We start from the raw sequence: 65,149 nt of genomic DNA on the forward strand, positions 1-65,149 counted from the left end.
AATTACAAAGACGTTAATCATAAAGCATGACAAAATATCTGTAATTTGATAGTTAAAAGGCAAATTGTATTGTCCAGACAGACAACATCTGGCCAGGTCTCAGGCCAAACAAGCAGGATTAAAGCAGTCTAAAGCTGAACTAAACCAGGTTCATAGGTCTTATCAAATCTCCCATATTGTGCGTTTTCATTCATGCCAGATCTGATCCATTGATATTCTGCTCCAGTGGTTTTCATTTGCACTGGTGCCCCTCTGTCTATCGCCCAATTACTCCATTCAGACTTCGATCCCACTTCACCAGGACTAAACCAGAACTAAACCAAAGACTAAACCAGGTGTAAACCAAGGACTAAGCTAGGTCTGAAGTAGTACTAAATCAGGTCTAAAGCACTACTAACCTGAAGCAGGACTAAATCAAATTCAAAGGTCTCCCATCTTGCACATTTTCATTCATGCCTGATCTGATCCATTGGTATTCTGCTTCATTGATTTTCATCTGCACTGGTGCACCTCTGTCTATCGCCCAGTCACTCCATTCATTCTTCGCTCTCACTTCTAAATCAGATCTGAAGTAGGACTAAACCAAGTTTTAAACAAGGACTAAACCAGAACTAAACCAGGTCTAAACCAAGGACTAAACCAATACTGAACCAAGGGCTAAAACAGGTCTAAACCAAGGACTAAACCACATCTGAAGCAGTACTAAACCACATCTAAAACAGGACTAAACTGAACCAAAACTAAATCAGGTTCAAAGGTCTCCCATTTTGTGCGTTTTCATTCATGCTTGATCTGATTCATTGATATTCTTCTTCATTGATTTTCATCTGCACTGGTGCACCTCTGTCTATCGCCCAGTCACTCCATTCATCCTTCACTCTCACTTTACCAGGACTAAACCAGAACTAAACCAAGGATTAAAGCAGAACAACACCAGGTCTAAACCAAGGACTAAACCAGGTCATAACCAAGAGATAAACAAGGTCTATACCAAGGACTAAACTAGGTTTGAAGCAGTACTAAACCATGTCTAAAGCAGAACTAAACTGAACCAAAAGTAAATCAGGTTTAAAGGTCTCCCATCTTGTGTGTTTTCATTCATGCTTGATCTGATCCATTCATATTCTGCCTCATTGATTTTCATTTGCACTGATGCACCTCTGTCTATCACCCAATCATTCCATTCATCCTTCACTCTCACTTCCCCAGGACTAATCCAAAACTAAACCAGAACTACACCAGGTCTAAACCAAGAACTAAACCAGGCCTAAACCAAGGGCTAAACCAGGGTCTGTACCAAGGACTAAACCAAATCTGAAGCAGTACTAAACCACGTCTAAAGCAGGACTAAACTGGAGCAGGACTAAATCAGGTTTAAAGGTCTCCCCTTTGTGCATTTTCATTCATGCCTGATCTGATCCATTGATATTCTGCTTCACTGATTTTCATCTGCACTGGTGCACCTCTGTCTATCGCCCAATCACCCCATTCATCCTACACTCTCACTAAGCACTAAACCAAGTCTAAACCAAGGACCAGGTCTGAAGAACCAGAAACCAGGTCTGAAGAAGGACTAAGCCAGACCTAAAGCAGGACTAAACCAGGTGTGAAGCAGGACTAAACCAGGTCTAAAGCAAGACTAAACCAGGTGTGAAGCAGGACTAAACCAGGTCTAAAGCAGGTAAACAGGTAAACTAAACCAGGTCTGAAGCAGGACTAAACCAGGTCTAAAGCAAGACTAAACCAGGTGTGAAGCAGGATTAAACCAGGTCTAAAGCAGGACTAAACCAGTTGTGAAGCTGGACTAAACCTTGTCTGAAGTGGTGCACCTCTGTTTATTGCCCAATCACTCCAGTCATTCCTGCATATTGCTCTCACTTCACCAGGACTAAACCAGGCCCAAACCAGGTCTAATGCAGGACTGAACCAGGTCTAACACAGGACTGAACCAGGTCTAAAGCAGGACAACTAAACCAGATCTATAATGGTGCACCTCTGCCTGTCATCCATCCAATCCCTCATTCATTGCTGGGCTTCGCTCTCACTTCACTGGACCATATGTCCACCGGGACAGCCCCACTCCTCTAATGTGTTTTTTCTGTGCACAGTCTGCTCACGTCTTTCTATCAATCTCTCCTCCTGATACCAGCTGTTGTGAAAAATGAACTAATATGAGCACGTTTGGTAGGACAATACTAACTGACTGTGAAGAGTATATAGAAAATAAAAAGATAAAAATTACTTGAAAAAGCATTATAGGCCAATGCATTTCAGCTTCCTGTTATATGCAACATTTTGAGGACTATTATTTATTCATTCAATACTTGATGAAATTACCAGATAGAAGTAAGGAGGAGAAAATTATAGATTATGAATACACAATACAAAAAACATAATATCAAAAGTATGGATGTAACAATAACTGAAATATCGTGGTATTGTATCGTCAAAGTTCTCACAATAATATCAACCATCACAGTATATTGAATTACAAGTTACAAGTGCTTAAATGAAGAGTTATGGTGCAGCAATAGCTAAAAAAAAAGACAGAGGGAACTACATAGACCATGATCCTTTGCTTCGTTTCAGTGCAGACAACATGAAGAAATAACAGTTCTAAGCACTTTTAAGTGTTAGTTCTTCGGGGTAAGTCTTGTCAAGGCATTTTAAAAGAAAAATAGTAGTGTATTCATATTTTTTTCTCAATAAATATCGTACCATGAGATGCGTATCATGAAAATATTGTATCGAGAGAGTTGGATATCGTTACATCCTTACAAAATATTTATTAAGGTACAGGTACTAAGTAATGCATTCTTTAAGGTTCTATATTACACAAAATTGATTCTTGTGGAATTACAAAATAAACATATTTTATCATTTTACCTCATGCATGGACTAAAGCTGTATTGCTTTTATTTTAAAGGTGTTTTTTAATGAAATTTTTTGTAAGGCAACCTCAGTTTTTCATTGCTTAGTCATAACATAAACTCTTACCAGTCTGACCAGCTCATCAAAACACTGCTATTGACTGAGTTTTATAAAGAAATACAATTAATATTATGCAGAATTGATTTAAGCATTTTGGCCCGGTCCTCCACAATATTTTCTCTTTCTCATGTGGCCCCATGGAAAAAAATAATTGCCCACCCCTGGTCTACACCGTCAAAGCTCAAAATGATGATTATGATGGTAATGATACTAGTGAAAGTGTACACAGTTTAAAAACACAGTGTATTACCACATGACATCACAAGGTGGAACTGAGTGTCTAAATATGCACGGTTGTTTGTGTGTGAATGAAACAAAACACATCTCCAGGTCTGTTTGTGATGAGGAAATAACATTACAACATTACACAGACATGACACGTGTTCAATCAATGCACAGACACAGGCAACAGAAAGAATTTGATTAGTAGGAAGCCTCCATTATTCCCATGAAACAATGGAGTTAACAGCTTTTTCTTATCAAAACAATAGAAGAGCATTTCTCATAACCGTGTTAGCAGGTGTAGCCGTCTGTCACCAGCCCCTGTGCCTCTTGGGGATTCGTGTAAGCTTGTCATAGAACAATTATCAATGTAATGCTGCTGTGTTTGTTTTGCAGTGACACATGTGCCAGATGAGCCCACTCCCATAGGCTTTCAACAGTAAATTGATGTGGAAGCTATTGGCAGTTATATAAGCCTAGACATGAAGTAAAATGAACACCTCAAATTGTGGAAAAAGAAAAGGAGTGACACGTTGTAGACATGGAGGGACTGACTGAAATGTAAAGATGCACTGTGGAACTTTTCTGTTGAAAGGTCTGCCACCTGCTTGGAGATATTATGTTATGAATGTTGCATAGAATGGAAATAAATTTGATCATCATAAGAGACGGGTTAGTAGACAGGTTAATGGTCAGATCTATGGAGAAACAAGCCTGCACATGGTAAGAATTCATGTTTTTAAGGGATTTCTGAGCGATTAAACACTTGTAAATGAACAAATACAAGGGAGATACAGTATGTTTACTGCCCGACTGTGGAACATTCTAGGTAAAGAAATAACATTTTCCTGGTGTCGAACAATTAGTGGACTCTCCTCAAACCTTAAAAGTTGTACAGTGCACCTTTAAGCTCAGATGATTGACTGCAATAACATATGATTTTCAGTTTTTATCAGATGTAAAAATCAACAATTGTCACATGCAATATACTAGACGTGGGCACTTGCAAATCGTGACTTGGACTCGAGTCAGACTTGAGTCACTATTTTTAGGACTTGAGACTTGACTTGATAAAATGGACTAAGACTTGAGACTTAACTTGGACTTGAAGGTCAGTGACTTGGGACTTAACTCAGATTTGAGACCTGTGACTTGAGAAAACTTGATGTTTCTCCTAAAAAAATATATGTTTTTAGAAAATACGTTTCTCTTTGCAGTTGATAAATGTGGTGCTGAATTTTACAGGAACAATCTGGAACATGTGCCCCCACTTCTGTTTGGTCATTTGGATGGAAATGAAGTACTGTGATACTCAAATGTACTCCAGTAATATACAGTAATATACAGTACAATACAATAAGGAGGGAACTACAAACATGATCCTTCCAATTCAGTGAAGCCTACGCAACAAAATAACAGTTATTTAGCACTTTTAAATCTTAATTCTTTCTGTTCTGACCATCATGATTCACACTAAGAGTTGCAGAAATTACTAATTTCTACCACTCTTATATAAATACTCATACATAAATATTCCATGATTTTTTAAGTACAATTTAGTTTAAAATGTATATAAACTGCAAAACTCTAAGCTATATTTGGTACTTTGGTTTATAGACTTGAAATGACTTGAAGCTCAAATCAGACTACTGGGACTTGATTTGGACTTATGGGCCATTGACTCAAGACTCAACCTGGACTTGCCGTTATTTGACTTGCGACTTGACTCGGACTTGAGGTCAAAGACTTGAGACTTACTTGAGACTCGCAAAACAATGACTTGGTCCCATCTCTGCAATATACTAAAATACTAATGTATTACAACCTCAAACTCCATTGTGAATATCACTTTATATAATTAATGAACCGATGAAAAAGTCAGATATTTTCTAAGTAAGTGGGACAAGGGATATGGGACCAAATGCTTGTGCAGGGAAACCAAAAGGGGGAGAGATGTGAGGTACAGATATAAGATGTATTTTTACTTCTTCAGACGCCCTGATGCAACACTGCACAAATGTTCTGTTAACACGTTTCTGTCATTCAAATAAAATCGAAACCAGACTGGCTGTCTTGCTGCAACTCCAGAGTAAAGCTACAATAATTGAGATTGACAAATGTTTTATTAAGTGATTATCTTGTGTTTTTTTCTCTTTTGGACTTTGAGATTTCTTTCAGACTTGTATTAATCTATATAAGATCCCAAGGAGGTAGAGACAGAATAATAATGTAGTGCAGATTTTCCAGTGAACCATATATCACTGGTTTGAATAGGCTATGAGTGATACTGTATTTAGCCTTTCTCTTGTTTCTAAAAATACCCCATTGTGGCTATTTTAAGGCTCTGAGGTCTCAGTTCATTGATAAACCGATGGATATGGAGTGCCCCCTTGTGGTGGCCAGGATGAATAACATCCGAAACCAAAACGCGAAACGCCATGTTTGTCCCTCCCGACGCTCCGTCACACAGAGTAGCTATGGCAGCTCCCCTGCTGGTGAGTTAATCTTAGATTTAAACACTGAAATAACATGGATTCATTACGATTGAGACGTTATTATTATTAATGTGTATAGATAAAATGCGCAGTGACTGTGGCGCCGTCCGAGCGCTGGAGTCGCTGCTTGACGCTGGGAGCTGCTGACTCTTGTTTACTTCCATAGTTTGCATGCATGGACATGTGATTGTTTTGCCTGGAAAGTTCCACAGCATTGCATTATCTTATTTTTCTCTACGAAAACAATAGGTGACAACATCAGGCCAACTTAGAGGTCATATTTGTATAGAGGCAAGGGGTCTTTAGCAATGAAAACACTCAGTAGTTAATGAATGCAAGATTGTCTACTCCTGTCCAGTCTGGCTTGTTTCTGTTTTGTCCTGTCTATATTTGTGTGTCTTGTCTGTCATGTCCTGTCTGTTCTGTCTGTATCCTGTCTGATCTGTCTGTTGTCCTGTCTGTTGCCCTGTTTGCCCTGTGATGTCCTGTCTGTTCTGTTTGTGTCCTGTCTGCCCTGTCTGTTGTCCTGTCTGCTCTGTGATGTCCTGTCTGTTCTGTCTGTTGTCCTGTCCAGCCTGTCTCTGTCCTGTCTGTCCTGTTTGTTGTCATGTTTGCCCTGTGATGTCCTGTCTGTTCTGTCTATGTCCTGTCTGTTCTGACCGTCCTCTCTGTGTCCTGTTTGCCCTCTGATATCCTGTCTATTCTGTCTGTTCTGTTTGTGTCTGTCTGCCCTGTCTGTTGTCCTGTCTGCTCTGTGATGTCCTGTCTGTTCTGTCTGTTGTCCTGTCCAGCCTGTCTCTGTCCTGTCTGTCCTGTTTGTTGTCATGTTTGCCCTGTGATGTCCTGTCTGTTCTGTCTATGTCCTGTCTGTTCTGACCGTCCTCTCTGTGTCCTGTTTGCCCTCTGATATCCTGTCTATTCTGTCTGTTCTGTTTGTGTCCTGTCTGTTCTGTCTGTTCTGTTTGTGCCCTGTCTGTCCTGTCTTTTGTCCTGTCTGCCTTGTGATATCTTGCCTGTTCTGTCTATGTCCTGTCTGTTCTGTCTTTTGTTCTGTCTGTTCTGTCTTTTGTCCTGTCTGTTCTGTCTTTTGTCCTGTCTGTTCTGTCTTTTGTCCTGTCTGTTCTGTCTTTTGTCCTGTCTGTTCTGTCTATGTCCTGTCTGTTTTGGTCGTCCTCTCTGTGTCCTGTCTGTTCTGCCTGTCATGTCTTTTGTCTTGTCCACCCTGTTGATGTCCTGTCTTTTTTTGTCTGTGTCCTCTCTGCCCTGTTTACGTCCTCTCTGTTCTGTCTGTGTCCTGTCCGCCTTGTCTATGTCCTGTCTGTGTCTGTGTGTTTTGCCTGAGTTGGTCTGAATTACCTGTTTGTTCTGTTTTTGTTTTTTTAATAATTTTTATGTCAGTTTAATAAATTTTTGTTAGTGTGGTTTAAGCTTTGGTAGTAATTTTGGTTGAATTTTATTATTGTTTTTTTATTTTATTTGTGTTTATTGGTTAATTTATTGGGTTGATGTCTGTCTGGTTGACTAAGATTATTATATCACAGAGACTACGAATACAAAAATAAAAAATAAATTAGTAAACAAATGCAAGATAGATACCATTAATGCCATACTACATAACATTGCTCCTCCTAGTATTGTCACGATACTAACATTGCAAACTCGACTTCAATACTAAGGAATACCCTCGATACTCAACACCAGTTCTGATACCGTAATGATAAAAAAATCACTCTTTATTTAGACAAATGATTTTCCACATTAAATGGTAGTACTTTCTTTTATATTACCATGTGGCCTTATATCTGTGTATTCTCCAGGTAGGTGCCATGTGCTCTATATATTTGTTCTGATACAGTTCAAGATCATTCTAAAGCTATTCAGGAAAAGTTTATTTCTGTCGTGTGAATGCGACTATTTTAGTATCCATACATGCTCAAATGAGTATCTAGTTTTGATATTCGTTTTAGTATCAACTAGTATCTGATTTTTGATCCTTATCTGTCTCTGTCTCTGTAGTCTTTGTCCAGATGCTGCACACGTCCTCTTCTTGTCTCCAGTCGCCTGTTGAGTTCGGAAGCCGTGACTAAACCTTCGCTTCCCTCACGCTTCCTTCTGTACCTCACCAAGCGCTTCTACGATGTGGAGGCTCTGCTCATGTGGACATCCAAGTTCAGAAAGAGAGGGGTGCACAAGAGAAACGCGTAAGGAATAATGCTGTAAATTATGACAAATATAATGAATATTGTGACGTGGCATAGCAGGGCTGCAACAGGGCTGCAGTCGAATAAAGACATGTCCTGCCTATCCATTAGTCATCTAAAAAAGGAGGGCAGACAAAAGCTCTCAAAACTATTATGTATCTGACCCAAACTGCACTCACAAGACTACACCTGTGCAAGAGTTCATGCAAAAACTACTATTCATGCAGAAAACATACTAAGAAAAATTTCTATAAAGACACATTCATCTTGTTTAACCTGCCATTTTTACATAAAAATACAAAAAATACTCACTAACATATAAATCTTTACAATCTAATACAAATTTTAGTCAACCAAGAGACCATCGACCAATTAACTGATTGCCTAAAGGACTCCAGACAATATTTTGATATGAACTTCATGTAATTCCAACTTTGAGCAACAATAGTCCCTGTATTAATATCTAAACTAATAAAACTTAACAACAAGTAAAAAAAAATGAGGGCTACAGATGTGGTCAATACTATATTTCATAGATTTTGATACATTAAAAGGTGAAATATGAAACTTTTTTGGTGAACTTTCTGTCCACACAGTTATTGCTTTGCCCATAATGTTCCACCGTACAGTATTAAACTTTTGTATCTATCTCCATCGAGACAAGCAACTGCATCCCACCGTGCCTTACAGGTCAGTTCTGTGGAGATGCAACTTCGGTCACCATTTTCAAAGTATTTCATAATAAACTAAAACCACTATCAAATTAGATTTTACTTTTGGGACTGTCAAATATTCTTGGTGAAACAGTAACCTAACTTAATCTTTTATAGATAAGCAGGTGGCACACACATCACTAGAACAGATGGATTAGTATTTATATTTACAAGGCAAAGATATCTAAACGAAACATGTTTGAACTACTTACTGTTTGGGTACAGAATATTATTATTGCAATACTTTTGGTTTATTGCCAGACAGTTTCATGTTGTGTCTGCTGGTACTGATATAACAAGCTCAATGTATTATTTGTGCTGCCTTTGTGATAAAGTATTCTCTTTTCATTTCATTGTATTTCATCATTTGCAGTAATACTGTCTGTTCTATTTTAAGCCAGGTTTGCCCTTCTCTGACATTTTCCTGTTGTCTTTTGCAGTTACTATGGTTACACTGAAAGGTTTTACGGACCACATGTTGCGGCGGCATATTTTATCCTCAATCTGAAAGGAGGTTTTAGGTAAGTATGAATTTTTTCTTGGCTAATTCAAAATTGTACTATTGTTTTGAAGTTAAAGGTGCACTATCATGTAACTTTTGATGCTTTACCTGGATTAAACCTGTCTATCTCCATGGAAAGAAACAGGTGACACCAGGCCAAATTATAAGGCAGATCTGTGGAGATGTGACCCCACTCACTGTAAGACTGCTTAGAGAAATTTGGACACTATTTTTGAGCAATAAAAACAGTTTTACACCATATATTCGAACATTCCAGGTAAATGAAAAACATTTCCATGAGAGTGGACCTCTACTAGAAAAGTTACATTTTGCACCTTTAAGTAACTATAAATTGACTTTTTTTTTCCTTTTTTACTATATGGAATAGTTTTATTTTTAGGGCAAAATTTAAAAAAATATATTGAATCAAGTCTTGATTTGGAGAAAGAAGTTGAAATGGTTTTCTTATTTTTTTTATAATCTGTTGCATTTTTACTTACTATGTAATTTGGACAGTTAACTTCAAATGCATTTTCTTTTTATCAGGTATCGTGGCCACACAGACTGGTTCCATGCAGAGAAATTCAATTGGGACTTCCTTAATCACAAAGACTGCCCCCTAGAGGAGATAGATTTGAGCTACACAGTGATCAACTATGATGGACTAGGAAACTTTGGTACCTTACATTCATTACACACCACCTCTTAAATTGTCTAAGCAGTTCAATAAATTACTTCTTTCCTTTTTTTCAGATGAGCAGAAATCATTGCGGACTCTGTCGTTAAAGGCTTGTCCTGAAGTCGATGATTGGTTTCTGTCCAGACTTCATGTTTTTCAAGATTCTTTAGAAGAGTTGGACATCTCCCACTGTCCAAGGATCACAACAGGAGGTTTACCCGCTCTCAGGAATCTCAAGTATGACAACTGTTCGCTATTAATACACCATGTTGCAATTAGTCTATAAGCACATTGTTTTTGGTACATGCTTATGTGTGTTATAAAAGAGTACTCTTTAATGGGGAAATCATAATAATGCACAGTTATGGAATAGGCTCATCAAACATCAGAATTCAAAGGGATTCATTTATTACGTATAGTTACTTAAATTACATTTTGAATAGACTCACACCGCTACTTACAGTACTGTGCAAAAGTTTGACTCTGATTGGAAATTGCTATTAAGTACGAATGCTATATAAAATATTAAATTTAGACTGTTAGATAAGAGACATCAAAGATTAAATAACATTTTTGCAAGGATTTTAGCTCAGGATTTGAACCCCCTAAGTCGTCATTAAAGGGAACATTGACCATTATTACATATTAGTTTACTTAGTTCACAGAAAGCAAAGCACAGGATATTTAATCTTGAACTAAAAGAAACTCAAGTTTGAATATTTAACAATAAATAAATAAAGGATACATTATACACATATCTGATTTGCTAGCCTTCATTTAGAACTGTCACTTTTACACAGTACTATACAGTATATTTCCCAAAACCTAAGTATTACATTTGTTATTATGTTAATCTAATTTTGTTTTGTATGTTTTCAGGGGTTTGAAGCGCTTAGATGTGTCTTCACTTCCTGGTATCGCTAACCCTGGCTTGGTGGTGATTCTGCTCGAGGAGATGTTGCCAAAGTGCCACGTAATTGCAGATGGGTATCAATTTGATTTACCACCAAAAGAGGAAGAAGAGGGACACAGAGAGGAGATGCATAGGTAGAGAAAGGGGAAATACAGAAAAAGGGATGGTGACAAATTTTATACGCTCAATTTTGATTGCAAACAATGCATGCATTGATAATATTTATAATTATGTAAATGATTACATACTAGATAAGTGGAAAAGCTAGAGCCAACCAAAATCCACATGGAATAAAGGTGCATCTTACTATACACATGAAATGTTTATATTAACTCAATACCAGGTGAAAGTCTGTCAGTATTGTAATTCAAAATGAAGTGCGTAATTATAAACAAATATGTATATATATAATTTTTTCAAAAATATTTACAATTTTTTGTGTATTTAAGGGAGGTGTATTTTAAGTTAAACATGTACATATGATAGTAATTGTGATTATATTGTAACTATAAATAAATGCTCTTTTATTCAAATTTAGGTTGTCTTTTTGGTTTTGTTTTGTTTTATAATAAAATGATAATAGGTACCATGTTAAATGTCTGATGGTATGTATCTGCCATCTTGAAGAGTGTGAAATCTTCTTTGAGCCATAATCCACCTTGAGCCTGGAGTACTGTTGTTGTGTCAAGACTGTTGCTAATGAAAAAGATGGACCTACTTATGCTCAGGTATGTATCTTATTGTGTATCTCATTATTTATTTAATTGTATATTAAAGATAAAATAGATATCTATCATAGATAGATAGAGGCATAATACATCTATAATAGATAAAAAGATAAATTGATAGAAAGGCAAAACGTATTGAATTCTTAAAAAAAAAAAAAACTTTTGAAGTGTTTATAGTTCTTGAATATAGGGTTTCAGGTCTTTATCATAATTTCAAATCTATTGTTAATAAAACTTCAGTTCTTTTAACATAGATTTTTATTTTATTTTTTTATTTTTTTTATTTTACACAATAAAACAGACTTAGGAACCAACTTCTGTTGTAACTAGGTCACGACAACACTGCGGACATTTTTTTCTGACGGACCACAACAACACGTATCAGCTGAGCGCTTGTAGTTGTGTGTGTGGATTATTTGTAAAATCCCAAATCCTCCAAATTCAGCATTATTATCCTTTGGACTCTTGTACCAGGAGGGTCCCGTAGACGAATAAATGTCTGATGCACAAGGTAAAATCATTGTCACCTTTAAAGTTCGATCATTTTCATCATTTGATTTGCGTTCCTAGCGCTGTCTCGTTAGCCTCGCTGCTAATCGTAGTTTTTGTAAAACCTCACATACATTTACGTGTTAAATGTCCATTTCTAGAACCCTCTAAAAGTAAAGAAGAAGAAGAGGAGGACCCACCACAAGCAGAGGCAAGTTAACACAAAATTATACTGTATTATAGATATCTGAGACAGCATTTTAGTGGGCGGGGTTTGTGGACTTTGCTTTTTAAGTGTTCAAGCTGAACAACTTGGCAGATTCTTGACAGAAGTGATTGGTTTAAAATTAGAATAAAATTTAAAATTTGCATATTACTACGTCAACTTTTCACCTGACGGGGAAATGCATCATGCTTCGGTAGATACAGGCACAACCTCCATCTGTTACACAATGGCAATTCAGACACTTTCTATAAAATATGGCAACCCTTTTTGGACCATCTACTTCAGGACTTGGTTGATGTGCTTCATAAAGGAGACTCCCATTTAATTTTTTATTTTAATCAATAATTGTACAATGTGTGTTTCTCTGTCATTTTAGCTCTGTCTCAGACTTTGCGACAATCTTTGTCTGTTTAGTTTTATGCAGATTATGCTGTGCTGGATTGTACTGTTCTGTTTTGTTAAAAAAGGCAATAAATTATTGTTTAAAAAAAAAATTATAATAATAGTAATAATAATAATTTGCTAACCAATAAAATAAGAAAAGGGAGTTGTTACTCAACACAAGTGCACACTTGTCTTTTATTACGTGTAAAAATATATGGTATTGGTTCTGGTCCAAATGGATATCCTGCTGATGAAGGGAGAGCGTGCATGATTATAATGGTAAAGTTTTGCCAGACGACTCTTAAAGATGAGCAAAGTCAGGCTTAAAATAGAGTGACCAGAGTTTCAAAATAAAAACTAAATAAAACACTGGGACACCCCTGCTTTGTGGTGGAAATCGAGTGCGTAATTAAGGAAAACTGTTCTGCACTCGGCCCATTCATGACTAACATGTGTCAGTACTGTCACATTTTCTTTGTCTTTTGGTCATCAGCAGCTTTTCTGTATTTTGCCTAAACAAAATACAATGCATGCCTGTCTTTACTGGTGGCAGGGATCAGATTGGTCAAAAATTGGGACACTTAGGACATTTCTTGTATAAAACTGGAACAAATAATTGGTTTTGGATAAATATGCTGAGACAGGGGACACAGGACTTAAAATTTAGCTTAAAACCACTTCAGTTAGTAGTTGATTACATTCTGGTACAGGTTTTTGGAAGGTTTTTTTTTTTAACTGATTTTATAATGTTGGGTTTTAAGGTCCAGTACTTCGGGGTGATTACATCTGGTACAGTGAGTCAGCTTGAGTGAATTTGTGGGAGAGTGATACTGCTGCAATATGGTTATTCTTTTTTTTTTTTTTTTTTTTTTTTTTTTTTTTACATCAGGACAGGTTGTTCATGTTGTGGCAGCTGATTAAGGTCTTATTTTTGTAGGAAGACTCAGAGGACGACAGCAGTGAGGAAGAGACACCTGGAGAAAGTTAGTAACGGAATAGAAAATAAATTATATTTGCTTCAGGTTTGTTTTATATTTGTCTAAATTCTGACTGGTTCTTTCAGTGGACTTCCTGCGTAACCTCTTCTCCAGTGCCTTGGGTTTCGGGTCAGGTTCTGGAGAGAAAGTCCTGGATGAGCTAACTCTGGATGGAGTGGCAAAATACATGCTGAGTGGAAAATGTGAGCTTTCATTAACTACATACGTTGTTCTTTTCTTTTTCGCATTTTTGATTTTTTTTTTGTTTTCTAAGTGCTCATTTTCTACTTTTTGTGGTTTAGGTAAAAATATAATTTGCATGGTTGGAGCTGGAATATCCACATGTAAGTATAAGTATATCTGTTCTTTTGCTATATTGACAAGAATAGTTTTTCACACTGTTTTTGTTTCTCTGTTGACAGCGGCTGGAATTCCTGATTTCCGATCTCCAGGAACAGGCTTATACGCCAATTTGCAGAAATATAATCTGCCTTACCCAGAAGCAATTTTCCAGATTGATTATTTTAAGGTTTGTCTGAAGTGTTTGATGGTTTAAATGTAATACATTTGTTTATTTTTTAAATTTCACACTTTTTCTTTAAATATTTTTAGCAACATCCAGAACCATTTTTTGCCTTGGCCAAAGAGCTGTATCCTGGACAGTTTAAGGTACAGCAATCTTTTTAAACTTTTTAATCATAAAAATACACTAAAATAAACCCTCTTACTTTATTGTCTTCACCCATTTGACAATAGCCAACCATCTGCCACTACTTCATGAAGCTGCTCAAGGACAAAGGGCTTTTAAAGCGCTGCTACACACAGGTGATAATGCTTTTGCCGATCTACACTGCTCCTACACAACATTGTTAGCTTGTTATCTACATTATTGTACATGTTTTGTTTCTCTTGTAGAACATAGATACTCTGGAGCGTGTGGCTGGTCTGGAGGGAGATGACCTGATTGAGGCCCATGGCACTTTCTACACATCGCACTGTGTGAGCTTCTGCTGCCGGAAAGAGTACAACCTCGACTGGATGAAAGGTAAGATACGGAGGTCATACATTATACACTAATATAGTATTAGTTATTAGACAGACAGACAGATACTCTTGATCCCCAGGGAAATTCAAGTTTTGCTGAACCAAAGACTAAAAAAAGTTTTACACTTGCCAGTACAGTTTAAATTGTCTTGTTTTTTTGCAGAGAAAATCTTCGCTGATGACATTCCGAAATGTGAAAAATGCAGCAGTTTAGTGAAGCCAGGTCGGTATTATGCTCTTTTTTTTTATTTTATTTTTTTTTAGGTCAAATTAAGTTACTTTTAAGGTGTACAATGTTACTTGTAAATGCTTGTCTCCGTGGAAATTTTAGCCAACAGACAGGGCAGTAAAGAGGGAGGGACAAAGGGGTCTGTTGTCCTGGGTCCCAGGGTTTAGGAGCCCAGAATTGGACATGCTCACTATTAATTTATATTACAGGGGGGCCCATGTGAGCCTTTTTGTCCCGGGCCCCCAAATTTCTTGAGGGATATTGACGGGCTTGCCAACAGATCTACTCACTGCAAGACTACTTGTTTTGAGCAATAAAACTACTGTTCTGAATAAAGTTTAACACCATGCACATGCAGATGGACCACCTTCCACCTGAAAAGTTACATGGTGCACCTTTTAATATGGATCAAAAATGCATATATAATAATAGTTTTTATTTTAGTGAGTTTTCCTGTTTATTTCAGATATTGTCTTCTTTGGAGAGAATTTGCCTGTCCGGTTCTTCACATCTATGAAGATGGTAGCCATTTCATTTCTGTATTATCATCATTATTATTATTATTATTTTTTATTTTTTTTACTTGGTTTAGTTCTAATAACACCTTTTCCTCAGGACTTTCCACGCTGTGATCTTTTAATCGTCATGGGAACATCTCTGCAAGTGCAGCCATTCGCAAGTCTAGTCAGCAAGTAATTTCATATTTATATATGTAGTATGTTTATAGTCGATTGTTTAATTGATTGGTTGACATTCACACTTTGTTTTTGTTATATCCAGAGTTTCAAGAAACTGCCCCAGATTGCTCATTAACATGGAGAAAACAGGCCAGGTAAACCCAAGTGTATTCTTCAACATCATATTGTACGTAATAAGTGATAATAACATATTTAATTTCTTTTGCAGGTGGATCCCATGTTAGGCATGCTTGGTTTTGGAGGAGGAATGGATTTTGACTCTGATAAAGCTTACAGGTAATGTGCAATGTATAACAGAATGAATGTTTACCTAAATATTTATCCATCTCCCTATATTATGATATAAAATGTGAACAAATCTTAATGCTTTGGCTGGATATGACAGGAAGGGCATCTCATGTAATAATCACCAATATCAAACCTATATCAATGTGTCACATCACCATATGTCAAATCACCATACAACTGTGACCCCTGATGATAAAAGCTCATGTATTTTGTATTGTTTTTCCTCCAGAGATGTAGCTCACATCAGCACCTGTGACGATGGCTGTCTGGCTCTGGCAGATCTGCTCGGGTGGAAGGTGAGAATATATGTTCTTTCACCTATTCAAATATCAAAATAAACGAAAATAAAATAAATCCACATTTACCTCAATATTAAAACATATATCCTTGGAGTTTTTATTGTATCTATGCAGCTTTTCTGGTGAAGGGTCCACTGCCTACTTGTCTCTGTGGAGATGCTGTTGCTTTGCCTGTAATGCTACACAGTGTGGCATTACACATATCTATGTTTATGGAGACAAGCATATACAGTATAATTTTAGAAAAGTCCTTTTAGAGAGTCAGCTCTGTCAACAATGTGGAGTGTGATGTTTTTAATGAAAGAGTGGGAAAATGCAGGTTTGATTTTAAATGAATGCTTGGGTGTATTTTTTGTTTGTTAACCTACACAGGAGCTGCAGATGGAAAGTAGCTTTAACTAAATCTGGTGTAAATCTTCTTTTGTGAGTTGACTGTGTTTGCACATGGTCCCTGTTAAAATAAGCCAATAAACTAAACTGAAGTATATATGTAGCACCTTTTATAGATAATTAAGTTAGAAAGTTCCTCATAGCAAACCGTTAAAATACAGACGTTCTGTATTTTTGTGAAAATATAACACACAATTACTGTAGCTACATACATGACAATATGGTAGTCATAGCAGCCCATAAAACTGCTTTCAGTTAAGATGCTTGACCAGTTAATAAAGTTTTAAGATGAGTAGACACACTGTTGTCATAAACTCACATCTTGCAAAAGGTGTGAGTGAAAAGAGTTTTTAAAACAGGCTGGAGACTATCATTTTCCTGTGTGACACTGTTTGTGTAGTACAAGTGTTCACTGTGCACAGATGTGCTAAAAAGTCTGCGTTGAATCAGCTCTGTTTGAATGTTACTTATTTAAGGCCTCGGAACCATGAAGAACTTTATAATAAGCCTTAAATAAAAGCTTTTTTTTTCTTCATTTTTGCTCAGAAAGACTCTTACTGGAACTTACTTAACTTAACTTAACTTACTTACTTTTCCATGGAGTTGTGTACTGCCTCCAGAAAGTTATGCTGCACCTTTAAGTGCATCGAATAATAAAATATAAGAGAAAACATATAGGTGAAAATATATGTTGAAATATGTCTGATCTGAATGTTGTTTTCTCATCAAAAACATACTCAGAGTTGTATATTTTTGAGCTTTGGAGATGTTGACAGACTAATAATAAATGCTCAAACATGAAACAAAACACAACTCTAGGTATGGTTTTTGGAGGTAACATCATGACTTGAAGCTCTCAAGAATTTATTTTGTGCATTATAGGACATTGAATTGTATATTTTTTACATACTGTTGTTGTAGTTAATTAATTTTTTTCCTAAATGTGGTTTTAACGTTCTATTATTCTGTCCTTTTAGGTTGAGTTGGAGGAGCTGGTGAAAAAGGAGCACGCTCGGATTGACGCCGAAGACAAGAAGAAAACAGAGAGTGAGAGCAAAGGAGCCAGTGCGAAGGCAAGCCCCACACCAGAAACTAAGAAGGAAGAATAAAGTCTTTTATTACAAATACATCCTAATTTTACTGTATTGGAGTGATTTTAGCCCTTGGGATAATCTAACAAGGGATATGTAATTCATTAATGGGGCGTGCAGATATGTCTTGTGAATATCAGGCAGTTTTTTGTTTGTTTGTTTTTTCATAATAGCACTTTATTCATTTTGCTAATTAACATCCATATTTGCATTAAACCAAACTGTATGGGTCAGAATGATCCTTTATCTTGTGCACAGGTAACTACAACTTGCCCCTTGTGGCATTTTCTTAAATTAACTATGATTTTTAATTGTTTTTGCAGTTTAATTGTCCATATTTATTTAGCATAGACATTACTATGCATCAATACAGTCCTAGCATTATAATTATATCCACTCTGATCCCAAAAAAACATATTTTCTTTAAGTTAATGCATTTGCAAATTCTTCTTTCTTGTATTTTTCAATTGTACAATGTTTTAAGCATTATCTTATCTTAATTTTTTCCACATTTTGTAATTGAGTTCTTAATTTTTCCTACTTATTGCAGTGGAGCTTACTGGAACTTACAAAAGGTTGTGTAAGGAATGATCACTGTGTTTAAAAAAAAAAAAAAAAAAAAAAAAGCAAGAAAATAGCTCAGTCTTCATACATCATGCAATAAATGTTTTTAAAGCTTGTAACGTTTTTATTTCTCATTGTTTATTAATAGGTTTTAAACATCAGGCACAGCATTATGGAGGTCCACAGCTGCACCTACTCCTGTTGTTGAGAATCTTGACGTATTGCTCTGTGTTCATGGTATAGTTTACTGTGATTAGACTCCCCGGCCCATTAGGTTCCCACCACCGTGTTTGACAGTGGGGATGGTGTTCTTAGGGTTGAAGGCTTCTCCTTTTTTACGCCAATTGAAGGATACATCATTGTGGCCAAACAATTCAATTTTTGTTTCGTCTGACCATAAAACCGAAGACCAAAAGTCTTCTTCTTTGTCCAGATGAGCATTTGCAAGGGCTAAACGGGCTTTTGTGTGCCTTATCTTGAGAAGTGGCGTCCTCCTTGGTCTGTGTCTGTGGAACCCAGCAGTATGTAGTGTCTGTTGGATTGTCTGCCTAGAGATGTTGCTCTCAGCAGAGCCCAGATTCACCTGGATGGCCTTGGTAGTGATCTGTGGATTCTTTTTCACCTCTCACTATCCTCCTGGCCAGCACAGATGTCACTTTTGGCTTCCGACCACGTCCTCTGAGATTTTCCACAGTGTGGAACGTCTTGTATTTTTTAATAATTCTTTGCACTTATCGCCACTGGAACTTGAAAACATTTAGATATGGCCTTATAGCCCTTTTCTGACTTGTAAGCAGCCACAATATACAGCTGTAGATCCTCAGAGAGCTCATTTGTCTTAGCCATGACTGTTCACAAACCAACTGCAAAGACCTGCTGCTTTTCACCTGTTCGGTTACAACAGCTCTTCCCAATGAATCGGTAATTAGGAAGTTTTAGAACAGCTTCTGCTGTTTGGAAAAGTATAGAACTTTGTAAACTGTCAGTCTATGGAAAAATCCAAAGGGTATGAATAATTTTGGACTTTCCACTTTTTGTTCAAATGTAAATAAAAGCTAAGATTTTTATTTTTTTTTCCCACAATGATGCCACATCGTCTTATTATCTCCTGGGAGACGTCTGTGTCGTTTCCAATCAAGAAAAAACTTGCTGGTTGAATACAAGCAACTTTAAGTCAAAATTCATCAGGGGTATGAATACTTTTGGGCTTGACTGTAGGTGCTAACTAATATCCATGTTTTAATACATTTGTGGTTTATAATGTTTCAGAAACAGATATAAAAATATATATAGGTTTTGTGATTCAGTAGTTACTACATAGTTCTGAGCAAGCTTTCAAACTTTAATATAAATGTAAATTAATGAGAACATGCAAACTGCACAATTTGATGCAGGTATTTTTAGTGTTTACATTTCACTTTTGAAGACTCTGTTACCTCAAAAATGCTAATAAACTGATTTTGAGTTTGCATGTAACCACAGTCATTGTGTACATCGCATGGCCAGTACAATCAGACAGCAAGCATAAGCAGATAACCCAATATTTGATTTCTGTTCTGTGTTTACATGCACAAGAGACATGCACAATCTGACACCTGATGCCATGTCAGTTAAACTAAAAGTTGTATTTGAAAAGCAAAGTACATGCATTCTAAAATAACTTTCATTTTCTCTTTTAGTTTGACCCTTTTTTGATTCATTTCTCTTGAGAAACCCTGGCAAGTTTATTTGACTGTAAAACCTGCCCATGTGTGAACAGTCAGAATGAAAGCAGGTCATTCACCTCATCATCTGTTAACAAGACATTTGATAATCTGATAATGTTCAGAAATCAGATAATGGGCAGGTTTTTGTCTGCATGTAAACCTTGCCACTGTATCTTATCAAATGCAAATTCTTGACTTGACTTTAATATTACACAAAATTGACTCTTGTGAACTTTGAGCCATTTTATAATGTTACCTCATCAAAATCATACCTGAAGTTGTGTTTTGTTTCATTCACACATGCCTGAGTAATCCTTTTTTGTTTTGTTTTTTGTTTTTTTTTTGTGTGTAGTCTGTCTACTTCTCTAAAGCTCAAAATGCTCTGTTCCACCTTGTGATGTCATATAGTGGTAGTTTTCAAGTTAATAGCTACCTTTTACTTTTAGTTCGGCAGACATTGGCAATTCCAGGGCTGAAATTATCCAAATGATTCTAGTGAAAGTGGGTGGAGTGAAAAAACACAGTGAAGCACTTCCTATATTTTCAATTTTAGAGAAGAACTCAGCCTAAACATGCACGGTTTGCGTGTTAAACATGCAAATTAAACAAAACAGGAAACAACATGATAACAGAGATCAGAAAATATCCGAAAATGACAAGACAAACGGCATACAATACTATTCTGTTAGTCCATTGTTACTAACCATAAACAGTGACTGATTTTGGTGATAATAAGTAGCAAATATGTTATACCAATCAGTGCAACTTATAGACAGATGGATACACTGGAAATTTATCTGATCTGGTCAAGATTTTAAAACTTATATCAGGTTATTCATCATGTTTTCAGATTTATTATCTACTTACTTGACCAGAGATTGCTTAGTCTAGTCTAGAGGTAGTTTGTTTTAAGATAACTTGTCAAGTAAAATGATCTTGCTGCATGGACAGATACTTTCACTACTTTAAAGTCATTTTCTGATAGATTGAAATGTTTATGTCTTAAATTTTGGCCAAGCTTTTTTGCAGTGTAAATAGCTAGATAAATCGAGAGATAGAGAGATTGCAACTTATTTTTCTGAAAACCTACACTTTAATGTGAATTTTTTCTTGTTTTCATTTTCATTAGAGAACAGTGAAGTCAGAAGGCTTTTTGGTGGTGAAGAATGACCACTTATAACACTTCTTGCAGTGGTTTCCGTCAAAAGTCCAAAGAGGCTATGGAGGAAATGAGAAGCTCACAATTTGTATTTGATGCACTGATCTAACCATACAGTTAAAACTAATTCGTGACATATTTAATTCTGCTTTAGTTTTATTTTTAGACGTTGTTTAGAAGGTGTGAGCATAACACACGCAACTGAACAAATGCAAGAAAGGTAAGTTTAATAGTATTGATACTTTGAAGCTGATGCACTGTAGGCACTGTTTTGTCTGAAGCTCTTTTATTCAAGTTAGACTAAATTTATTTTAACACAATTTGACCAGAAATCACTCACATATTTTTTGATGAAAACCAAAGCACCATGAAGGCTCGTATTGATCACAAAGCCCTGAAAATGTATTGTTTAAATTCATGTTGTATTTTTTTTTAAGTTTTCAGACTATATTAAACAGAGGTGGGGACTTGCAAGTCGTGACTTGGACTCAAGTCAGACTTGAGTCACTATTTTTAGGACTTGACTTGATAAAATTGACTAACACTTGGGACTCAACTTGGACTTGAAGGTCAGTGACTTGGGACTTGAGTCGGACTTGAGGTCTGTGACTTGAGAAGACTTGAGTCGGACTTTTATATCTGAATTCTTTCTGTACTGACCATAATGATTAGCATTAAGATTTTGTCAATGTCATGTCGATTTAAAAAGGAAAAATTAACTAAATTAATTTCTACAACTCTTATACAGTAACTACTCATATATAAATATACTAGGATTTTTTTAAATACAATTTATCTGACATGACACAAGACATGAAATGACTTGAAGCTCAAAGCAGGCGACTTGGACAAGACTTGGACTTATGGGTCAGTGACTCGAGACTCGACTTGGACTTGCCAGTACTTGACTTGGACTTGAGACTTGCAAAACAATGACTTGGTCCCACCTCTGCTATTAAAAATGTTTCCTAATGTGTGCATCGTGTCACCATGGTAACTGCTGAACATTCCTCCATAAAGAAACATGCAGAACATCCCCAGTGTGATGTCACTGCAAAGTATTGATAGTGTGCAGCATTCCAGGCAAATGTCACATGTGTACTTTTAACATATGAAGTCTTCTACCAAATTTACTTAAGAACCATAATTTCTGAGATGGTTTTGGTGACAATTTTTAAACCTGCAGTCTCCAGTATGTAGTATGATGCAAAAAATATGAGTTAACAATACAAGAATGCAAGTTTCTAATCTAGGAGGTCTTTCTTTTTCATGCCTTGCAGACATAGACACAGGTTTAACCACAGGAGCCCCGGGGGGAGGAGGTGCAGGGGTCTACTCAAAGAACTGAAAGTGCGTCAAATGTCATCAGGATACCAACAGGACTACTGCAATTTTCTTTAGTTTGTAACAATTTACTACAGTTGATTTGAGGAAATGGCTTGCACATGCAGTATGGGAGCTTCCTATTTTAGACCTGTTTGTATTTGAAGCATTTAGCAACTTCAGCTCGGTGGCAGTTACATTACGACACATGGGGAAACGCGCGTCTGTTAAAAAGAGCACAACAGGCTGACGTGGAATACTATGTAAGTACACAGCTATTGTTTAATGTTTACAATGCAATGATGAGGTGTACTGTGTGAGCAGCTGATACTACTGGAAGCTGTAGTAATTTCAACTGCAGACACTGTTTCTGGAGTTAGACTTTCCATGACAATTTTCTCACTTATATCATTGTTGCTGATTCATTACTATTATCTCCTTAAAACTGCTCAAGTCAAGCTGTAGTCCTGTTTTAGACCTGGGATAGTCCTATTTTAGACCTGGGATAGTCTTGGTTGAAACCTGGTATAGTCTTGTTTTAGATCTGGTTTAATCCTGTGTTAAATTTATCTTAGACCTGGTATAGTCCTGTTTTATACTTGGTTTAGACCCTTTGTATAGTCCTGTTTTAGACTTAAGTTAGACCTGGTATAGTCCTGTTTTAGACCTGGTATAATCCTGTTTTAGACCTGATATAGTTCTATTTTAGATCTGGTATAGTCCTGTTTTAGGCCTGGTATAGTCCTATTTTAGATCTGGTATAGATGTGGTTTAGACCGGGTATAGCCCTGTTTTAGACGTGGTATAGTCCTATTTTAGATCTGGTATAGTCCTGTTTTAGACCTGGTATAGATGTGGTTTAGACCTGGTATAGTCCCATTTTAGATCTGGTATAGTCCTGTTTTAGATCTCATATAGTCCAGTTTTAGATCTGGTATAGTCCTGTTTTAGACCTGATATAGTCCCTTTTTAGACCTGGCATAGTCCTGTTTTAGACCTGGTATAGTCCTGTTTTAGACCTGATATAGTCCCTTTTTAGACCTGGCATAGTCCTGTTTTAGACCTGGTATAGTCCTATTTTAGACCTGGTATAGACCTGGTTTAGAGCTGGTATATTCCTGGTTTAGATCTGGTATAGTCCTGTTTTAGACCTGGTATAGTTCTTTGTTAGACCTTTACTTCACTACATTTGAGAGCAGGTATCTGTATTTATGTACTCCACTAACAACAGCTACTTTAATACTTTTACTTAAGTAGATTATTTCATGTGATACTTGAGTAATTTTTTGCCTCTATATCTTTACTTTTGCTTAAGTAACAAAATTGAGTACTTCATCCACCACTGATTGTAACTGCCAACATACCCTTACATTCATGTCTACACGTGTTAATGTATGTGTGCAGGGCAGTTCACAGTCCAGTTAACGGGACCACAGCGATCCCGTGGAGGAGCAGCAGGAAAAGACTGACCCTCCTGGAGCGTCTGAGGGGGTGTGAGGAGGCCTGGTGTCCCAAAGAACCATGGAGCAAAGAGGAGGCACAAGCAGCTCTCAGCGGGGCACCAACTGGGGTAAAATCATGTATTCACTTCATGTATTCATATTATATTATATTTTCTGTATTTTCTAATCTATGTCACGATGTTGTTTCCTCATCACAAACATAAATGGAGTTGTGTTTTTTTTTTCATTCACACATTTGATTTGATCCTGCAAATTTGGGCTGAGTTCTTCTCTCAAACAGAACTCCACACACCTTCACTAGAATCATTTGGATAATTTTAGCCCTGGAATAAACAATCTCTACTGAACTAAACGTAAAAAGTAGCTGTTAATTTGAAAACCACCGCTTCTTGACATCACAAGGTGGAACAGAGCCGTTTGAGCTTTGGAGATGCAGACAGATTTACAATTCACAAAAACTGTCGTTGTGTCCTTAGGCAAGGCACTTCACCCACATTGCCTAGTGTGAAAGTGGTGTGTGCATGAGTGATGTTGTTGGTCAGAGGAGCTGATGGCACAGATTGGCAGCCAGGCTTCTGTCAGTCTGCCCCAGGGCGGCTGTGGCTACAATAGTAGTTTACCACCACCGAGTGTTGATTGAATGAATAATGATCTGTTTGTGACATATGTTTGTGAAAAGAGCAATATAAATAAAACCTGACTTATTTACTTCCTGATTATCCAAAAATAAAGTGCTTTATAATTGAATGCAGTACAAACCAGACATATTTTGACCTCATGAGCGGCTTCTACAATATATCTGTACTGGGGCAAGGCACTTTTTACTCAAATACACAATACAGGGCCTTTATCTATAACTTTATTTGATTTTTTTTTTTTACTTGTAGATGTAGAAGCTGTGATTCTATTGTGACAACATTTGCACATAGGCCTTTATGCAAATCAGCTTTAAATTCTGGCTTTAGTTTATGGCAACACTTACCTTATAGTATATGACACAAAAGTGGAATTTAATTACTGGATTAGATGACTGAACTACTTAGTATTGCAAAAAACAGGTTTGTATATCTTTAACTCAACATTGTGCATAACTTTCTTAAGACATGTGTTAACCCTATTGGTCAGTGGTGGAAGGTAATGAATCACAAGAGTAAGGGTACATTACTTTTAGGTGTCTGTACTGTGCTTAAGTACATTTTATAGTGGATATTTTTTACGTTTACTTCACTGTATTTGAGAGCAGATATCTGTACTTTCTACTCCACTACATTTTAGCACTGAATAGTAGACCTGCTGAAAGGACTGAGACTTATTTTTAGCACATTTAATTTGAGTTAATGTCTCAACTTTGAGCACAAAAATTTACAAATCAACTGAGTTACTTAAAATCTGCTTTATTCATTATCAAAATCAATATATTTCATCCTGTAATTGTTCTAAACCTCTCTGCAAAATACTAGACTTTTTACACAGGTATTTTAATATGTCTACTCATGTTTTTACTTGAGTATTCTTTTGCCCTGGTATCTGTACTTTTATTTTAGTAACAAAATGGTCATCCAGCACTGCTATTCTTACATTCCTTTGTAAATACCCTTAATACAAAACTGAAAGGACGCTGACCACATAGAAAGCGTTGGCCCGTTGCACATCCCATGTCGCACGTTGCATGAAAATATTGCAGTTCCTTTTTATTGGTCATCTTGAGATTACTGCAGAATATTTCAGGGTTAAATGCAGAAGTACTTTCAATCTTGATAAACAACCAGCAGCCAGTTAGACCAGCTCTGAGCGAAGAACGTGAGTAGAAAAACCAGAATGTACACCATTTAAAATATTACCCTGACAGACGCGTGGACTTGTTTTCAGCTAAGAGGGCACACTGTTTTGGACTAGTTTAAGTAAGTTATAATTTCACAAAATTATACCAAATGTCTGTTTAATTGTAACTTCCCATCATTGTAACATGACCGTAATAGATATGACTTGGGGTTTACACTGACACAGCAAATCATTGTCTGACTCATATTAGTTGAATTTGGTGTGGGTGTAAAGTGGGTCTATAGCTTTTATAAGGGGCTTGCACATGAGGGTTTTGTGCTATGTATTTTATTGAATATTTATTTATTTTAATTTGCATTTTACATTATTGAATATGCTTAACTTGTGTTTACTTCATACAAGTTACGTTGTGTTGGTACAGTGTTCTATAAAGGCTTTAAAAGTGCACTTTATGTAACTTTACTGGTGGGGGTGGTGCTGCCTTGTTGTAGGTGTAATTGCCTGGAATGTTCCGCAAAATGGCATTTTACATTTACATTACATTTACATTTTGGGGCGGCAGTAGCTCAGTTGGGGCAGCAGTAGCTCAGTTGGTAGAGCATTCGCCCACTGACCCACAGGTTGGCTGGCGTGATTCCAGCTCCCACAGATGAATGCTGTCGTTGTGTCCTTGGGCAAGACACTTAACCCACCTTGCCCACAGTGTCTGCGTACACTGTTGTGTGAATGTGTGTGTGAATGGGTGAGTGGTTCCTTGTTGTAAAGCGCTTTGAGTGCCTTGAAGGTGGAAAAGCGTTATAGAAAAATGTGACCTGTTTTGTTGCTCAAAAACATGCATTTTTGCTTGAGTGGGCTCACATGTCCGCAAAGTTTAATGGCAAAAATATGGAATCGCAAGCAAAGCGATAACTCTGTGAAGACAAGCATGTGGCATCAGAAAAGTTACGTAGTGCACCTTTACATAGAGTGGATCAGATTGGGAGACTTTGTAGTACGTTAGACCTGTGATCCCCATGGTGACCTCTTATGTCTGGAGTTGTGTGTCGTTTTATTCACACGTTTAAAACACAAAGCCTACGTATTTAGTGCTATAGGGCATTGTTTCCCAAAGACTGGGTCATGACCCTGAGGTGGGATGCAAGAGAATTTTTCTGGGTCGCCTTGTCACGATCTGCATGTAGGTCTGCAGTATACAGTTGTACACATGGATCTGTGACCTTATTGCCACTCTGGATGAGCATTTCATCAGAATACCCTGTCCTCAGTAGGGCCAGTGTTTCTGTGCTTATCCCTTTCACTTCTCTTTATTTGTGTGTGAATTTGGATTTTCTGGCTCACAAAAAAGAAGACAAAGCACAGAAACAGACTAAATGCTGCGTGTGATCTGCTGCTGCGCTCTCCTCCTGCACCCGGACTGGAACACACTACAAAAATACAGACACGCCCAACTATGTCATTAGAAATGTTGAAATGATAAGACATGTTTTGTATAATTTCTAATCTTTTTTGCAAATATTTTATTGACTATTTTGTTCTAATGTTACTGGCTCAGTTGAATGTTAAAAAGAAAAAGAAATGGGCTGCATTTAATGTCCAAATAGGCAACATATGGATCCTTTTATTGTTTTTTTGTTTGTTTTTTTCATTGTTTAAAACTTGAGTAATCCTAATTGTTCAGAGAGACACGATCGTTCAGTCAACAATAAAATATCTTCATTAATGTTCAATAATGCTCAAATCCATCCTTTATCTTGTGGTTTATAATGTCTGTTCACTTGGGTCGTGAAAGTTTGTGACTTTTAAAATATGGGTCCCCAGAAAAAAAGTTTGGGAAACACTGCTATAGGACTTTTAAACATGTTCTAATCAACTGCCAAACATTGTGAAGTTAAATTACCGGTAATAACTCTTTCATATAAGAAGTAGCTGCTTGAGTTATTTTGGCCGACTATATTTGAATGCATACTAAGTTGACTGTTGCACAGTTAGCTCTGTGTGAATATAGAGTTTTTCTTTGTTGCGGTTCCCTTTGATGAGCCACTTCCTGTGACAGTGTATAAACGCACAGAGAGCCTAGCGCAGTTCAAATGACGTAACTCTGAGCAGACCTCTGCCAGTTTTTCTTCTGCTGCAGCTGATGTTTATCATATTTCCAACTCAAAAACACCAGCAAATGTCAGTAATAGTGGCACTTTAAGAACAAAAATGGAAAATTATTGTTTGTGTGTGGGTTTGTCTGCAGTAGAACTGAACTAAAGGGAAATGTATAATCTATTTAACCAGATAATGTTAAAGGTGCACTGCGTAACATTTCTACAGGAGGGTCCGCCACCTGTTTGTCTCCACAGAAATGCAATTGCTTTGTCTAGAAAGTTCCACAGTATAGATTAAACCTGTCTATCACAAGGGAGGCAACCAGGTTACTGTACCATGCTACATTACAAGTCAGATCTGTGGAGAGTCGTCCCTATTCACAGAAGGAATTTGTGTATTTTTGAGCAACAGAAACAACCATAATGAGTAAATGCTATCTGGATATGTTTAATGTCATACCGTGGAACAATCCAGGGAAAGCAATGATGTCTCCGTGGAGAAAAAAAGCATTTGATGGACTCTCCACCAGAAAAGTTACACAATTCACCTTTAAAGTAGCTGTTTTCAAGATTTGCTAAATTAAAATATGCATGTGGTCTATGAAGAGAAACAAATATGTATATACAAAATTGCAGTTGAAATGAAATGACCAAATAAAGTACTGTATTCGGAATATAAGTTGCACCAGCCAAAAAATACGTAATGAAGTAGAAAAAAACATATATAAGTCACACCGGAATATAAGTCGCACTATTTGGGGAAAATTTATTTTATAAAATCAGAGCCCAAGAACAGACTTTTCATCTTGAAAGTCGCGCTCTAGTAGTAACAATAGAACAGAGAACAACAGACTGTTAACGTCACATATGAACAGTTTTCAGATAACTATAGCATAAACAACAAAACAGAACAAGTTTACCAAACTCTCCATCTCACTCCAAATCACTAAATCCATTGAATTCTTCATTCTCAGTGTCACTTCTGAACTTCTCCAGAGGTAAAAGGAGTGCTGCTTTTTCTTCTGTGTAGCTGTCGTCAGACTCAGCATCAGTGCCACTTAGAATTATTCTGGCCTTTCTGAATCCCGACAGGATGGTTTCATTTGTCATTGAAGCTCATGTTTTGTCAATCCATCCAGTGACTTCCAGGAAAATTGCATGGTGCACCCTCCTGGTTACCATGAAGCTGTGTTCTCCATCCCTGCTTTCCCTCACAAGTTTCTCGCTCCCTCCAAACTTTCATTCTGCTGCTCGATTACCATTTTCAGCTGAATATTTCACTACTTGCAGCAGGACACATGCAGGAAACATGCGCAGTAGAGCCAAGTGATAGTTGTACAGGAGCAGCACATACTGACACACAAGCCTAGAGCCTCTCACAGCTTCAGTGTGAAAAGTTTAATATATAAGTCGCACCGGAGTATAAGTCGCAGGACCACCCAAACCATGAAAAGAAGTGTGACTTATAGTCGAAAAATACATGCATAGTATTTTTTAGCACTTTAAGCTTTTAGGGTTTGTTTTATTGTCCACCAATTTTGACAAATTTCAGACTACCTGCAAAATATATGGTGTGATTGTTAATATTTAACTTTTTTCTTTCTTTCTTTCTTTTTTTTTATTTGGACACAGAGTAAGGGAAAATATTAGGAATGGTACAAATCTCATGCTGTTAGATCTCATGCCGTAAGATCTCGTGTCACAAGATCTCTTGAGACAAAATTGCCACAAGATCACACACATATGAGAAAATTTTTCTTGTTAGATTTTTTCCGAGTGAATTTCCCTTTGGCTTAGACAAAAAGAGTTAAGAGATGGTGAGTTTTACAATTTGAGAAGCTGCAGTTCCAAAAAGCAGTACTATGAACGCTACAGTATTACATAAAATAAATAAAAATGGTAAAGCCAAAATTCTGAAATGGATTGTACTATTTATTTATTACAAATGGTCAAAATCTCGTCTTGCCTCGTTCTCATAGATCTAATCTTCTGGTGTGTCTCACCTACCCCTAGAAAATATAGTACTCAAATACAATCTACAGTACTACAATACTACAATACTGCAATACTTAGGTATAGAAATTCCTCAGCTTCACAATAGTTACGTTTCTCCCACATTACATCATTAGTATCTTACTCAGGAAATCACATTGAAAATAGTTCACTGCCAGTAACACACAGAGCTGGGCAGTTCCCACGAACAAAGACAGATAGAAATGAGAGACAGAAATGTGTAGGAAGTGTTTCATTTGTATTAGAGGACATAGCGTTAGATATTTCCTGTAACCTTTATAATAGTGGCATTATCTGTCATTATTTATATTTTACATCTCATTTGTTCCACTGATTTTGGGAACCGGCATGCAGCAAATTAAAAAGATTTACATAGAAGTTCATTTCTGCTTTCTTCATGCTTGACATTGCATGCATGACATTTGAATTTGAATTGGTTTTAATCACAGTTCCTTATAATATATTGTTTCTTGATTAGCAAATTAAAAATGTGAATTCGTTAAAGATTGCACCGTTGTTTGCTGAACATTTTAGTGAAAGCTGCATTGGATAACTTTTCCAGTAAAGGGTCCACCACCTGCTCATCTCCATTACAGATTGGGCTGGGTATCATTAAGAAGTTGCCGATACCCCGATACATAGGCCACAATATGATATGTATCTCCATACAGTGAGCTTTCGATTCGATACAATACAATTCGCTATGGTTCAATACAAAATAAAGGCTAAATCATGGTTGTGATACTAAAAGTCTTTGTTAAACCACTCAAAAAACATCAAAACAGTGAAAATGTCAGATGTGTCATATAAACAAGGTTCTTTCCTCTAAACAAGCAGCAAAACTGTAGCTCTGTAATAAAATAATTTAGTAAAATATACCAAAAAATACTCGACAACCCACGATATCGATTCTGTATCATCACATTAAATGAGATGATATATATTGATATTTCAATATTTTTGCACACCCCTAATCACAGAGACATTATTTCTTTGTGGAATGCCGTGGCATGAAAGCAGACTAGCAAGTATGTGCCACAGGCCAAGTTACAGGTCTAATCTGCGGAGAGGTGATCAATGTATGTTTTTATTAGCAACAAAAACAACTGAATAAATGTGAGATAAATGAGGAGAATGCTCCACAGTGGAACCTGCTTTTCCCTTGGAGATAGATACATTTAATGCCAGTTGAGATAAGCAGGTGTATTTTTTTACATATAAAATTTTGTGTATCCAGGGTTATAACTTTGGAGCAACTGTTTATAAATCTGATAGATAAATACAAGTTACACATTGTGCCTTTAAAAAGTTGTTTAAGTAATTTTGCAGGGTATAAGATCTTTAAAAAAAAGAACATATTTGAACAAAGATCAATTGTTCAAATATGTTCCAATCTTGGGGCACAATGTTATCAAAACCAAAATTAAGTTTGTGTAACGTTTGGGGAAGTTATTCTTTTTTTTCCTTTACACTGGTTGGTTCACAATTTTATATAGACAAGTGTAACAACGGTGCTTCACAAGTCTATCTACCCCATCATTACTGTCACATCCCCCTCCTGTCTGTCTGCATGGTGCGTGCTTTCTGAATATTTAAACTGGTTCCCTTGTGGTTTGTCTGGACTCTTTACTGTAATGACTCATGTGTTTCCCTGCAGAGTTTCCTGGTTTTGAGAAACACTTTGACACGTGAGCCCCACCTGCTCTGTGTCTCCTCTTCAGACCAGCATGCACCAGTCACAGAGAGCAACATCCTCTGCACAGGCAAAGGTACGAGACACATATATGGGTTTCAGTTCACAATGTTTAAAGCGCCTATATAACATTATTTTCTGATCTATGTTATGTTTCCTCATTAAAAACACTCTCAGAGTTGTGTTTTGTTTCATTCACACATGTTTAACACACAAACCATGCATATTTAGGCTGTGGTCTTTTCTCAAACCGAAACCAGTCTGTTCCACGTTGTGATGTTATGTGGCAATACAGGAAGTGCTCTCCCTTCATTTCTGAAACCCACCAATACTGCCACATATGATTAGATTAAGATAGATAGTAGATAGTATATATAAAATCTACTTGAAACTCTAGTGTTCTCATCAATGCAAGGACTGTAGACTTAACATTACGCTAAACTCCATTCACAATAAAGAGATGAGCCAACGCAGTATGTTGTTGCTTTAATGTTCAGTATTTCACCTTGACATGGAGTGAAAACTGTGACCAAACATAATAATTTTCAGTTTTCATGTATTATAGACTGATAATGAAATATGACAAAGGCATTAGTTTTTGCAGCTTCCACACTTTTTACAGTACAGACATCATGCCTTTTGACCTAAATTATTAAACATTTGCATGAAATAATCATTCAGATATGAACAAAGTTTTCAAATTATGAATTAAATTAACTTACGACATCATCAGCTGGTTTCACTTCATAGAAGCCATCTGACCTCGCAGCATTAGGATTCGTTCGTTCGACGGCAGGCAGGTACTTTTTTCATTTAACCAATCATGGCTATTTGGTTGTGACTTATGTAATGCGCCACTAATGGGGCTAACAGGTATATTAAGCTTTTCCCAAATCCCGTAGGAAGAAGGACAATAACGTCTTTCCCCTTTATAAAATTCGCAAATATTCTCTTTGTTCCGACTTTAATCCTTTATCCAAACATCTCAAACATCCTTTATCCTCGATCTCGGGAATTGTTGCCAACACAAAATATATGGCGCTTCCAGGGTTTTTGCGAACCATCTTGTGTATTCCAATTCCTGACCTGGAGAGAAATGAAATTGAGTGGAGGCACTAGGTGGCGCCACCCTGGCTAGGCCAAGACAGAAACATCAAAAGGAAATGCTTTTTGTTACAGACCTGCAGAATTATAACAAATAGAGCTAAGAAAACTAAAATACAAAATACAATGATGTTAAATTACTCAAGAGTTCTTTATATCATGCATGTCTGAGTAATCCTGTATTGTCCTGAATTCAAGGCTTTCACCTTCCTCCTGTCCCCACCTACTGACATTTATTTACTGCAATTATTCAAAAACATTCAGGCTCTGGGTCATAAATGTCCTGTTGTCATGTTTGTTGTCATGGACTTCCTTTATTAACCTGTTATTGTGATTTACATTGATCTGTTGATTCTGCTTTCTTGTTGTCTTGGTTTGGTCCTGGTTTAGTTCAGTTTATTCCTGGTGTAGACTTGGTTTGGTCCTGTTCTCGTGCTGGTCTAATCCTGGTTTAGTACTGTTTTTGGTGAGGCGTATGCGCACTTTTTAATGCATCACCATTTCTCATTGAAATACAAAAACAGTAATTAGTTAAAGGTGCACTGTGTAGCTTTTCTGGTGGAGGGTTCGCCGCCTGCTTGTCTCCATGGTGATGTTATTGTTTTGTCTGCAATGTTCCAGTATGGCATTAAACATATCCATCTTGCATTTACTCATTAATGTGGGTTTTTATTGACCGAAAAACTTGCATTCTTACTGTGAGTGAGGTCGCCTCTCTGCAGATCTGACATGTAACTTGGCCCTGTGGTTTCACCTGTTGTGTAATGCCATACTGTGGAACATTCCAGGCAACGAGAACCAGCTGACAAACTCTCCACCAAAAAAGTTTCTCAGTGCACCTATAAATAATGCTTTTTAATTATATAATCCACTCACAAATTATTCAAAACAATAGAGACAAGCAAACCACTATAAACCCACTCTAACTAACTAGTTGTGGGAGTGTAGTGTTAGCCACAAAATTGGAAATCTACCTGCATTCACTGACATTACTTGACTGTGCTGTGGAAACACTTATTCCAAATGCAAGTCTTGTTTTACAGTAATATAAGATCAGGGGTAAACAGTAGCTAATAAAGAAATACAAGCCCGTACATTCAAACTGAAAGTACCAGTTTACTAAAAAGCTTATACAGTTCACACACTATTCCACTGTTTATCTCAGTTTCCTGTGCTCACGTAAGCTACCATAAATCTATTAATGTGAGTTTAATTTAGTTTATGTTCTCTTAGAACATAGTGATAGATTAACGCTGCCCCTTCCTTATTTTCTTTCAGTTTTTCACTTGTCTGGATCACGTCTGTCTTTCTCTGACTTAACGCAGCTGGTGCTCTTCTACTCATTCACCAGGTAAGAGTTTAGTTTTATATTTTAATCTCTATGGCCATAAAGGCTTAAAATACAATGTTACAAAGAGAGTTTAAAGTGCACTGTGTAACTTATCTAATGACGGGGTCCACTACTTGCTTGTTTCCATGGAGATGTTATTGGTTTTCCTTAGAAAGCCGTTCCCCCATCCCCCATGCTTTTAAGAGCATTAGGCCCTAACAAAAGTATCACTTTTGTAGTATAAAATTACTGTTTGTAAACATTTTCAATACCTGGAGTTAACAACTTTGTTTAGGTGAAACAATACCTTTTACCTTGTAACCAGACACAAAATCGGTCAACATTTTCTCTTTGTCTGTTACTGTACCATCACAGTGTTTCAATCAGAGTATTTTGGCATGAACAATTTACTCAACTACAAAATATAGTCTCATTGCACACGGCACGCCCACAGTCTCCATAGTCTCTGTGAACAGGTGGGTAGGACGCTCACCTTGATGTGGTCCACACCCACTGTTCTTGTAGTTGACTGTCTGAGCTGGTCAAAGGAGAGGACTGTAGGCCACCGGCGCTCTCTCCGTGGGTAGACGTGTGATGATATCGAGCTCAGGTCGACTCTTGATAGTGTGTGACGCCAGGTGCGGGGCAGATATGTAAGGGGGCGGACACGCATAAATAGGGCCCCTTATATAGACGTGCCTGCGAGGAAAAGTGACATATACCCCAACCTCCCACACATAGGGCAATAAATGCTTGTGGGGACCCCACCAAAAAATCAGGCTTGTGAATCCTCACAAAACTATCCATCCAAAGTGCGCAGAGAGCGACGAGAAGCCAGTGCCAGCGGTTCCCTGCTGCTGTCTTCCTTGTGTGCACCCACATGAGAGATGGCCTTCTTGTCCACACCGGCAGCAGTGTCGGCATGTATCAGTCCTAGCCTCTCTGCACACGGCATCCTTTTGCTCTAGTGAGTGTGCACTTTGGTGTTGCCCCTGACTCAGTATACAGTCTCTGGATCTCCTGCACATCTGCTTTGAGGCCTTCAATAAACTTAACAGTCTCTGGATCTGGCTCCCTGTACTGTGGCCCTTTCTTTTTGTTACCTCTGTCACCCCTTTTGGTCTGTCTCCCTTCTTGTGTGTCAGTGGCACTGTCTTGGTTAATTCGTGGCTGGTGCTGGGTTGCACCTCTGCTTCTATTTCATTGACTCTGGGTGGTTTGAGTAATATGTGTCTCTTTAGTTTGTTTTGTTCCTCTTTCTCAAGACTAGCTGCCTCATTTATCTTCTCAGTTAAACCCTCTTCTGCCACAACTGTATTGCTTATGTATGGTTTAACTGGAATGTCACTGCTTCACTTAACAAACCTGTCTCGAGTGACCACAAGAACTTGCACTGGATCAGATTTGGGCTGAACTGCTCCTCCTCATCTTCTTCCTTGGATTTGCAGAGGAGTTTCTCTCTCAGCTCGATTGCCCTGAACAGGAATGCTTGAGCTGACTCTTGAGGATCTTGGGAAATGTTTATGCGCCTGTGCAGCAGATCAGATGATTAGTCAGCTTCGTAGTAGCCTTGAATGATTTTGAGTGTGAGTCTGAGACTACACTTCACTTCCAGCAGGTTTCTGAGGTGAAGACCAGGGCTGACAGCTTTACTGACAATTTCAATGATTTCAAACTCAGAGTAGCCCCTCTTTAAGCCTAACTCAACATTTGGTGTGACTGGTGAAAGAGAGTTTTTCTTTTTGCACCATATTTTAAAGCATTTCTTTAATGTAATTTCAGGTGTTCTGGGTGTCACAGGTGAAGTCATTTCTCCTTTACTACTTACTGCCATATTGCTCAGCTTGACCCCCAACGCTCCTATCTTTTCCTCTAGGATGCAACATTGCCTGGGTATTTAAGTCTGTCAGTGGGAGCAACTGTCTTTGATGGCTCAGGTTTGGCTGCTTCATATCCTTCCAGTGACTCAACAAACAACTGGAGATCATTCATAAACTGTTGGAACACCATAGGGTCTTCACCTTCTTCAATGTCACCCAGTGACCAATTAAGCAGGGAAGGGTGTGGCACCCTCAAAATAATTGTTACAAAAAGGCACCCCCCAATAACTTTTAATTTTGTAATGTTCTGGCTATATTTAGATTTATGGCACTTACTCACATTTAATTATTCAGTTACAGCTGCAATACCAAATTACTCCAGTAGGAGTCAGTAATGGTGCAGTTAAGGCAGACTGAGCTCTAAAGCGCTGCACCAGAAGCAGTGCAGTTCTGTGTCAACTGTTGTTAAAGTCACGATTACTCAACAGATCTGTTTTTCTGTGTTTACAGAATGAAGTGACACTGTTACACAAAAGCCCTGTTATTCTGTCTTCATTTGTGTTACAATTGCATTTAGCATCTATCTTGCTTTTAAGCTAATTTGTGCACAAAAACACCTCAAAAGCATGCATTATTACTCAAGTGGGTACGCCTCTCCACAGATCTGACTTATTTGGCCTTGTTGAATAGGTTTAATGACCGACTGGCGAGCATTCCAGGCAAAGCATTGCCATAGAGACAAGCAGATGACACTAGAAAAAATGCATAGTAATTAATTACATAGTGACCATTCATACTATATAATCCAGAATCCTAACATATACATACATCTCTCTCTTCACCAGTCCTTCCTCACAAGTTTCTCACTCACTCCAAATTTTCTGTCTGCTCCTTGATTACCATTTCCGGCTGCATATTACACTACTTGCAGCTTGTGACCTGCAGAATTTGATTAACAGTTTATAGCCATGTGATAAAATAAGTTATGATGTTAAATGAACATTAGTGAGGGGAATACATCTTAATGACCCGTATGTGTGAAATGCAGGTGAGTGCCATGGAAATACAATGGGAGATGGAGTGTGGGTGTCATATTGACTTTCTTCATTGAGACCATGTCACGAATGTGTGTACCAAATTTTGTATATCTATGACAAAGTAAAATTTTTAATTTTAAAAAATGTTGTTTGATGGTGAGTCGCAAAAACAAACATTTGCACCATTGCCTCGACAACACCATTTGATCTTTTAGAACAGTTTTAACAACTTTTAATGTCCCACTTGTCCAGATGATACAGAATGATTCTGGTGAGGCTGAGTCAAAAATCCTAGAACGAGTTTGTTAAAGTATGTGGACAGGAAATCGCAACTTTGGTGCCAGGTGGCAATCAGTCCAATATGGTCGACTTCCTGTTGGTTGCCTCACAACCACATAATATATATTTTTTGTTTGGAAGGACAGGACCTATCCACCACATGAATTTCATTTGTTTACGACAAAGTTCATATTTTGAGGTATAGGCCATAGGCACTGTCGTGCCCTTTTTTTGGCATTCTTGAATTTTGTGCAAATTTTGGTGAGTTTTTTTTCGGTGACAATTCATCGAACTGTGCTCCAGGGGTGAGGAAAATAATAATAAGAAAAACCAGAACAATAACAATATAGGGCTACCTATGGTGGCACATATGAATGTCATTGGAAACTGCTCGCATCCAGTAACGCACCCGTGGGGTCCATTGTCAATAACGAGTCCATTGCACTCTTGACCTATTTGATTACTCACATAGCCAATGCACATTTTTGGAGTTTACCAGAGTTAACGATTACAGTTATTCTGCTGTTGCGGCAATGGGCAATGCTAGTCTGTACTATTGGATGCCATGAGTGTCACTATTGAGTAGATTGAGTGTTTGATAAGGGGAGAGCGCTCTGCCCTCTGTTTTTGCTCTGTTTTGGGGTGAACTATCGTGGCCATGGGCGATGCCACTGCGCCATGTCAGTGGACACCAGTCGATGACATGAGTGCCACTATGTTTGGAAAGGGGAGAGCACCTCGCTCTCTATTTGCATGAGCTATGCTGCTGAACAATTACAATAGGTCCAAGGTGCTCGGGCATAATAATAATAATAATAATAATAATATTTATTGACAGACAACTCGAGGTATGTTTTTGAGGAGGTAACAGTATTGTAACATGACTAAAAGCTCACAAAAGTCAATTCTGTGTTATGTAGAACATTTACATTTAAAAGCGATTACCGGTACATAGAGGTAGTAGAATAGAGATAGTGTGTGGATTGTGTGGTATCTTGTTTTTACCAAGAAGTAGCACTTACTATTTGTGAATATTTCAGAATGACTGACACTTTATTTTTGTCAGAGATGTGCTGCCTGTATGTCTGTGCCTGCCTCAGTGGATCTACAATGTAACTGAGAACAAGGACTATCCGTCAGAGTTCCATCCCAGTAGGTTCATTATTTCATTTAACAGTTTTTATTTTTAGTTATTATTTTTTAAATAATGTTCCTGTTTTCACAGATATGTGGCTCAATGCTTCCTCTGAGCCGTCAGAAGAACACAGCAACAATAACACATCTGTAATGTGCACCATACAGGTAATTGATCAAAAGGACCATGTTATGCTGTATTTTGTGATCTATTATTATTTTTTATTTATGTTTTTATTTTGGGCAAGTAAAAGATTTACATTCTTATACATGTAACATTAGTGAAATCATAATAGAAATAACTTAAATAAATAAATAAATAAATACATTTGCCCAAAAAGGAGTGGGAAGAAGAAAACTTACTTAATCCCACCCCCCCTCTAATTCTAATTTAACATGAGCAGTCTTCAGATATTTTTCATTAAACTATATGAAATCACAAATGCAGACAATGAGTAACTGTAATAGCTTGGTACCATAACATCATCATATTACAATAATACATAAGTATACTGACAATGGTAAGTTTAAGGATACAACAATAGTAACAGACAACAGATACAAGAAAGAGGAAACAACAAGCATAAAGCAGCACGACAGAAGGCAGACACTCTCTCTATATATGTATCCAGACTGTTCCAGAGTTTTACACCTCATACAGACGCACAGAAACTTTTACAGGTAGTTAGAACATTTGGCAATTTGAAAATCCATCTTCACAGATAATTCGCAAAACTCGTTATTGTAATATATATAGTGGATGAAGTGTACATTGGTAAGTGTTCCCCAACCATTAAAAAAGTTAAAAGGTAGCTGTTATTTTAAAAACTACATCTTTGTAGCATTACAAGATGGAACAAAGCATTTTGAGCTTTGGAAATTATTTGGAAAGACTAATAATAAAAGGATTTCTCAAACATGTGTGAATAAAACAAAACACAAGTCCAGGTATGTTTTCATTGAGGTAACAACATTCTAACATGGTTTAAATCTGCACTGTGTAACTTTTCTGTCCCCCATCTGCTTGTCTCCATGGTGATGTTATCGCATTGCCTGGGATGTTCCCCAGTATGGCATTTAATGGATATTTCATGCATTTATTCAATTATAGGAGTTTTTATTTCTTAAAACTACCACAAAAACATGCATCATTACTGTGAGCGGGCCCACTCCTCTGCAGATCTGACCTTTAACCTGAATGCCATACTGTAGAACATTCCAGGAAAAAAAGCAGGTGGTGGACCCTCTACCAGAAACGTTACACAATGCACCTCTGAAGCTCACAAGAGTCAGTTTTGTGTATTCAAGGACCTTTTTTTGTATATTACAGCTTACTTCCTCGAGTGGCGCTCTGTGCGTGATCAACCCACTGTACCTCCATGAGCACGGGGATGAGTGGCTGACGCAGAAGACCACCAGAATCCAGAGCACCGTCCCCACTAAGTACAAACGAGACAACCGCCGCCTCAGCACCACCAGGGCTTGGTCTGGGGCCGGACTACACAACAAAAGAGCCATTTCTCTCGAACAAGAACCACCTGTACCTACTTATGAAAATACAGGTAACTTAAAGGTGCACTATGTACCTGCTTATCTCAGTGGTTAAGCATGGATGGATAGCATTAAACTTTACTATCTCCATGGAGACAAGCATGTGCCAGTAACGGGCCAAGGGACAGGTTAGATTTGTGGAGAGGAGTCTCTACGCACTGTAAGAATGCATGTTTCTCAGGGTATTTTCTGCGGTTATATATTTCTGGAGAGATTATGTTAATGCCATGTTGTGACACGTTCAAAGTAAAGCAATCTCCATGGAGCTAACCAGATTGTGGACTAGAGAAGCGGAAGTAGTGTTTCTGTAGTGAACTTTCTACACAACACGAAGTTAAAAATGTGGTTAACAAAAGTTTCACTACATGTTTCATTTCCAGGTCTTACCCGAGCCCGATCTGCTGATTCCTCAAAGAACCCTGACCCTACTGCGCCAGCCGAGCCACCAACGCCCCCTTCTGGTGTAGTTCTCCGTCGCCCCAGCAGAGATTCTCCCCTCACCTCCCCCAGCACCGCCATTTCACGCCCCTTTTCTGCCCCTGTTTCATCTGAGGACCACCACAACTCCCCAGCTCCCCAGTCTCCTCACAGAGTCTCCTGGGTCGAGGATGGCATTTGGCTGCCTCCTCCTAAAGTCCCCTCGCATCTCAACCCGCCATCTTTGGAACTAGACTCTCTGTCAATCAGCAGTATAGAGGAAGAGCAAGACCCCGCAACTCCAACATCAACGCCACACAGCCCCTCCACGCAACGTTTGGCCAATAAAGTGAAAAATCGCTTCTCGGCAGTGGGGCAAGCTTTGGGAGGGCTGGTTTCTCAAAAGAAAAAATTGAATTATAGAGTCCAAGAGATCAGCGAGAGAAAAGGGGCAACTTTTGGCGAGAGTGTGAAACTTTTTGTGGAAGCCATTTTGCAGAAAAGCCCAGAGAAAGATGGACTGACCGAGTTCTTACAGGACGTGAGAGCATCGCTGACGTCGCTACGGGAGATGCTGCTGGACAACACAGAGATACAGGTGCTTCTGGATAGCATGACGGACATAAGTGATGCAGAATTTGGTAAGTCAAGTCATAATGTTCAGATTTTTTTTTTTACTTAAACTTTAAATTAAATTGACTTAAACCTTCAGTGTTGCACTTTACATTCAGTTATGCAGAGTTTGATGCTCTAAATGTCATTTTGTTGTTTTTCTATGAGAATGGCAATAAAATCTTCGCCACCTGCTTGTCTCCATGGAAATGTTATTGCTTTGTCTAGAATGTATGTCAAATTTCATCCAGTCATCCAGGTAGTATCTAGCCAGGCTGGCGCCACCTAGTGTCTCCACTCAGTTTCATTTCTCTCCAGCAACTAGGTCACAAATTGGAATACACTAGAGACTAGGTGGTTCGCAAAAACCCCAGAGGTGCAAGACCAGGCACCAGCCAATCAGCGAAGAGCCAGACATTCTGTGTTGGCAACGATTCCCAAGATCAAGGATTTAAAGCCGGAATAAAGAGAATGTTTGTTGAATTTTATCAAGGGGAAAGGCGTTATTGCCCTTCTTCCTACAGGATTTGGGAAAAGCTTAATATACCAGTTAACCCTGTTAGCGGCGCATTACATACGTCATGACCAAATAGCAATGATTGGTTAAAATAAAAAAGTACCCACCTACTGTCAAGCGAACAAATCCTAATGCTGCGAGGTCAGATGGTTTCCACAAAGTGAAACCAGCTGATGAATCAGGCTAGGTAGAATCCATGGCAAAGAAGAAATTCAATTTGTCTTCTTCAGTTCTGAAAAAGCACCTTGGATGAGCTGTGAAATGTATTTGTCTAAAAAAAAAAAACTTTTGTCCTATTGACAGCTTGTTTCTTTTGCTTTGTCTAGAATGTTCCACAGTATAGATTAAATGTCTATCACAAGGGAAACAAGCAGGTTAGAGCACTACACTACATTACAATTCAGATCTGTGGAGAGTCACCCCTATTCACAGAAAGAGTCATTGTGTTTTTGAATAACAGAAACACCCATAATGAATATATGCTAGATGAATATATTTAATGCCATACCATGGAACATTCAAGGCAAAGCAATAAGATCTCCATGGAGACAAGCAAGTGGCGGACCCTCCACCAGAAAAGTTATGCAGGGCACCGTTACTGCAAACTAATGTTTCAGTATTCAAGATTGTATTGCCATTGTCATACAAAAACAACAAAAAGACATTTAGAGCGTCAAACTACATAATTTTATGTAAAGTGCAATATTAAAGGTTTAAGTAAATACAAACAGATTAAAAAATAATAATAATAATAATAAATAAATAAGTGCATCTTTAACTCATGCCCAAAGTGGATCTTTAATAATGCATATTCATTCACATAACCTTGCATGATAAATATGGATGTGAAATATGGATCTGAAATTGTTACAAAATTAGTAATAATAGTATAGGAATGAGAGTATTTAGTTTCATTTTTCATTTCTTTCATTTTCAAGCTGAAGACAAGTAAATATACATACATACACAGAAATCCAGCGTAAAATTTAAAACTCAAACTCTGTCAATTGTAAGAAACGCAAAATAATAGCAGTTTTTGTAATATTACCATGCGGTCTTATGGCAACTTATTCTGATTTAGATCATTTAAAAATATACAGGGAAGTGTCCTCTTTTATTGATACGTGTTGGTGATAGTTCTAATTAGTATCTAGATATTTTTTGACAAAACTAACAAGAACTCAAATCCATATATACCACATACACTGTTTCTTCATAATTAAAAATGTACAGTATTTACTTAATATAATGTAAAAAAAAAAAAAGCATTTATTTGTGAACTTACATCCTCTCTTATCTCGTGTTGCTTTCAGACATATTTGTAGAACAGTCCATTCACAAAGTGGCTCTCAAACCTCTGTCCTCTCACCTTTACGGCTGCATCCAAACCTCCCGCTCCAGTGATGGGACCCTGGACCGTCTCCTTAGCAACAAGCCCCGCCTCCAGTACAGCGGGATGGAGCAGCTGGGGGGGTCGGCCGGGGTGGGTGTCCCGGATTCTACCACTTTAGAGAGTATCAGGCAGAAGTGGGACATCATGCACAAGGCCTATTCCCCAAACAAGAAAGTCCAGATCCTGCTTAAAGTCTGTAAGACCATCTACCACAGCATGAGCATCAACTCCAACAACACGGGTGAGCACTTTTCATTCACCGTATTCTTTGACAAATACATCATTCAGGGAAAACATTTTGGCCACTGAAAGGTAAAGTTAGTAACACAGACTAATTTAAAGCTCCCATATTACGCAAAATGGACTCTTGTGAGCTTTAAATCATGTTAGAATGTTGTTACCTCCTTAAAAATATACCTGGAGTTGTGTTTTGTTTCAATCATAAATGTTTCAGTAACCCTTTATTATTAGTCTGTCTACATCTCCAAAGTTCAAAATGCTTTTTAACGACTATCTTTTACCTTTTGTTTAGTAATGATGATCAATTCCAGAGCTGAAATCATTCAAATGCTTCAAGTTATTTTAAACCAAAGCACAATTTTTGCAATTTATATTACTTTTAAACCATAAAATAGTAAAAAGTCATGGTATATTTACATTGTGAGAACTTATATAAAGTTCTAGGAATGCAAATTTTTCCTTTTTAAATGTCTTGACAAAATCATGATGGTCAGAACAGAAAAAAATAATTTGAGAGTGCTTATTAACAGTTATTTTGCCATGTTGTCTGCACTGAAATGGAAGGATCATGTTCTTTGCAGTTCCGTCTGTTTCACTGTATTGTATTTTATACTCCTGTAAGACATTTGAGGATACCATACCACAGTACTTCAGTTACTGTTGCCATAGTAACAAATAGAGAAGTGGGTGGGACATGTTCCAGTTTGTTTCTGTAAAATTAAGCACCACATGTATCAGCTGTAAAGTATTTTCTAAAAGCATATATTTTTTTAGGAGAAGCATCAAGTCTTCTCAAGTCACAGGCCTCAAGTCCAAGTCACGTCCTAAGTTTTAGTCGATTTTATCAAGTCAAGTTTCAAGCCCTAAAAATACTGACTCAAGTTTGACTCGAGTCCAAGTCACGATTTGCAAGTCCCCACGTCTGCACACAAGGCACCTTTAACATTTCTTCTCGTTGTAGGTGCAGTGTTTGGGGCAGATGACTTCCTGCCCTGTCTGACCTGGGTGCTGCTCCAGTGTGACCTCATCACGATCCAGGTGGACACAGACTACATGATGGAGCTGCTGGACCCCACACAGCTGCAGGGAGAAGGTCTGGGCTCTCTCGTATAGTGTGTTTGATCCTGTCAAAGTCCTGAGTTTTCTTGTGCGCTCAGGTTGAATAGTGAGATGTGAAGTTGAAGTTGTATAAAGTGCATCAGTGGTAATTTATTGACGGACTTTATACAACTTCTTCTTCTTAACACAACAACACAAACAAACCAAGTGTCGTGCTTTTGTCCAAAGAAGGATGGAGAGAGAGAAAAAATTTACAGTGTGGTACAGAGATATACAGTAGTGGGTGTTAGAAGGGCAGCCTCTTTGTGTCGAAGGACATAATATATTCTGCCGGATGTTTGATTGACAGATATTGTGGCCAATCAGATGTTGTCGTGTTTGGGTTTGGTTGACAGCGCTACGTGTTTTTGGTTGTTTTTCAGTGCGTCGTGCGGAGCTCGTGGGTGTGGGGTCTCGTGTGCGTATGAAAGAAGTGAGTAGTGGTTGAAGAAAGGCACATGTACATGAAGCTGTTTGTAGAGTGTTTTTTGCAGTAGACGATTATAGAAATGTGTGTTCGAGGGCCATTATATGTTTCAAGAAAATGCTAGATGTGCTAGATGCTAAGTGCTAGCTAGCGGCCCGCTGTTATTAGAAAGCTATTACCGTTTGTTTCCGACATGTTTGTTTGACTATTGTATAGAGTGTATTATAATTTATATATCTTCCTTCTGTTTGTTTCAGGACCACACACAAATACACATACACACCCACACGAGTTCAACGTTTTAATAAAGGCATAAACTCCATCTCATCGTGCATTCTTACCGATGCCCCCTGGTGGTCACAACAATTATAAGCCACATAACTAGTTTCCCCATAACATATTGGTCCTTCGAGCCGGATAAGTGTGGCCACCGTGGGATTAAATAGAGATGTATTCAGACCGAAGTTACCCTCTACACGACGCAGGTGCCCGGCCACGCCGAGAGAGAAGACCACCAGCTTGGATGCAGGATTATGTTTCCTCACCTGCTCAGCAGCGGTCAGTCTATGAGGCATATGAGTCACAGCGACCCTTTCCCAGTGTGGAGGGATCAATGGAGAGAAGTGCCAGGATGACATCTCTCACACTTCCACCACCTGTTGAGGATTGGAGTACACTGCAAGGAGCCAGAGCTATGGACCCATATGAAGAAGAGTACTCACTTCCATTGCCTACAAGCACACCAATTCAATATAGGCAGAGGTCAGCTGCAGAAACACCTGACACGCTTACATTACTACACAGAGTGCTTGATGATAATCAAAGGATGCAAAAACAGATAATGGAGATGCAAAGGCACCTTAATACCAGAGTAACGCCCCAACCCCCATTATCCAATCCAGTGTTTGCTCCTGTTCCTTCACCAATAGTCAGTGTACCTGTAAATCAGGATCAAAGTCTGTCTCTGCCTCCGCCCCCCCCCTACATCTGCTGCCTTCATGTTACCTGCAGACCCAGATGACTACTGGCCGCCGCCTCCTCCCCCGGTGACACATGACTTCATAGATAAGCCTTTGCCACCACCACAGACACTGGTGTCTGAACTCACAGAGTTGCTCCGGGACCTGAGGACGACGCCACAAGTGCAGCTAGGCTATCAAACAGATATAAACCCTCCTCCATCTGGTGTGCAGACACCAGAGTACTGCATCCCCTATACTCCACCCAGGTGTGGGTCACTGCACAACCCACCCTTGCCTCCCCCACGGAATGAGGTGGTGTATCGCGGCCCAAAGCCTACCATTCCTACATTCACAAAGGGAGACCCCAGAGAGTTTGCCAGGCTTAAAGTGGCCCTGGATAATCTTCTGCCTGAAGATGCCACTGAGCACTTTAAGTATCAGATCCTGTTGGACCATTTGAAGCATGAAGATGCTTTACTTATTGCTGATTCCTATATCAACTCACAGCAGCCATACACTGACACAGTGACTAGTTTAATTGAAAGGTACGGCCAGCCACATCAGCTTGCGCTCAGGAAGATAGCTGACCTGATGGAGTCCTCTAACATTGCTCGTGGAGACACCGCTGGCTTCAAGAGGTTTGCATTAAGAGTAAGAGCGCTGGTGGGCCTATTGGAGCAGCTGGGTAAAAGTGGACAGACAGAGCTCTGCTGTGGATCACATGTGACACGGTTACTGTCTAAGCTGCCACAAGATATGAGAGCAGAGTTCAAGAGGTTCCTGTATCCAATGCGTGTCACTATTCCCAGTCTTCTGCACTTCTCCGATTGGCTCAACTATGAGCTGAAAATACAAGAGACAGTGTATGAGTCATTGCACAGTGAGGTAAAGAGCAGCAATGAATCCAAGACAGCACGGCGCCATGACAGTAAGAGCAACAGGAACACTAGCATCTTTCATACACAAAACAAGTCAAGTGATGGCCCCCCAGCAGAGCAAACACCAGCCACCCCCAATAAGACAGATAAGACTGCATTTTGCCCTTATTGTGTCAATACACTGCATTATCTTGACCAGTGTAGTAACTTTGCACTGCTTACAGTGGAGCAGAAATCAGCGTGGATAAAGGCCAACAGAAGGTGCTGGCGCTGTGCACGTTCACATCAAGCTGCACAGTGTCGGCTGAAGATCACATGTCCAAAGTGTAAAGGGAAACATCTGCAGGCCCTACATGATGTTAATGCAAAGTCCCCTGAGAACCCAGTAAACCCTGTTAGCTCAACCAATGAAGTCCTGTATTTAGACAGACGTTCTGGCTGCAACCAAGTCCTGTTAAAGATTAGCAGGGTGCTGTTACGCAATGGTAAGAAACCTTTTAGAGACATATGCAGTACTCGACGATGGGTCAGAACGGACCATCCTGCTGTCAGCTGCAGCCCAGACACTCCAACTCACTGGTGAGCCAGAAGACTTAGCCCTCAGAACTGTCAGACAAGATGTAAGGCTTATGCATGGTGCAGCAGTATCATTCACCATTTCCCCTGAAGATCAGCCCCAAAAGACATTCACTATTAAAGGTGCATTTACTGCTGAGCCGCTGAGTTTAGCTGAACACACATACTCAGTGGAGGCACTCCAGAAGAAGTACAAGCACCTTAGAGGTCTTCCACTCCAAGCTATGAACAGAGTGCGCCCCCTGTTGTTGATAGGCTCAGATTACCCACACCTTATCACTCCAGTGGCTCCTGTGCGCCTCGGACGTCCTGGAGGACCTGCTGCTGTGAGAACAAGGTTAGGCTGGACACTTCAGGGACCTATTAAGAATGGAGAACAAGCATCTGTCACTCCGCAATGCTTTCACATCTCAACCGCATCACCCACTGCTGAAATACTGCGGAATGTTGAGAAGTTGTGGCAATTAGACGTCCTCCCCTATCGCAGTGAGAAGCTGGTAGTGCGCTCCAGGCAGGATCAAGAGGCAATACAGCTGCTGGAGGCTAAAACCATACGGGTGGATATCCAAGGAGTCCAGAGATATGCCACTCCACTCCTCAGAGTGAAGAACATGCCACAGCTTAATGCACCCAAAGAGGCTGTACTGGCTAATCTCCGCAGTACAGAGAAAAGACTACTGCGGGACCCACAGAGAAAGCTGCTGCCTATTGCACAGAGATAAACAAACTAGAGACTGCTGGCTATGTGCTAAAGGTCCCTGAAGAGGAGCTGTGCAGTGCAAAGGAATCGTGGTTCATCCCGCATCACATGGTAAGCCACAATGGGAAGAACAGGATTGTTTTTAATTGTTCTTTCTGTTATAAAGGGGACAATCTCAATGAACTGTTGCTGCCAGGCCCTACCCTCACATCTAGCCTCTTGGGGGTGCTGTTGCGCTTTAGAGAGCATGCTGTTGCTGTGAGCAGTGATATAAAAGGGATGTTCCATCAAGTCAGGCTGCTCCCTGAAGACAAGATGCTGCTCTGCTTCCTGTGGCGTGGCCTGCAGACAGAGAAACCACCCAGTGTCTATGTTTGGCAGGTCCTACCATTTGGAACGACATGCAGCCCATGTTGTGCCACATTTGCGCTGCAGAAGCACGTGTTTGACCACAGCCAAGAGGGTGAGGACGTAAGAGTGACCATAGAGAAATCCTTCTATGTAGACAACTGTCTACAAAGCATCCCCACTGTAGAGGAGGCCAAACACCTTGTGGACAAGTTAAATGCACTGTTGGCTGCAGGTGGGTTTGAACTGACAGTGGGCCAGTAATGCTCCGGAGACCATCAAAGAAGTCAGGTCCGAAAGCAGTGAGCTGTGGCTGCAGGAGTCCAGCGCTGACCCACAAGAACTTGCCCTCGGGCTGCGCTGGCACTGTAACTCTGACACCCTGAGGTACAAGTACAACCTACTGGCCCCTCCCACACCCACCATGCGGAACATATACAGAGTCCTGGCTCGTCTGTATGACCCTCTGGGGTTCATTGTTCCCTTTACAACACGTGCTAAGATCTTTGTGCAGCGTTTGTGGGAGAAGCAGCGAGAGTGGGATGACCCATCCCTACCTGAGGACGTGCTACAACCTTGGTTGGAGTGGGAAGCAGAGTTACAGCATCTCTCCCAAGTTACACTGCCACGGTGTTATGTCAGTTCAGCCCTAGACCCCCACAGACTGTCACAGGGACATTCATGTGTTTGCAGATGCTTCAGAGAAGGCGTATGGCTCAGTGGCCTATCTGCGCACAGAGGACTACAAAGGTCAAGTGGAGGTGTCCTTCCTCACTGCCCGATCAAGAGTTGCCCCCAAAAAGCAACAGTCCATGCCCAGGCTTGAGCTTTGTGCGGCTCTGACAGCTGCTCAATTGGCTGCACTCCTGCAGCGTGAGCTGACTGTGACGGTCAACAGTGTTATTCTCTGGACAGACTCCACCACTGTTCTCAACTGGTTACAGTCAGACTCATGTCGATTTAAAGTGTTTGTGGGGACACCGGTTGGCTGAGATCCAGGAACTGACCAATCCTCTGAGCTGGAGATATGTTAACTCAGCACAAAACCCAGCCGATGATGTCACTCGGGGTAAGACCTTGCTGGAGCTGTCCAACAACGGCAGGTGGAGACACAGACCAGCCTTTCTGCAGCAGCCTTCACAGTTTTGGCCCATTTAGCCAGCAAAGGAAGAGCCAAAAGTTGATCCTGAATTGCGAAAGCCTGCTGTCTCCTGCCTTACCACCACCCCCCTCAAGACACCACTGCAGCTTCAGGCTGACAAGTGCTCCTCCTTCACTCAACTCATAGAGACTGTTGCCTTGTCCTGTCAAGGGGTGGCACCTGGCCAGACCACGCTCTCTGCTACAGATCATCAAAGAGCAGAGAGGGAGATTCTACAGCAGGCCCAGCAGGAGAGCTTCCCAGAGGAGTACAACTTGTTGAGCACTAACAAGCCAGTTGCCTCCACTAGCAGACTGTTAACCCTGGCCCCAGAGTATGATCAGACTACAGGACTCATTAAGGTTGGGGGGAGGCTGAGACGTAGCAGTCAACTAGAGCCTGAGGCAATTCATCCTGTGGTCTTGGACCCCCATCATAAAGTAACCCATCTCATCATCCAGGACACTGACAGGGCCCTGTGTCACCCAGGCTCAGAACGCCTATTTGCCGAGCTGAGGCGCAAGTATTGGATACTTCATGGACGAGAGGCAGTCAAAAAACACCAGCATACATGCCCAGATGGCCAGAGATGGAGGGCCATGCCAGCTGTGCCTAAGATGTCTGATCTGCCGGAGGCAAGGTTGAGACTGTTAAAGCCACCTTTTTTCTCCACTGGAATGGACTGTTTTGGGCCGTTCACAGTGAAAGTGGGCCGTTCCCTGGAAAAAAGATGGGGAATAATTTTTAAGTGCTTAACAACGCGGGCTGTGCACTTAGATATCCTATCTAATTTGGATTGCAATCCCTTTCTTATGGCCCTCCGGAGGTTTATCGCAAGAAGAGGCAAGCCAGCAGAGCTCCTATCGGATCAGGGAACAAATTTTAAAGGAGGAGAGCGGGAGCTCAGAGAGGCCTTTGGAACACTACAGCCTGCACTTCGGGACAAGTTGGCTAAGCACCAAATACAGTTCAAGTTTAACCCACCAAACACACCACATTTTGGTGGTGTATGGGAAAGAGAGATAAAATCTGTCAAGGCTGCTCTTTATGCAGCTATCCAGACTCAGTCAGTTCCAGAAGAAGTCCTGAGGACTGTCCTGATAGAAGTAGAAGGGATCTTAAATTCCAAGCCGTTGGGTTATGTTTCTACAGATGTGGCAGATCCCGATCCCGTGACCCCCAATCTTCTCCTCATGGGGCGGCTTGACCCCTCTCTGCCGCAGGCTGTTTATGAGGATGCTGAGCTGTTAAGCCAACGTCGCTGGAGGCACAGTCAAGTGTTAGCAGATCAGTTCTGGGCTCACTTCATCAGGCACTTCCTCCCTACCCTTCAGACACGCTCTAAATGGCATAAGGACCCAGCACAGCTGCAACTTAAAACCACAGTTATGGTGATAGACCCTCAGCTACCGAGAGCCCTGTGGCCAGTTGGTGTGGTCACCAAAGTTCTCCCTGGACATGATGGACGTGTGCGAGCTGCTGAGGTTTGGGTCAAGGACAAGACCTATATGAGACCTGTTGCACGTCTGGTGGCTCTGCCAGCCATCCCCAACACTGACTCTGACCCAGCCAGTCCTTCTTAAGTGTCAAATTTGCTGGACAAATTTGGGGGCGGCTGTGTCGAAGGACATAATATATTCTGCCGGATGTTTGATTGACAGATATTGTGGCCAATCAGATGTTGTCGTGTTTGGGTTTGGTTGACAGCGCTACGTGTTTTTGGTTGTTTTTCAGTGCGTCGTGCGGAGCTCGTGGGTGTGGGGTCTCGTGTGCGTATGAAAGAAGTGAGTAGTGGTTGAAGAAAGGCACATGTACATGAAGCTGTTTGTAGAGTGTTTTTTGCAGTAGACGATTATAGAAATGTGTGTTCGAGGGCCATTATATGTTTCAAGAAAATGCTAGATGTGCTAGATGCTAAGTGCTAGCTAGCGGCCCGCTGTTATTAGAAAGCTATTACCGTTTGTTTCCGACATGTTTGTTTGACTATTGTATAGAGTGTATTATAATTTATATATCTTCCTTCTGTTTGTTTCAGGACCACACACAAATACACATACACACCCACACGAGTTCAACGTTTTAATAAAGGCATAAACTCCATCATCTCATCGTGCATTCTTACCGATGCCCCCTGGTGGTCACAACAATTATAAGCCACACAACTAGTTTCCCCATAACACTCTTTATATCACAAAGTACAGCGATGAGAAAACCATGTGGACTATCCTAAATCTAAACCAAGAAAGTACATAGGGAACAGAAAAAAATGGTGGCTAAATTAAAACGTTTAAAGATGTACCACCTACTTGTCTTCATGCGGAGCTGACTATTGTTCCTGGAATGTTCCACAGTACGGTATTAAACTTGTCTATTTTGCATATATTCCATTACAGATGTTTTTATTGATCAAAAATACCATGAAAAACAGATACACTGAGACACCCGCCAAGCTTAGTTTTTGCTTATATTCATGGATATCGGTGAGTTTAATGTTTAGTTGTGGAACATTCCAGGCAAAGCAATAACAGCTCCATGGAGACAAGCAGTTGGGAGACCTTCCACGAGAAAAGTTACACAGTGCACCTTTAATCATAACAAATGAAGTTTACATCAAAAGTAAATCTGACTGTAGGACACATGTGGCTTTCCTCTGGGACTATCTTGTTTAAATAAAGGTAAATAAATGGGACTGAACACTATCAAACCTCTCTCACAGTGTTTGATATTGTCAAAGTCTTTCTCCAGCACTCAGATGGAATAGTGATATAATTACCATTGACACACTTTACTGTAAATATTTGCTTTGATCAAATTATTTCAGCAAAACACACATTTAAATTTGAAGCTAATGTGTGAATGCATTTGACTATTGCTTCATGTTCAAACATATTCTACTAAAAGGTGCACTATGGAACTTTTCTTCAGGCCCCAGGTCAGGAGATGTTTTCCTACAGTATAAAACACACGTAGAACCTATAAAACAAACAGGTATCCCCATTAAGATGAGTATTCTTTTTGTAATAAAAATTCTTGCTATTGAGTAACTGCAAGATGGATATGTTTAATACAATACTCCGGAACATTCTAGTCAAAGCAACATGGTGTATACATGCCAACCAGAATACTTATGTTGTTAGGTTTTTTTTCAGATCAAGAGTTTGTTTTTATACCTGACAGTTTGGACTGCTCACTAGCGGTCTTCCTCACAGTGGTCACGTGATGTTGCTGTAATGTGTCAGGTTTTGGCGCTGTTCTCCTACTGGTGGAGGCAGGATGACTGCGCCATCTGCAGTCCAAACTTCCTCAGGACAGTATCCCAGGTGTGTGAGAGTAAAAAGGCCCCCTCGTCCTGGTTTTAGTATAGTCTGAAAACAAACCCTTGATCTGAAAAAAAAAAACTAAAAACGAATATATTATCGGAAGACCAAATTAACCTCATTGAACAATCAGAATACTTACATTGGGGAAACTTTAATAGATTAGTTCTCTTACTTCAAGTTTCTACTCAAATTAAACTTAGAAATCAAAACTTAATTTTTTATTTTAATTTTAAAGCTGCAATGTGTAACCTCTAAGGTCCACTACTTTTTTGCCTCTATTTATTTTCATGGAATGTCCCACAGTAGGGCATTAAGCATATTGCCCTTGCATTTGTTCAATTATAAGTGTTTTATTGCTCAAGAAATACCTTTAATAAGCATGAACTCTTACCATGTGCAGGCTTGCTTCTCCATAGATCTGACCATTAACCTGTCTCCACTGTGATTACAAAGTATATTTCCATACTGTGAAATAATCAAACCTAAAGTAGTAATATCTCCATGGAGAAAAGAAGGTGGCTTTTAATTTTAATTTGTATATAGCTGAGATATTTGTATTACTTATTTCTATTTTATTTTACTTGTACATATACAGTTATATAATTATGCCTTATTTGACATCAGTCTTTTTCATTTTAAGTTTAACACTTCCCTATCCCTATGTCCCCAGGCGGCTACTACCTGACCACCCTGTACGCCTCCCTGTACTACATCACCAGCTACAAGCCCCTGCTCGCCGCTCGCCAGCTCAGCGTGGAGGCCCAACAGTCTCTGAACCACTGGCACAGAAGACGCACCCTCCACTGCGACCAAGCGAGGAGGAGCAAGCACAGGCAGACCATACGCAGGCAGTCCCATCGCAAGAGACAGGAGGACAAGGATACTTCAACTGACTGCGATGGTGGGACAGAGCCGAGGGGAGACGAAAGAGAGGACAACAAAAGTGAGGATAAACATATGAACACGACTCAAACTCAATCAACTTCAACTGACTGTGATGGAGGGATGGAGGTGAAGGAAAGAGAAGAGACATTGACAAAAATGAAAAAGGAGACAGTAAATGGGGTAAGTGATGGACAGGAAAAGGGCAACTTCGTGACTCCAGACCAGGACTCTCAATCAAATATATCACAAGTACATACAAAAAGTGATGATCCCGCTAACATACAGAGATAAGAGGCTGACATTGTACTTTCTTTATTCTTTTTGGTAATTTATTAAGATTTGGTTGTCTTCTAAAATATTTTCATTCTTTTCACAAATGTAAAAAGTATGAAAGCTGTATTTAATATTAAAACATGATAAATTGCAATTAAATGTCCTTTACATGTCCTGCTTTGTAACTTAATTGCTTGAGGTGCAAAGCGTTTTCAGAAATACACCACTAGAGGGCAGTGCTACGCCTCATTTGAGTATTAACTTGTACTACAATACTGTCAAACGATGTGCAAACGCTACTGAAGTTTTTTGTTTTTTTTTTAATGATTGTAGTACTTGGGGACACAGTTATGTTTATGAAATTGGAAATAGACATTTTTCTTACTCTTATTAAAGGTGCACTTTGTAACTTTTTGGTTGGGGGTTCATTGGGGGTGCTTGTTTCTATGGAGATGTCATTGCTCTGCCTGGAATGTTCCACAGTATGACATTAAACAGCTAGAACTTACTTTTTTTTTTTAAATTACAGGTAGTTTTATAGCTCAAAAATACCTAGAAAATTAGATATTCTGATTGTGAGCAGGGTTGCCTCTCCATAGATGTGACCTGTAACCTGTAAATGGTCTGTTTTAGTCTCCGTGAAGATAGAAAAGTTTAATAACAAGCAATATTTTTTCCACGGAGAAAAGCATCTGACGGATCCTCCACCAGAAAAGTTACACAATGCACCTTTAAAGTTTTGAACATCATCTCAAGAACTTTAGAAGAAGATTTAAACAAAAGTAGTGATTTAAGAGAAACAAAAAAGCCTCCCAATGTCATATTTATTTATCTTCTACACTGCATTTTTGTCACCAACACGTAGGAGCCTGTTGTACATGAAAGTGAGCGCACAGTACACGTGTGAATGCTTAGACATGGGCCTCTTATGTAAATGTCTGCATGTATTCACATATGGGAGCGTCTCTTTGCTGCATCTGAAATGACCGGGCCAATCACATTTGCCTAATGAGACATCTGGCATCCTGCATGTGGTGGACAACAGCTGGGCCTTCTTCACACACAAACACAAACAAACCAAGTCTCCTGCTTTTGTTCAAGGAGGGATGGAAGGAGAGAGAGAAAGGATTTACAGTGTGGGGTATAGTATACAAGGGTATAGTGGTTTAAAAGAGAAAGAGATGTAGACTATCCTAAATCTAAACCGAGAAAGTACATAGAGAACTTTACTGTTGCGTCCGTCTTCGTGGAAATGTTATTGCTTTGTCTCGAATGTTTCACAGTATGGTATTAAACTCTTTTATTTCCTATGTTCACAGAGACCAAACCAGATCAAGAAACAGGTCAGATCTATGAAAAGGCAACCCCGCTCACAGTCAGATTTTTGTTTTTGTAGGTATTTTTGAGCTATAAAACTATCTGTAATTGAATAAATGTAAGGAAAGAACCATTTAATGTCATAGCGTGGAACATTCCAAGCTGATCAATGACGTATCCATGGAAACAAGCAGGTGGCAGACCTATTAAACATATCAAAACCAGGAAAAAAAACAAAACAAGTCTAGTTCAAGTTTAGAGAAGGCCGGACCATTTTTAATCAAGATTAAAACGTAAAATCAGGCTGTAAGTTTTGGGAACCAAAACTAGGACTAGACCAATGATAAACAAACAAAAAATAAATAATAAAATAGGGAAAATCCTGCAGCTACAGTGGTCCTGACCAATCCTGTCTCAAGATTGGTTCCCTATCCCGGTGACATTGAAGGATGGGTCAAATGCAGAGGACAAATTTCCCTACGGAGACAATAAATTACCTTAACCTTAAAAGTGCACTGTCTACTACCCCCTCGTCTCCTCGAAGATTGCAGTGCTTTTCCTCAAATGTTTCATAGTAATGTATTAAATGTATTATTTTGTGTCAATTGGTACATGCATTTGATGTTTCCAGGCCAAGTTACTCGTCAGACCTGTGGAGAGGCGAGCCAGTTCACAATAAGAAGGTATTTTTGATCAATAAAATCACCAGTCACTGAATAGATTCAAGATAATCAATGGAGACAAGCAGGTGGTAGACCCTACACCAGGAAATTTACTTTAACTGAGATTAAACCAGCTCAAAACCTAAGACAAATGTAGGTTAATCAAAGTGTATTTTACAGAAACAGCTGATTGAAGCCAGGATCAGACTTAAATTACACCTAAAGTCAGACGTAACGACAATATCCCTATAATTAAACAAGAATAAACAGTCTGTACCTTAAACTAACATATTACCTAAGCTATTCTCAAACCACCGTACCACAAACTGCCCCCACGCCGCCGCTTGAGACCCACGACGGCCCGGACTCCTCGCTTCTCCTCAGCGCTCCCTCACACATGTGATATATTATGCATACATGAGAGTGTGTAACGCACTCACCATAGCCATAAATTAGATATATGGCAGTTGCGCCGAAGGTGGGGGCCAGTTTGCAGTCTAGTGTGTTACTGTGCATGCGGAGTGAATGGGAGTTCGCCGGGTGGGGGTGAGGGGAGCGAGGAGGAGGAGGAGGAGGAGGGAGGGGGCACAGATGGCGACGGCCCGAGGCGTTGGAGGTACCACAGCCAAACACGGAGACGCACAGATCGGGATTACTGCAGAAAGGGCTCGCTCCATATGCAAACATTAAAATATATCGGTCTTGTATGTATATATTTTTTCATCGTTACAGTAAATTGTGGTTGGGAAGTCTTTTGTAGTTGGATTTATGTTGTTATTGGGACATTTTAACTCTGATTTGCCATTGATAATTTAGTATGGTGCCTCAGAGTTTTCAACATGGTAGATTTTCATGTTGTATGCCAAATTTCAAAAGATATAGGCTGTTTTTTTGTTTTTTTTTGTTTTTTTTTTTTTTATTATTATTTCTTGCTATGGTAAAGTCTAATTTTTATCATTATGAACCTCCTGGAAAGATTTAGTTTGGAGATTTGTGGATTTAGTTTAGATTTGTGATTTGCAGCTTTCTAATTTGTCCAATTTCCGGGCAAATTGTAGACAAAACTGAACTACTTAAACTTAAAGTACTCACATTAAAATTGCAGATTATTTACACAGTTTTATTCATAAAAGTTGTCCAAAATAACTGTATCGTAGCAACACCAACAATATTCAAGAAATACATGAACATAGCTCAAATATATTAACATTTTCTGTGTAAATAAACTTTATAATAGCCATATAGGGTAAAAGGAATTTAAAGGAATTTTACTGCAGTTTAAATTTTCAAGTAAGTAGTCAGAATTCGAATTGGATTATTATGTGTTTTTCCCAAATTATTTTCTTTTTCTGTGTTTCTGCAAAGATGTTCAGCTTTTTGTTTTTTCCAAATTCAAAAACTGTGTAATAACAAAATTAGCATGTTTGGAAGATGACTGCAAATTAATTAAGTTAGTAACCTGGTCAAATTGCAGTCACAGTTAGGGCTGGATATTGTTAAGAAGTTGCCGATACAATTCCTATCTCGATACATAGGCCACGATATGATACATATCACAATACACTGCGCTTTCGATTCAATACGATATATTTCAAATCAGTTCTATAGGGTTCAATTAAAAATATTTCAAAATTTATTTTATAGACAAAATATTTTAATTTATAGAGAAAATAGCAAAATAAATACACCAGAATCCGTGTATCATTCATTCATTTATTTTTTTCAAAATAAAACCAAAAATAAGAAAACAAAAAACTATTTTCAGTCCTGTTCAGTCCTGGTTTAGACCTGGTTTAGTTCTGGTTTAGTCCTGGTCTAGACCTGGTTTAGACTTGGTTTAGTCCTGGTTTAGACCTGGTTTAGATCTGGTTTAGTCCTGGTTAAGACTTGGTTTAGACCTACTTTAGACCTGGTTTAGACCTGGTTTAGTTTTGGTTTAATCCTGGTTTAGTCCTGGTTTAGTCCTGGTTTAGACCTGGTTTAGACCTGTTTTAGTTCTGTTTTAGTTCTGTTTTAGTCCTGGTTCAGTCCGTAAAAATATTTCTAACTCATGGCTGTGATACTAAAAATCTTTGTTAAACCACTTCTTGTGCAAAGTAAGAAACACAAACATTTTAATCATCAAAACAGTGAAAATGTCAAATGCGTCACATAAACAAGTTTCTTTCCTCTGAACGAGCAACAAAACTGTAGCGCTGTCACAAAATAATTTGGTAAACTATACCAAAAAATACTCTTGGTGACATATCCATACAGCAGCCTACGATCTCGATACTGTATCATCACATTAAACGATACGATATATGGATATTTTGATATTTTTGCGCACCCCTATTCCCAGTGTATGTCCACATTAGTCTTATTCTTCCCTGTATTGTGTTACACTGTATGAGCTATAATTTGGTGGTCATATTTTCTCATGGAGCAACACCGCTGCCATTATCCCTGTGATTATACTGTCTTCTCCACCCTATGTATCTGTCTCCCCTGTCCCTCTCAGCTTTGTCCTCATCACTCAACTGTCCCGCGCAATAAAAGCGAGCATGTATCTACCCCGGCCTTTTCCGCGGGACCCCAGCAGCTTGCCTCTGTCTCCGAAACTCAATAAAACTATCCTTTGGTTTTGTCTTTTGGCCCCATTATCATTGCTCTTCTGTCATTCAAATCCTTCTTGTGTTTTTACTTTTTTTTTTTTTTACATTCCATTCTCTCCCCGCCTCCCCCCGCTCGCCCACTTGTCTGAACTCTGACAGGTGTGTAATTGGATGATTAATGACCCCACAGCGCCCCCCACAGCCCGAGCGCCGCCCCACTCCTCTCTCCCCTCTCCTCGTACAAACACGCACACTTATGTTAGAATGAAATTGTACATATTTATGCACGCTCGTATTCACGCACACATTTTTCACATTAAACACGTGGATTCATTTTGCGCTTCTCGCTTTGGTCAAATTCAAAGCAGTGCGCGGCCCAAGATGGAGACATTAAGAGGAATGTAGCAATGCACTGACTTCAATATGTATGAAGGAGAGCTGGTAGTTAAACATGTGTCTAAAATACAAACCAAATGTCCAAAAGCAAATCAGTTATTGTTGTGTAAGGTTAGGGTTAGGGTTATGGCAACTATAGATATATTATAGACTGTATAAAGAAGCGGACTGAAGGAGTGTGACGTCACCCATAGCGTTCCGCTCCAGTCAAATGAAGCTCATGGTGCTGGTGGTTACGGGGGCAGATTTGGAGGCAGGTCCATAGGAAAAGGAATTTATTTATGGATAAAATAGCTAAATAAAAACACCAGAATCTGTGTAGCATTCATTCAGTTTTTCAAAATAAAACCAAAAATAAGAAAACGAAAAAGCAGCAATTTTCAGTCCAGTTCAGTCCTGGTTTAAACCTGGTTTAGTTTTTAATTCTGTTTTAATCCTGTTTTAGTCCTGTTTTAGTCCTGTTTTAGTCCTGTTTTAGTTTTGTTTTACTTCTGTTTTAGTTTTGTTTTATTTCTGTTTTAGTCCTGTTTTAGTTTTGTTTTACTTCTGTTTTAGTTTTGTTTTAGTTCTGTTTTAGTCCTGGTTCAGTCAGCATGTGGCGGAAAAGTCCAGCATCACAGTTTAAATCACGGAAACGGGAAACAACCGTTATCCGTTTTTTCCATTATTCATTTAAACACAAAATCGAAAACTAAAAAAACAAATCATTATCTGTTTTTTCATTTTGGTTTTGGAGACAAACAATGAAGAAAATTGTTTTTTTCTTTTTTTTTATTTTTGGTTTTATTTTGAAAAACGAATGAACGAATCATACACAGCTTCACCAAGATCATGTAGAGCGGTTTAATACGAACATTTTAATGCAAAAGTGACGAGGCTCACAGCAGCAGAGGCAGTATAGAGAAGGGTGACAAAAAAAGTCAATTGGAAACAGTCGCTGGAGCCGGAAGTGCCCCATGTTCACTTTCTATTTGGAACACAGCAGCTTGCGGGTTAAATATGTCCATTCAGATATACAGTCTATGATGGCAACTCAACCTGGCAACCAATAACTACAACAATCCAATGAAACGTCTGGATGTGGGTCTGCTACCTGCTTGTCTACATGTGTCTTGCATTTATTCCTTATCAGGTGTCTGTATTGGAGACACTGCATTACGTTTAAGTCGGGCGTACACAGCAAAAAGTGGAGTGTTAAAATTGACTCTCACAGAATGAACTTTAACATCTTCTCAGAGTTTATATGAGTCCAATCTGTTCTAGAGTTAATTTAACATTTTTGGAAATGTTAATTAAGTAACACTGGACCAAAGTTTCTGTTTAACCCCAAAATCTATAGAGTTATATTAACGTTTTGAGAGTAAACACATAACACTTTGTAGAGTTATTCTGATTTAGCTAAACAACACACAGAGGTGTTTTATTTAATTTTTACTTTATTTTAGTTAATTTAAGAAGAAATTATGTACAAAACTGGTTCAAACTAGTCTTCTCTCACAAGAGTTTGAAGTGGTGAATGGGAGGAGTCAAATTAACACTAAGAGAAGTTGAATTAACACTAAGGGAAGTAAAATTAACACTAAGAGAAGTTGAATTAACACTAGAGGAAGTTGAATTAACCTCAACCACATCAACTCTGACAAATAACCCTAACTCAAATCCCCATTTAACTTTCAAATAGTTAAAATAACACTTTTGGTGTTAAAAACAACTCTGAAATATTTTACCCTAAAATTTTAACCCTCCAGTTTTTGCTGTGTACACTGTGCATTTTTGAGCTAAATTTTTACTACTGTTTTTGTGATCGGGCTGAGTTTTGGCTAAATCGTGCTTCGTGTAGTACATGGAGTACCGAGAACCGATTAATACCTCACGACCAGCTCCTGATCAACAATCGCAGGTCTCAAGAATATCAAATATGTTTAAAATCCAACTGCAAAATCGCGAAATAAAAACACTCGGATCATGTAGAGCGGTTTAATACAAATATTTTATGACCAAAATGACGAGGCTCACAGGAGCAGTTACAGAAAGAGAGTTGACAATTTTCCAATATAAAGTCAATTATAACAGAGTAGATGGAGCCAGAAGTGCTCCCATGGTCACTTTCTATTAAGAACACAGCTGCTCGCGTGTTATCTATGTCCATTCATATATATCGCCTATGATGGCAACTCGACAATCGACTTGAAATCCAGTCGCCTCTCGTGATGGTTTCGCACTGTTGAAGTAGTTCGTATAGTGTGAGAACATGAATCGTGAGCTGTGAACTTTTAAACCCTGCCATTTGGTCATATAGTCTGAGCTGAGGCCGAGTGAAACAATTGAAAATAATGCATAGTATACGCCTGGCATTAGGTGTTGTAGCAAATCCTCAAGCTATAGATCCTGGGTGGCCTTGAATGATGGGTCAGATGCAGTTGACTAATGAGTCGTCTATGGGTACAAAATAACACTCAGGCTCATATAGAGGCTTTGCACTGTCATGTGACCCCTATAGCCTGACACCGCCATGACACCGGGCACACTATGCCATTGACTTCAGGAGCATCGGAGAAACATGGGCAGGTTTTGTTGTGTATTTGGTTGTTCTAGACGCTCTGAAAGGGATAAAATGAATCGTTTCTTCACTATTCCTCGGGAAATTACTCATCAGGGAGCTAAAACAAGGGAATTATGGAAAAAAAGACGCGGATTATGGCTAGCAAAATTAAACCACGAAGAGATTTCCTATGGTACCATCAAGACACCCGAAGTTTCATCAAGGTATTTGCTATTTAAATGGTTTCATTGCTTATTTAATGAAAGAAGCACATTTACTGAACTAAAATATCATTAATTTATCCAGGAAAATCCGCACTAGTTTACGATTCAACGAACCCACACTGGGCGCACGAGTCGAAGAGTCTGTGAGCCGAACCTCCAAAGAATCAGCCATGAAAAGATCCTCGTGAACGTTAGAGAGATCCACGCTCGCATATACATAGTTGTGGATAAGCAAGGCAATAAAGAAAACATGGGTCCTACGACGAGTGACATGTTTATATGCGCGTTGGAAGATACAGTTTCTACTGCCACTCACACTGCAAATGTTTTCTTTTTAAATTTTAGTTCAGTAAATGTGCTTCTCTCATTAAATAAGCTATGAAACAATTTAAATAGCAAATACCTTGATGAAAGTGACGTGAGGGTGTCTTGATGGTACCATAGGAAATCTCTTTGCGGTTTATGTTCTCTAGCCATAATTCCTGTCTTTTTTCGATAATTCCCTTGTTTGAGCTCCTGATGAGTAATTTCCAGTGGAACAGTGAAGAAACAAATCGTTTTATCCCATTCAGAGCATCTAGAACAGCCAAATACACAACAAACCTGCCCATGTTTCCCCGATGCTGCCCTGGGATTGCTTATTTCTACTGAACAAAAGGTAAAAAGGAGCTGTTAATTTACTACCTCTGCCACTGCATGACATCACAAGGTGGAACAGAGCATTTTCAGTTTTATTCAAACATGTGTAAATGAAACAAAACACAACTCCAGGTATGTTTTTGAGTATGTAACAGTATTATAACATGGCATAAAGCTCACAATAGTCAATTTTGTATATAATGTAAGACTTTTAAAATTGTGAAATTGTCAAATGAGGATGTGAACTCAAAACATGTGCCAGAAATGTGTGTCAAAATCCTTCAGCTCTGTTAGTGCAGACCAAAACTAGCTCAGAATCTGGAGATGGGTCCCTCGGTGCTGTTCTGCTCCAGTTTGCACCAGCACCTTTGAAGTACGGGTCAAATGCAAAGGGCGTATTTTCCAACAGGGATTTAACCTTTTTATTACAGATTTGGGCTGCTTCCGCTTGCATAACGTTATGACAGTCCACTCACATAAAGCCGGTGAATAGGCCCTCTCTCATTCATCACACATAACACAGAGGCTGGTTTGATTTGGTGTAACTCTGCTCCTCCTTAATGGACTCCGCTGCAGACAGATCCGGCGGTTCACTCTGTCTCAACCAATCACAAACTGAGACTGTGAGTTATGACCGAGGAGAGGAGGGTGGCCACCCGAGGGTCATAACAAAAAAACATGATTTAAGACAAGAGTTAGATAATATATAGGGCGTGCACCTGTTGGCCTGGATAAAAGTATTACAACAACAAGAATGGGAAGTGTTAACGGATGTAATGATGTCCAAATTTTGAACATTTTCTATATAAACAAAATGCTTTAGATTACTGTTTTTTCACAATTAGTCAGAAGTGGTACTAGTAGTAGTAGTAGTAGTAGTAGTAGTAGTAGTAGTAGTAGTAGTAGTAGTAGTAGTAGTAGTAGTAGTAGTTAGTAGTAGTAGTAGTAGTAGTAGGTAGTAGTAGTAGTAGTGGTAGTGGTAGTAGTAGTAGCAATAGATAGTAAGTAGTAGTAAGTAGTAGTAGTAGTAGTAGTAGTAGTAGTAATAGTAGTAGTAGTAGTAGTAGTAGTAGTAGTAGTAGTAGTAGTAGTAGTAGTAGTAGTAGTAGTAGTAGTAGTAGTAGTAGTAGTAGTAGTAGTAGTAGTAGTAGTAGTAGTAGTAGTAGTAGTAGTAGTAGTAGTAGTAGTAGTAGTAGTAGTAGTAGTAGTAGTAGTAGTAGTAGTAGTAGTAGTAGTAGTAGTAGTAGTAGTAGTAGTAGTAGTAGTAGTAGTAGTAGTAGTAGTAGTGTAGTAGTAGTAGTAGTAGTAGTAGTAGTAGTGTAGTAGTAGTAGTAGTAGTAGTAGTAGTAGTAGTAGTAGTAGTAGTAGTAGTAGTAGTAGTAGTAGTAGTAGTAGTAGTAGTAGTAGTAGTAGTTAGTAGTAGTTAGTAGTAGTAGTAGTAGTAGTAGTAGTAGTGTAGTAGTAGTAGTAGTAGTAGTAGTAGTGGTAGTAGTAGTAGTAGTAGTAGTAGTAGTAGTAGTAGTAGTAGTAGTAGTGGTAGTAGTGGTAGTAGTAGTAGTAGTAGTAGTAGTAGTAGTAGTAGTAGTAGTAGTAGTAGTAGTAGTAGTAGTAGTAGTAGTAGTAGTAGTAGTAGTAGTAGTAGTAGTAGTAGTAGTAGTAGTGGTGGTACTGGTAGAGTGGTAAAGTATTTTTGAGTCTCTCCTTTGAGAATACCAGATTTTTCCTTCAGATTACATTAAATTCAGATTATAAATCAGATGTTACGTCCTGATAGAAGTAGTTTTCCCAAGTACCTTTTACTCTTACTTAAAGGTGCACTGCGTAACTTTTTCGTTGTGGGGTTCATCAACTGCTTGTTTCTATGGAGATGACACTGCTCTGCCTAGAATGTCCCACAATTAAACATTAAACAGCTCTACTTTACATTTATTCAATTACACATGCTTTTAAAGCACAAAAATACCTCGAAAAACAGGCATTCTGACTGTGAGCGGGGTCGCCTCTCCACAGATCTGACCGGTAACTTGATCTAGTTTTGGTCAAAGCATCAAAGCAAGCACCCTCCTCCAGAACGTAATTTCCTGGGCTACTAGTACTTTGCACTTCAACGCGTAATATTATTTTGAAGTAACGCTACTCTTACTCATAAAATATTTAGCTACTCTACCACCTGTGGACGTAAATCACCAAATCGACATAAATATTTTAGGATCTTCTTGCACTTGTTCAACTTAGCGCACTCGTAAATAAAAGTGTGTTTACTTGTGAGGGAGATTGAGTTGAAGAATGGCGCTCTTTTGGCCGTGTTCTCCGTATAACTCAGGTCTATGTCCGATCTCTCTGCTCTGACCGGAGACCTCGGGGTTGGACCGGGCACATCCGTCACAGCTGTCGGGTCTATCACACACAGAGGAGGCGCTGTGGAGAGCGAGAGGTGCTGGCTTTCAAATGTAGAGGTAAAAAAAAGTAGAAAAGTAAGAGCAAAGAAAGTTGCATCAATAGACCCAAGTGAAGCTCAAATTGTAATTATAAAGTACATGAAAAGCTCTGACAAGGCATTGAGTTTGGATCTGCAATTGTATTTTTATTTTCTTTTTCAACGAATTATTTCTCAGAACATTAAAGGTTGTATAGAGGATTTTTTAAGGGAAGTGAAATACAGCGACAGTCCTTTTACAAATGTTGTGCATGTGTGACACCACCTTCCTCAGTAGAAACATCTCCTCCGGCCTCTTTACTCTAGAAATCACATTTGTTTACATCCAGTGCATGTTCAGAATTACCGTTGAAGTGACCTGCCTAGAAATATTTTAGCGACTGACGCGTCAGTTTTTAGACCCTTCGGACTTTCTTTTGCGGCGAACTGGTCTTGGATTCTCGTCCGCCATCGCAACAAACTTTGTGCGAATTGCGAGACTGCGACAGTTTGAAAAAGCCTCTAAGAACCGCTGCATAAACCACATAATCCCCGAGCGCCGATGAGTCAGTTACACTAAAAATGTAGGGAGTTTGACTGACAACCTAACAGCCAATAGAAAAAGAGGGAGCCTCGTTTTCTATTGGCTGATGTTTATCTGGCCTCACTACGTCCACAACTGATAGATTTAGATGAAATAATTAATGAAACTACTATTTCTCAAAAAAAATAAAAGAAAGAAAATGAATTTGTTCTCTATTTAATGAACTTGTACCATCTGCAAATAACAAATAACTACTACTACTAATACGACTACTACTACTATGATTACTACCACAACTACTACTACTACTACTACTACTACTAATACAACTGCTACTGCTACTACTATGATTATTACCACAACTACTACTACTACTACTACTACTACTACTAATACTACGACTACTACTATGACAAAA

The 65,149-nt window shown here is 38.9% G+C and overlaps 3 protein-coding genes across 10 annotated transcripts; all 3 read left to right on the forward strand.

The window, feature by feature from the left end:
- The first annotated feature begins 5,676 nt into the window (after positions 1–5,676).
- On the forward strand, positions 5,677–11,249 carry dmac2 (distal membrane arm assembly component 2). Its single transcript, XM_020917515.2, has 6 exons — positions 5,677–5,708; positions 7,725–7,909; positions 9,063–9,143; positions 9,671–9,801; positions 9,878–10,040; positions 10,683–11,249. Exons 1-6 carry the CDS (start codon positions 5,691–5,693, stop codon positions 10,852–10,854), a joined length of 750 nt encoding a protein of 249 aa, XP_020773174.1. The 5' UTR covers positions 5,677–5,690; the 3' UTR covers positions 10,855–11,249.
- Positions 11,250–11,777: 528 nt separating this feature from the next.
- Positions 11,778–18,194, forward strand: sirt2 (sirtuin 2 (silent mating type information regulation 2, homolog) 2 (S. cerevisiae)). Of its 3 annotated transcripts, XM_055148006.1 has the most exons (17): positions 11,778–11,955; positions 12,095–12,144; positions 13,305–13,337; positions 13,481–13,526; positions 13,607–13,723; positions 13,823–13,864; positions 13,943–14,049; positions 14,133–14,189; positions 14,277–14,345; positions 14,436–14,565; positions 14,728–14,787; positions 15,260–15,315; positions 15,409–15,485; positions 15,574–15,625; positions 15,700–15,767; positions 16,009–16,075; positions 17,446–18,194. In XM_055148006.1, the coding sequence occupies exons 1-17, from the start codon at positions 11,940–11,942 to the stop codon at positions 17,575–17,577; spliced, it is 1,179 nt and encodes a 392-aa protein (XP_055003981.1). In that variant the 5' UTR covers positions 11,778–11,939; the 3' UTR covers positions 17,578–18,194. The 3 variants fall into 3 exon arrangements, with proteins under 3 accessions (XP_055003981.1, XP_055003982.1, XP_055003983.1); XM_055148007.1 differs by lacking the exon at positions 13,305–13,337 and having other exon boundaries at positions 11,779–11,955; positions 12,095–12,148; positions 13,485–13,526; XM_055148008.1 differs by lacking the exons at positions 11,778–11,955; positions 12,095–12,144 and having other exon boundaries at positions 13,307–13,386.
- A 2,988-nt stretch (positions 18,195–21,182) lies between these two features.
- Positions 21,183–53,556, forward strand: rinl (Ras and Rab interactor-like). 6 transcript variants are annotated; one of them, XM_055166870.1, is made up of 13 exons: positions 21,183–21,208; positions 23,716–23,881; positions 31,320–31,431; positions 33,738–33,810; positions 37,992–38,077; positions 38,151–38,227; positions 39,390–39,621; positions 39,991–40,668; positions 42,470–42,790; positions 43,751–43,882; positions 44,271–44,320; positions 50,654–50,703; positions 52,910–53,042. In XM_055166870.1, exons 1-12 carry the CDS (start codon positions 21,198–21,200, stop codon positions 50,696–50,698), a joined length of 1,983 nt encoding a protein of 660 aa, XP_055022845.1. In that variant the 5' UTR covers positions 21,183–21,197; the 3' UTR covers positions 50,699–50,703; positions 52,910–53,042. The 6 variants fall into 6 exon arrangements, with proteins under 6 accessions (XP_055022845.1, XP_055022846.1, XP_055022847.1 ...); XM_055166871.1 differs by having other exon boundaries at positions 44,271–44,305; XM_055166872.1 differs by lacking the exon at positions 50,654–50,703 and having other exon boundaries at positions 52,910–53,061.
- Positions 53,557–65,149: the final 11,593 nt, after the last annotated feature.

This window comes from Boleophthalmus pectinirostris, unplaced genomic scaffold, assembly GCF_026225935.1.
Source record: "Boleophthalmus pectinirostris isolate CB_2022bp ecotype Guang Dong unplaced genomic scaffold, ASM2622593v1 HiC_scaffold_9, whole genome shotgun sequence".
NCBI lineage: Eukaryota > Metazoa > Chordata > Actinopteri > Gobiiformes > Gobiidae > Boleophthalmus > Boleophthalmus pectinirostris.

Coding starts and splice junctions, on each gene's coding strand:
- dmac2 (XM_020917515.2), top strand. Junction 7,910..9,062: donor GGGGTGCACAAGAGAAACGC/GTAAGGAATAAT, acceptor TGTCTTTTGCAG/TTACTATGGTTACACTGAAA. Junction 9,144..9,670: donor AATCTGAAAGGAGGTTTTAG/GTAAGTATGAAT, acceptor TCTTTTTATCAG/GTATCGTGGCCACACAGACT.
- rinl (XM_055166868.1), top strand. Junction 23,882..31,319: donor TCAGCGGGGCACCAACTGGG/GTAAAATCATGT, acceptor GTTTCCCTGCAG/AGTTTCCTGGTTTTGAGAAA. Junction 43,883..52,909: donor CACACAGCTGCAGGGAGAAG/GTCTGGGCTCTC, acceptor CTATGTCCCCAG/GCGGCTACTACCTGACCACC.
- sirt2 (XM_055148006.1), top strand. Junction 12,145..13,304: donor AGGACCCACCACAAGCAGAG/GCAAGTTAACAC, acceptor TTGGGTTTTAAG/GTCCAGTACTTCGGGGTGAT. Junction 14,346..14,435: donor TAAAGCGCTGCTACACACAG/GTGATAATGCTT, acceptor TTTCTCTTGTAG/AACATAGATACTCTGGAGCG.